This window comes from Quercus robur, chromosome 4, assembly GCF_932294415.1.
Source record: "Quercus robur chromosome 4, dhQueRobu3.1, whole genome shotgun sequence".
Lineage (NCBI taxonomy): Eukaryota > Viridiplantae > Streptophyta > Magnoliopsida > Fagales > Fagaceae > Quercus > Quercus robur.
This window is the reverse complement of record NC_065537.1, coordinates 53,724,395-53,796,483: the sequence shown is the minus strand read 5'-3', so window position 1 is coordinate 53,796,483 and position 72,089 is coordinate 53,724,395. Positions and strand designations below refer to the sequence as shown.

At 34.7% G+C, this 72,089-nt stretch overlaps 5 protein-coding genes, 1 non-coding gene and 1 pseudogene across 6 annotated transcripts; 3 read left to right on the top strand and 4 right to left on the bottom strand.

Annotated features, from left to right (window-relative positions):
* Positions 1-2,828: 2,828 nt before the first annotated feature.
* LOC126722991 (14 kDa proline-rich protein DC2.15-like) lies at positions 2,829-3,590 on the bottom strand. The gene has a single exon (XM_050426160.1). It carries the CDS (start codon positions 3,510-3,512, stop codon positions 3,093-3,095), a length of 420 nt encoding a protein of 139 aa, XP_050282117.1. The 5' UTR covers positions 3,513-3,590; the 3' UTR covers positions 2,829-3,092.
* A 12,630-nt stretch (positions 3,591-16,220) lies between these two features.
* LOC126722990 (14 kDa proline-rich protein DC2.15-like) lies at positions 16,221-16,978 on the bottom strand. Its single transcript, XM_050426159.1, has one exon. It carries the CDS (start codon positions 16,900-16,902, stop codon positions 16,483-16,485), a length of 420 nt encoding a protein of 139 aa, XP_050282116.1. The 5' UTR covers positions 16,903-16,978; the 3' UTR covers positions 16,221-16,482.
* Positions 16,979-22,940: 5,962 nt separating this feature from the next.
* On the top strand, positions 22,941-27,891 carry LOC126722988 (spindle and kinetochore-associated protein 1 homolog). The gene is made up of 9 exons (XM_050426158.1): positions 22,941-23,260; positions 23,359-23,483; positions 24,362-24,471; positions 24,588-24,666; positions 25,914-25,981; positions 26,114-26,219; positions 26,363-26,392; positions 26,845-26,958; positions 27,542-27,891. Exons 1-9 carry the CDS (start codon positions 23,158-23,160, stop codon positions 27,617-27,619), a joined length of 813 nt encoding a protein of 270 aa, XP_050282115.1. The 5' UTR covers positions 22,941-23,157; the 3' UTR covers positions 27,620-27,891.
* A 9,374-nt stretch (positions 27,892-37,265) lies between these two features.
* Positions 37,266-38,887, top strand: LOC126722987 (hydroquinone glucosyltransferase-like). Its single transcript, XM_050426157.1, has one exon. The coding sequence runs from the start codon at positions 37,309-37,311 to the stop codon at positions 38,728-38,730; it is 1,422 nt and encodes a 473-aa protein (XP_050282114.1). The 5' UTR covers positions 37,266-37,308; the 3' UTR covers positions 38,731-38,887.
* A 21,702-nt stretch (positions 38,888-60,589) lies between these two features.
* Positions 60,590-61,199, bottom strand: LOC126722986 (putative lipid-binding protein At4g00165). Its single transcript, XM_050426156.1, has one exon. The coding sequence runs from the start codon at positions 61,131-61,133 to the stop codon at positions 60,756-60,758; it is 378 nt and encodes a 125-aa protein (XP_050282113.1). The 5' UTR covers positions 61,134-61,199; the 3' UTR covers positions 60,590-60,755.
* Positions 61,200-61,632: 433 nt separating this feature from the next.
* Positions 61,633-61,706, bottom strand: TRNAI-AAU (transfer RNA isoleucine (anticodon AAU)). Its single transcript has one exon. It is a non-coding gene; the product is annotated as a tRNA-Ile (tRNA).
* A 5,113-nt stretch (positions 61,707-66,819) lies between these two features.
* LOC126722180 (flavin-containing monooxygenase FMO GS-OX-like 3) overlaps positions 66,820-72,089 on the top strand; it is a 35,259-nt pseudogene continuing 29,989 nt past the window's right edge.

Here is a 72,089-nt window from a genome sequence, read left to right as displayed (position 1 = left end):
ACTCTACAATGTAATTTTTAATATCACCAGTTCACACATTCAACAAAGAAAAAGAAGATAAGGCCTCTCAACTTCCAAGGACATCTATTTATCCCATAAACTCTCCACTTTCAAGAACATTCATTATGGAAAAAGAAGACTCTCCTGCACATCCGAGACCAACATTATAAATACGAGGAGAAGTCTTGAAGACAATCCAACCCAATGCATGACCATGAGAAAAAGAAGAAGACGAAAACACTATTTTAGTTCCTACACTTTGAGGTCAAAGTCAATTTGGTCCTTACATTATGATAACAATCAATTTGATCTCTGCTATTTTCAACTTGTAGTCAATTTGGTCCTATTGTTAACTCACTAACGAAAAATGCTTACGTGAAAGTTAGTGGGCATAGTTAGCACATTTGATGCTAACAGGACAAATAAAATAATAAAAATAATATTTAATAAATATTTTAAAATGCCAAGTTGGCATTTTCCCAATTAAAATAAAAATAATTTTAATTTCACAATTTTAAAGGTGGAAATTAAAATTAGGAATCGGATTTTCTTTGATTTTTTCCAATTTTCATAGCAACCAAACACAAAATCACCTTCTTTATTTTTTTTTTAATCCTTGAATTCACAAATATATTCCACAACATGTCACCTCTGTACAACTGAGAAACATCTTGATCAGTAAAAACCAATAAGAAATTGAAATTTTAGAATACAACAAATTCAACAAATTTTCTCCAGCAAAATTTCCTAGTAACCAAATAGAAGCCAAGAAAAAGAAAAAGAACACCCAGATGTAAACCCCTCTCATTTCGGGTTGGTATCTTTACGTTGAGTCCAATCCAATGGCTTTGATGGGGACAAATCTAACTAAATATGTTTACACAAAACCCAGATAATCTGGTGGCCAAATTTCTCCTTGAAACTTCAAAAAACCAAATCAAAACACCAAACCGATGGATCTAAAATCAACCTCAAAACCCAATTTTCCAAATCCTAACAAACCAAAAGAAAATCCATTACAAAGGAAACAAACTTGCTCATCGGGTGGCTGCAATGAGATCTCTGTTTGGCACTTGGATTTGATGGTTGGAAAGGTGACAGTGCAAGGTAGGAACGACAATGGCGGCGCAAGGCAGGGATGGTGACAGTGCATGCATGTTTACATTTCGGAGGCCCAATCCCTTCCACTCATTTTGATCTTTTATGATTCGTTAATTTCTCTCACGTTTTGACTTTTAGCTCTCTGTTTCTTTACCATCACCAAAACTAAAAAGAGATAATACGAAGGAATTGTTTTTTCTTTTAAATAAAAGTGTCCTCTCTCTGTTTGGTTCCTAGAGAATGAATATACCTCTGTCGAGTTGAGGTTTTTGTTTTTATTTCATTTCAAATTTTTTATTGTTAGACTGTTAAGAACTTGAAATTGTAATTTGTTGATCGATTTTTCACAAGAACTGCAATTAAGTTGAACTATCCACCAGATATGTTTATTAGGAAAAGTAATAATATTTAGCAGCAATTTGTTTTCAACAATATATTATTTTTAATTGGGAAAATGCCAACTTGGCATTTTAAAAATATTTATTAAATATTATTTTGTTTATTTTATTTGTCATGTCAGCATCAAATGTGCAAACTGTGCCCCCATCATTTGCTATGTAAACATTTTCCGTTAGTGAATTAATGGTAAGAACCAAATTAACTGCAAGTTAAAATAGCAGAGACCAAATTTACTGTTATCAAAATGTATAGACAAAATTGACTATAACCTCAAAATGTAAGGAATGAAATAGTGTTTTCGCCAAAAGAAAAAGGCATGACCATGAGGATTGGATTCAAAATTGGATTTCAAACATTTGATTAAGTTAGAAATAACTTATTAACTCTTAATGTTACCTGGTTGTGGAGTTCATATATGATAATATCATGGTGGTTTAAACTCTTTGAAGTTTGGATTCTCAACAATCCCTACTTGGTTTATCAACCTTGTATAATCCTCTTTGCGAATTGAGTTGTCACAATATTATGCGGTAAAGAAAAACATGGAGAGTACGAAGGTGCTGAAAAATAATTATATAAAAGCATAAATTTGTCGAGATTTGCCTATTTTTTACCCTCAAAATAGTGGATGAGATCACATCTGGAGAAGGCATTTATAAAAAAATAAAAATAATAAAGATTAATTAAACCAATTATAAATTTTCATATCAGATTTAATGTCCAATCCTAAATTTGCATGTGTACAACTAAATTATTTAAGACCAAAGATAAATTAAATCGTGTCATGCACTATCTAATTTAACCTCATATTGACAAATTTATTGTCAAATAGTACTTGGATCCAGGCAAGTCATTCTAATCAAAATTAGGCAAATTGTTTTTCATATTTCTCTAGAAAACTCATTAATTCTCACATTCAAAATGTACCGGTAGACTTGTTGCTGTATGCTCTCAAGAATCAATCCAAAGCATCATAGCCCTGCTGGGACCAATTTCATTTCATTAATTTTCTTGACAAATAGCTTTTGTAGTTTGAAAATCCCTCTTCTTGCGGCTAGTCATTCAAACAATAAAAAGAAAAAAAACTCACGTGTGAATTGACATGTATTCTCAAAGAGAAATGTTATGTCTCTAACATTTTCACAATAGATCTTAAATGGTAAAAAAGTAATTTCAGTAGTGGAGTTAAATTAGAACCAGTAACAACTTACTATATAGGATTTGATGTGAAAATGTTGCTTGTCTGTCTAGTCAAAATCCATTAAACTAAAGACATAATTCATAAATGTAGAATACAATAAATAATGAAAAAGTTTAAGAACTTTCACTTCTGAGTAAAATAATTCACATCAAAGCTCCATATTCATCAAGAGAAAATATTTTACATCATCCAGAAAGGAAAAAAAACACACACACACACATTTTATTATTTCCCAAAGAATAGCCGGTTGAGAAGACCTTCCAACAAACCAATTGACAACCAAAATGGGATTGATATCAAATCAAACCAGACCCCATCAACAAAGGATTTTGTGAAAATAATTAGATAACATGAAACTTGGTAGAAAAATGAGAGATTTAGCTTAGCACCATTAGGCACATTGGAAGCCTTTTGGTACATTCTTTCCACAATAATTCAATAGCAAGCTCAAAGAGAGGGGGACATTAAGATTGATGCCTAGAACCTTGGCCTTGATAGCAGTGCAAAGACAAACAGCAGCCTCAAGATCAACAAGACCTTGGATGAGGCTGCAGCAAGGGGTCTTTGGTGGGGTTCCCACAACAAGGTGCACCAAGTCATTCAACAAGTTAGCACACACCCCTAGCTTAAGGGTGTCCTTGGGGCAAGTGGCTGGCTTATTAGTAGGAAGGTTGGGTTGTGAGTGTTGTGGAGTGTGTTTTGGAGTCTTTAATGGTGGTGGGCAAGCGACATTAGTTGAAGTGGCCATTGTGAAAAAGAGAAGGTTGAGAGAGAGTAGAAAAGCCATGGTTGCAATAGCCTTGGAAGCCATTTTTAGACACACTTGCCAAGGCTATATGTTTGTAATTAAGGATGGGTTTGGAGTGGTGGTGGAGGTATGGTGAAATGGGTTAGGGTTTATATATATAGATGGAGATTGTGGTTTCTTTAGAATTTAGGGAATAAAATGATTGATGAGACCCTCGTGGGCACATTGGCTTGGATCAAATCCGGCCCCTAGTTGGCGGTGCAGCTTGGATAATAATTGAATAAGCCATGTTCCAAAATTTTGGAAGATTCTTCTGTATGTTGATTATTTTGCATGGATTTATCTAGCACCAAAAACAAAAAGACACCCTATATCTTTTTTATTTTTAAATTTGTCTTAAATCTTGTGCCATTTCTTAGTTAACATATGTTTACGTACATAAGGCATGACATGTAGTTTATTTTAATTGTCAATCCTCAAACCAAATAATATGTATGTTTTAGATTATTATTTTTTTTAAGAAACAAACATGCACACAAAGGAGAGGGAAAATTGATTCTAATACAAAGTACACCACAAACTCCACTCAAAAACTATTGTGTGTATTTGTGTTAGAACTCATTTCTCTCCCCCTTGTGTGTGTTTATTTTTCAAAAAAAAAAAAAAAAAATACAGTAATTGTTTCATATTACTTAAGATAGTATGTTGTATATAGTATAACTTATGTCATCTTTCCTTAAAAAGTTTTAAATTCTAAGTAATTATTGATTGTTTTAAAATAAATAAGTATATATATACATATATACACACACTTACCATTACAACTTTTCAACACTTATCCTATCACAGATTGAGTTATACTATTTTCCTCAAAAAAAAAAAAAAATTGATTGAGTTATATTATTGAGAATTTTTTTTTAAAAAAACTAGTGGATATTAAATAAAGTGCCTACTTCTTCAACGTGATTTTCTTTTTTAATATTTAAAATCCATAATCATTTGGCCCCGCAAGCACATGAGAAAGTACAATTATTTTATAAAAAAAAAAATGTGTGAAGCCCGTGAATGACAGAGTAAGAGTGTTTGGCATACCATAAAATCAAATCTAGACAAAGAACAACTCAAAAGATCTTTGAGTAAATTTACTAAATTATATCAACCTCCCTTGAGGTAACAAGTTAGTCATTGTCTCTTAAGTTATTAATTCTAATATAATATTCTCTCTTTTTTTTAAATCCAATCTTTATTGATTTTTGTTTTAACTTTATTTAATTTAATCACTATTCTTAGGAGTCATGTAACTCAATTAATTGGCACCTTCTAATGTTTTCAATAGGGATATTCAGAATTCAAATCTCTCTCCTGTTTACTAAAAAATTGTTTTAAAAAAAAAAAAATCTAACCACCATCACCCATGGCCCATTTCTATCTTATCCATAGCAGCATTTAGTTTTTGAGCTTTTAATGATGGTTTATGTATCTAGGCAAATAGTATTTTCAATTTCCTCCTCAAATAGTATACTAAGCGCACTATTTAATGTATGTACATTTTTTTTTTTCAATTAAAGTATACTTTTAGCCCTTAAAATTTAGGTTGTTTTCATTTGGTCCCTTTACATTTCAAAGTTTTTATTTTCATGAAGAGAAAATAGAAAATTGCAGAAAACAAGAAGGGCTAAAATGAAAATTATGAAATGTAAAAGACCAAAAAGAAAACAAACCCAAACTTTTTATGCAAGGTTTTATTACACTCTTAGCAATTTTGAGGATTAGCAAACACATTAAATATCTTTGAACAAATGCATAAACCTCGAATGAACAAAAAAAGTGTACATTAAAAAACAAAAACAAAAAAAGCTTTGAGCATGCATGTAATGCATGCGATAAGGGCTAGTATAGTATTAGTTTTTATGTAATAGGTAAATAATAGTACATTTAGACAAACAACTTTTTCTATTATGTCATTTTTCTTTTCAACCTAACAAAAAGAATTTATGTATGTTTAATTTATCTAGCACCAAAAACAAAGACCCCCTATATCTTTTTAATTTAATTTTTTTTCTAAACTTTTGTGCTATTTCTTGGCTAACATGTGTTTACGTAGATAAGGCATGACATCTAGTTTATTTTAAAATTTTAATTAAGGACCCATGAACCAAATAATATGTATTTTTAAATCCTAATTAAGTAATTATTGATTTAAAAAAAATATAAAATATACTTACCATTACAACTTTTCAACACTTATCCTATCACAGATTGAGTTATATTATTCTTTCTCAGAAAAAAAAAGATTGAGTTATATTATTGGGAATTTAAAAAAAGAAAAAATTAGTGGACATTAATGCTCTATTTGTTTCGATACAAAACCTTGTGTAAAGATAGTTTTTTATGTTTTCTAGTGTTTGATAGTATAAAAAAAGATAAGTCAAATGTAAACTATCTTTGGTTAACATAAAAAACATGACTTATTTTTAGAGATTTCTTTCCACTACATATTTTGGGAAAATAACTCTATTTCACAATAAGTTAAATAAGAGAAGTTAGAAGATTATTTTTCAACTCATTTAAAGTTATTACCAAACATTGGAAAATGAGATAGTTTTATAGAAAATGCTTCTTGAAAAATGACTCATTTTCTATAAAACATCATCCCTAAAACAAACAAACAAACAAAAAAAAAAAAAGCATAAAGAAAATGCCTACTTCCTTATCGTGATTTCTTTTCTAATATTTAAAAACCATAATCATTTGGCACCGCAAGTATATGAGAAAGTACAATTATTTATTTAAAAAAATGTATGAAGCCCGTGAATAACAGAATAAGAGAGTTTGGCATACCGTAGGACCGAGTACAGACTATAGAGTATAGACAAGAACAACTGGAAAGATCATTGAGTAAATATCAACCTCTACTTGACCTAATAAGTTAGTCATCGTCTTTGAAATTGTTATTAATTCATATATAAATATATTTTTTTTAAATTTTAAATCCTATATGAATTGATTTTTGTTTTATCTTTATCTAATCTAATAACTATTATTCTCAATTGATTGGCACCTTCTAATGTTTTCACTATAAACATTCAAGATTCAAATTATAAAAAATAAAATATAAAAACTAACCACCATTGCCATGGCCCATTTCTATCTTATCCATATTGGCATTTAGTTTTTAAGCTTTTTTAATGGTGGTCTATACATCTAGCCAAATAGGCATTTTCTATTTCCTCCTTAAATAGTTATGTATGTACATATTTTTTTTTCTTAAAGTACAATTTTAGTGCTTAAAATTTAGGTTGTTTCACCTTTTACGTTTCAAAATTTTTATTTTTATGAAGGAAAAATAGAAACTAGAATTTTAGAGGGGCTATGAAGCCCACCTTTGAGAAAACTGTTTTGGATCTTGTCAAATGGCACCAACCTGTCATTTTTGTGATCATGGAGATCCAGATTGACGGCCCAGGGGCTAATGAGATTATTAGAAGGCTTCCATTTGATGGGGCTTACTCTTTAGAGACCATTGGGTATGCAAGTGGCATTTGTCTCCTTTGGCGCTCTGATATTGTCTCCATTGACATCCTATCTATGACGGGGCAAGAAATTCATGCTATTGTCCAAGTTAGTCCCTAAACTCAACCTTGGCTTTTAAGTGCAATTTATGGTAATCCTCATTTTAGAGAAATATGTATTTTGTGGGGTAATTTAAAAATTCCCTCTAAGAGGCACAATCTTGCTTGGGCTGTTATGGGGGACTTCAATGATGTTACTAATGAGGAAGAGAAATTCGGAGGGAATGGCATTTGTAGAAGGAGGGTCTTTGAGTATACCAACTGTATGGATTACTGCAACCTTTTTTATCTGGGATTCTTAAGGTCTAAGTGTGCATTTGGATGCAGATGAAAAATTAAAATTATTTCACTATTTAACTTATATTTACTATTATTCATGGGCCTCACTGCACTTTTTGGCACTATTTATGGACCCCATTGTACTATTTCAATTAACTTTCACCTTTATCTACAGTACTTTCAGTAATAATTTTTCAGTTTCAGCAAAATAAGCGGTATCCAAACATATTCTAAATATACTTGGACCAATAAAAGGGATATCTCTGACCTAATCCAACAAAGATTGGACAGATTTCGGGCCAACTCGGAGTGGAAGACCACCCACCCTAAAGCCCTGGTGAAGCATCTAGCCAAGATTAATTCTAATCACTGCCCCTTGCTTTTGTCTTCGGAAGCCCTTCCATGTAGAAGTGGGGTAAGACCTTTCCGCTTCCAACCCATATGGTTCAACCATGACGGGTTCCCTAGTGTTGTTAGAGAAGCCTAGGAAGGTAATCAGCAGAATGTTAGTAGTGCTATTAATGAGTTTATTAATAAAGCCAATGTTTGGAATAAAGAAGAGTTTGGTAACATTTTTTGGAAGAAGAAGAATCTTGTTGCTAGAATTCTGGGAACTGAGAGGGCCTTAGCCCATTCCCCCTCTCAGAGACTAATTAACCTGCATAAATTCCTGTCAGAGGAGTTGGAAAAAATCCTAGCTTTAGAGGAGGAGCTTTGAGTAGTAAAAGCTAGAACAGATTGGCTTATACAGGGGGAAAGAAATACCATGTTTTTTCATGTTTCCACACTAAACCGCAGGAGCCAAAATCACATTGTGTGCATTAAAAATGCAGATGGGAACTGGGAAGAGGATGTGGACAGGGTTAAGGAGATTTTCCAAGCTGGCTTCTCTAGCCTTTACTATACTGAGCAGAGTTCAAGCTCTAGAGTGCCTGAGTGTATTTATGTCTGGGGTAATTGTCTGTTTGAATTTGAGGCTTTCAATTTAACTTATGTTCCCACAGATGCAGAGATCCTTTTTGCATTGAACTCCATGAAAGCTTTTTAAAGCCACTGGTCCTGATGAGCTGCATGCTGGGCTTTTTCAGAGGTTTTGGATGGTGGTAGGGGAGTTAGTGAAGTATGAAGTTAAACAAATTAGATCATTTTTGCATTGAACTCCATGAATGCTTTCAAAGGCCCTGGTCCTAATGGGCTACATGCTAGGCTTTTTCAGAGGTTTTGGATGGTGGTAGGCGAGTCAGTGAAGTATGAAGTTAAAAAAAAAATTAGATTGAAAAAAAATGCCTTCCTAGTTGAATAAAATGCTCATTGCCCTTATCCCGAAGCAGTTGGGGCCTGAAACAATTAGTCATTTCTGAACTATTAGCCTGTGTAACACCATTTATAAAATTGTTTCAAAGATTCTGTTGCTTAGGATGAAGCACCTGATGTCGTCCTTTGTATCCCCCACACAAACTGCCTTTGTATCGGGGAGAAAAGGCATGGATAATGTCATTGTCGCTCAAGAGCTTGTGTATACTCTAGAAAGAAGAAAGGGAAAGCAGGCTTTGTGATTATTAAGATTGATATGAAAAAAGCGTATGATAGAATGGAATGGAGCTTTGTTAGAAGCATGATGTGTAGCCTGGGGTTTCATGGAGACACTGTGGAGCTTATTCTGAGCTGTAGTTGTTCTACATCAGTGGCCCTTCTGTTTATTGGAAGCTAGATGGAGACCTTTCACCCTTCTAGGGGATTGAGGCAAGGTGATCCTATATCCCACTACATCTTCATCTTATGTATGGATTTTCTAAGCTCACTAATTAACAAGAAATGTGAAGATGGTAAATGGAACAAAGTTAAGGCATCTCAAGGAGGACTTGGGTTTTCTCATACGTTTTTTGCTGATGACCTCCTGTTGTATGCCAAAGCGGACCATGAGAATAGTGAGGCTATTACAAAAGTGTTGGATGAATTCTGAGCTCTCACAGGGTAGAAAATTAGCAAGGAAAAATCGAAAGTTTTCTTCTCCCCTAATACTACTGTTGAAACCAAAGAAGAAATTGTGCAGCTTCTGGGAATTAGTGAAACATCTAATATAGGGAAATATCTCGGCTTCCCCATCCTGCATAAAGGTAGAAGCCGTAATGATTTCCAATTTGTGGTTGAGAGAGTCCAAGCTAAGTTGGCAAGTTGGAAAACTAAATGCCTCTCCCCTGCAAGAAGGCTTGTGCTCATTAAGGCAGCAGTAACCCCTATTCCTGAATACACCATGCAGTGTTAGAAGCTCCCAGCCAGAATCTGTGAAGATGTGGAAAAGCGAGTTAGGAATTTTCTCTGAAGATCGATAATGGAGAATAGGAAGATGCATATGGTTGGTTGGAGCAAAGTTACAAAGCCGAAAGAACTGGGTGGCCTAGGGGTTTTCCAGATGAAGGCTCGTAATGCTGCAATTTTGACAAAGCTTTACTGGAGGATAGCTTCAAGCCCAAATTGTCCTTGGGCACAAATGCTTATTAGCAAGTACTTAAGTGCAATCAGACTTAGGGAGGGAGGAAGAAGGCTCCCTGCTTCAAGAATTTGGGCTACTTGTAAAGAAGGGGGGAATTATCTTTAACAAAGGATAAAAATGGACTATTGCCAATGGGGAAGATGTTGGATTATGTGAAGAAATTTGGCTCCCATCTAGACCCTTAAGGAATCAAATAAAAGGGCCGCTTGTTGAAGGGGAAGGAAACATGTCAGTGAAGATGTTCCTCTCAAACTCTAATGAGATATCCTTTAATCTTCCAGAGACCATACTCCAGGAAATTCAAGGCATACCTCTCGCTACTAACCCAGATCAGAAAGACAAGCTTGTCTGGGCCTTCTCAAAGGATGGATTATTCTCTCTTAAGTCTGCCTATCTTATTGCCAAAGATTTAAATCCTTCGAACCTTGATACTCATCCATGTCAGTGGGTTTAGGAAACGAATACCACACCTAGAATAAAAATTTTTTTATGGCTTTGTTCCCAGAATAGCATTCCTACCTGTGAAGTTCTTGGTTCAAGAGGTTTTAATCTTGATACGATGTGTGAAGTGTGTGGAAGTGCTTCTAAATCTATCACCCATGTTTAGAGAGATTGCCCAGAGGCGAGCAAGGTGTGGAAAGGGTTGGGAATTAGGGATACTAACCAGGTTTTTTATGGTCTTCCCCTTATGGACTAACTAAAGAGAAACTGTAGCTCTTCTGATTGTTTTCCTAGGCCTCGGATCCCTTGGAAAATTCTCTTCCCACAGGCAATTTGGCTAATTTGGCTCCAAAGAAACAAGATTATCTTCCAATTTGGGAGAGTAGATCTTAATACTTAAGCTCACTGCATTAAGAAATGAGCAAAGTTCTTTGCTATAGTTCCAAATAGCCCCAAGAAACCGAGGAGAATCCAAGTTCAAGTGGCTTGAAATAAACCCCAATCAAGGTGGGTAAAGTTTAAGTCGGATGGTTCTGTGTTTAGCAACCCGAAGAAGGCTGGAGGAGGAGCAATTCTCAGATACAATAATGGGGATTGGATTGCTAGTTTTGTGAGAAAGCTTGGAAACACGTCAAGCAACTTGGCTGAATTGTGGGCTCTCAGAGATGGGCTGAACCTGGCTAAACAACTTAATATAGAGAATATTTGTATTGAAATGGATGTAGAATTTCTTATATACTTACTATCTAATTTATCTGTAGATAATCTTATCCTAGAACCACTGTTAACTCATTGCAAGAACCTGATGAAGACCTTCCCTAACTGCACTGTGGCACATGTGTACAGGGAAGCTAATAGATGTGCTGATAAGCTAGCTAGGATGAGGGCTGATCTTCAATCAGATTACCTTATTTTGTATAACCCACCACTTGTGGTGGAAGACTTGTTGGCTAGTGATAAAGCTGGCCATGTTTGTAATAGACTTGTGGTTCCTTAGTTTTGAATATATGCATGGTTAACCAAAAAAAAAAAAATACCAAAAAGAAAACAACCCAAAAGTTTTTGTGCTAGGTTTTATTACACTCTTAGCTATTTTGAAGATTAGCAAACACATAAATCTCTTTGTACAAATACATAAACCTCTAATGAATGAAAAAAGTTTACATTAAAAAAAAAAAAAAAAAAAAGCTTTGAGCATACATGTAACACATGCAATGAGGTTAGTATAGTATTAGTTTTTATGTAAGTGGGAAATAATAGTAAATTCAAACAAAAAACCTTTTCTATTATGTCATTTTTCTTCTCAACCTAACCAAAATAAATAAATAAATTGCATATGTTTTTTATTTATTTATTTATTTTTTATCATTCCACTTTACCATCCTTAATAGGAAAACTGGAATATTTTCTATATTCTCCCCATTTTATCTTCCCAATTTTAACATAACCTATGTCTTATTAGTCAATTCGTTTGCCTACTCCATATATTTTAGTTGTATCCATTACCTCTTTTTTGGGTAAAATATTATTTTGGTTCCTAAACTTTATCGAAAATTTAATTTTTGTCCTTAAACTTTAAAAATTCTTTTTCATTATTAAACTTTATAAAGAGTTATTTTTAATAGTTTAGAGACAAAATGGGGATGAAAAAATAACTATTTGCAATAGCTTAGGGATGAAAAACATAATACTGAAATGTAAACCATCATTCCACTGAATCATAAGCTCTCCTGATGCCCACCTGCCTTGCCGTTTTTCTCTATGGTAGTTCTTAGCAATTTCATGAGGTAGTAGCACAATGTTCATGTAGTTTTTCAAGTATCTTTATGAAAATTATAATGGTTTTCTCTTGATTTATTTTATTGGGTGATTTTGTATAATGTATGTGTTTAATTCGTTATGATCATGCAATTTCCTTAGTATACTTTTCAAAATTATAATGGGTTCTCTTGGTTTGCTTTGTTAAGTTTTGTTGTAACAAACATGACCTCATCCCGCCCTTCACCTTGCCCCCTCCTTCTACCACAAACACTACCACCATTCTCTTTTTCCCTCTCACCATTCCCTTCTCCCTTCCCACCCAACCCTCCACCTACAACATATCTACTCTTACCTTTTGTTCCCCAAAATATTTTCCCCACCCCACAACAGTTTTACCCTCCACATCTTGGCTCTTTCCCTCAATCTTTCTGCTGGCTAAGTCAGTTTGGTCAGTACATTCCTTAATATGCTCTAGCCCAGCCCTCCTTACCCTTAAACGATTTGAACCCCAAGCCTATATAGCAACCATCAAAATACACTCCCAAGCCCCTTTCTTCACTGGCTAAGCCTTCTAAACTAGGGGGGGCCTGTGGGAAAGAATTCTCAGTCTCTTTGTATTTATTCAAAGTAATTTTTCTTGGCTTTTGATGGGGTCGTATGGATTCATATTCCATTACTAAAGAATGAGGAAAACATCGAGGCTCTATCCGAGTTGGTAGATCGGGGTTGGATTGGACCCTAGCTTGTTTGGTAGAGTTGTGTCGGTGGGACTTTAGTAAGAAACATTTTTTCAAATGGCTTCATGAGTATCATAAAATGTTGGAGTTTTTTAACAGGTCGAATAAGAGTGGTAATTTTGTGGAGATATCAAAGTACCATAATGGGGCAAGACGTGGATGTTTGCTTGTTCCAGAAGAGATGAACAAGGGAGGCTAGGCTTTTCTTGAAAGCAAGCTTCATTTTTTTTTTTTTTTTTTGGGGGGGGGGGGGGGGAATTCTGTTTTTAGGCCGAGGAAGGAGGTGGCTGGCAGTGGCAGGCCTGAAATATCCACCGACAATCCAAATAATCAAGTTTGGAAAACTTTTAATGGGAACGTGAAAGTAGGAACGAAGTTAAGTATGGAGAATCAATTTCCTAATATTACTGGGAGTTTAAATCAGAATGAGAGTTTTTGGGGGATTTGACTTTTTTCAAAAAATCACATAATCCAACTCATCTCAATTGTGGTCGTCCCAAGCATGGCCTTCTGCTAAATGGACTCAGGCCCACTTCTCTTTAAAAAATTTTGTTGCTTTTGATACTTATATCCAATAGCAGGCTTATACATGGAGTTTCTAACCATGGAGTGGAGCTCTGTGCCTTAAAGATTACTTTTTTGGAATAGGAATAGAGAAACTCTTTCTATATTGCTACTTTTGAGGATTGTGATGGTGCCAATAAATTCTTTTTACTACTAGAGTCTTAATTGTCTTTCAAGATTTGGGTGATTTAGTGTTGACATCTTTCCTTAATCAATAAAGGTAAACATCGCATCCCCGCCTACACATGTAAGGCAATATTTTTGTGGTTGAACCAAGTATATGAGAAGATAAAATCATGAAACTCACTATTCAAAATGTTCCAACTATATCATACATTTTTTAATTAAAATTCACCATCTCCAACATGCAATTTCTTGGGGTTTGTAACATCCTTTGAAAGTCTCTCTACTTAATAGGATTTTGTAGAATTTTTGGTGTTTTGGATACTTTTAATTCAATTGAATCCCAAGAGGTGAATTTCATGTAAAATGTAGTTGAGATTTTTAATAGAAATTGGATGTGTGGTTGACCTCAAGTATTTTGCATGCCTTTCGATCAAATCCACTATCTGGTATGATTGTGCATATTCTACTTCCAATCCTTAGTGTACAGGTAATGTCCTCTTTGGTCCTTTCAATCCTTGAACCTTATTTAGTTATATGATAAATTATTTCAACTGGCCTTTCACATCTTAGTTCCCCAAAACCATTATTGTCCATAAATTCAACCATTAGTGCTAATATTTCTATATTGATGAGCTTCTGAAAGGTTGCTAGCTTTTGTAAGTTGGGTCCATCAAATTAACAAATCTAATTTCTTTTCTTCCATTTATCCTTCTTTTGCAGCTTAATATAACATTGCAAATGAGATTTTAGATGATGTTTGCTCTAAAACTCATGGATGCTATCTCAATGCAAAGGACCTGGACAATTTTATGAACACGTCAGCCAAGTAAATCATAAGTTAGAGTTTCTTAGTTGTAGTTAATCATGTGCCTTTTTTCCCCCCAATTGTCAAAAATAAGGAATATTTTTTATACAATTTCAGTTATTTATTTATTTATTTTTATTATTAAATATGAAAATTTCAATTTATGACCATTAAGTATTTAGGTACAAAAAAGTGACCCAACAACTGCTGCTCCTATTTCTTCTCATCTCAAACTAGACATGGCACTGGTCTTTTTTTCAAAGCCACCAATTATACTGGTTTGGGCATTATTTTTAGAGATAGTCATAGTTTTCCTATTACAGTCCATACTAAATTAATTCCATGCCAAAGAAACCCATTGTGGATGACTGCCACGCTCTGTTAGGAGCATTGCACTCTTGTCACAAATTGTGCATCAAGGATTGGATTGCGGAGTTTGCTAACTCACAGTTGCTGGCATCAATTAGGTTGCAGGAACCATGCTTGAAGGAGATTTCTAATGTGTTAGAACATATTCATGTTGTAGTAAGCAAGACATATATCCTATAGGACAGTTTCTAGACTATGTAATAAGTCAACGTACATGTTAGCTAATATTGATAAGGAGTTAAGGGAACCCTTAGCTTGGGTTGAGGGAAAGTCATCTTTTCTCCTCTCTATTGTACACTTGGATTATTATCAATAAAGTTCTACCGCTTTTGAAATTTTTATTAAAAAAAAAAAAAAAACAATTTAGGATAATCATATATATATTTCATTTTTGGAACTTTCCTCTGTATTGCACGAGTTAGTAACTAGTTATAAATAAAAGGTGAAGTCTTGAAGACAGTCAGACCCAAGGCATGAAAAAATAAATAAATAAATAAAGAGGCATGACCATTAGGATTGGATTCAAAATTGGATTCCAAACATTTGATTAAGTTGGAAATAAATTATTAACTCTTAATGTTACCTGGTTTTGGAGTTCATATATGATAATATCATGGTGGTTAAAACTCTTTGAAGTTTAGATTCTCAACAATCCCTACTTGGTTTATCAACCTTGTATAATCCTCTTTGCGAATTGAGTTGTCACAATATTATGCGGTAATTAAAGAAAAACATGGAGAGTATGAAGGTGCTGAAAAATAATTATATAAAAGCATAAAATTGTCGAGATTTGCCTATTTTTTACCCTCAAAATAGTGGATGAGATCACATCTGGAGAAGGCATTTATAAAAAAATAAAAATAATAGAGATTAATTAAACCAATTATAAATTTTCATATCAGATTTAATGTCCAATCCTAAATTTGCATGTGTACAACTAAATTATTAGAGACCAAAGATAAATTAAATGGTGTAATGCACCATCTAATTTAACCTCATATTGACAAATTATTGTCACATAGTACTTGGATCCAGGCAAGTCATTCTAATCAAAATTAGGCAATTGTTTTTCATATTTCTCTAGGAAACTCATTAATTCTCACATTCAAAATGTACCGGTAGAATTGTTGCTGTATGCTCTCAAGAATCATTCCAAACGATCAGAGTCTTGCTGGGACCAATTTCATTTGATTAATTTTCTTGACAAATAGCTCTTGTAGTTTGAAAATCCCTCTTCCTGCGGCTAGTCATTCAAACAATAAAATGAAAAAACTCACGTGTGAATTGACATGTATTCTCAAAGAGAAATGTTATGTCTCCAATATTTTCATAATAAATCTTAAATGGTAAAAAAATAATTTCAGTGGTGAATTTAAATTGGAACCAGTAACAACTTACTGTATAGGATTTGATGTGAAAATGTTGCAAAAATATTATGAACGTGGCACTTTTCATTTTCAAAAGGAGTAACAAACTAGCAATAGGGAAAAATTTAAGGGATTATAATATTAATTTTGTCTCCACTAAGGAATGATGATAATCAAGTATCATTCATGTTACCTGTCAGTCTAGTCAAAATCCATTAAACTAAAGACATAATTCATGAATGTAGAATACAATAAATAATGAAAAATAATTCACATCAAAGCTCCATATTCATCAAGAGAAGATATTTTGCATCATCCAGAAAGAAAGAAAGGAAAAAAAAAACACATTTTATTATTTCCCAAAGAATAGCCGGTTGAGAAGACCTTCCAACAAACCAATTGACAACCAAAATGGGATTGATATCAAATCAAACCAGACCCCATCAACAAAGGATGTAGTGAAAATAATTAGATAACATGAAACTTGGTAGAAAAATGAGAGATTTAGCTTAGCACCATTAGGCACATTGGAAGCCTTTTGGTACATTCTTTCCACAATAATTCAATAGCAAGCTCAATGAGAGGGGGACATTAAGATTGATGCCTAGAACATTGGCCTTGATAGCAGTGCAAAGACAAACAGCAGCCTCAAGATCAACAAGACCTTGGATGAGGCTGCAGCAAGGGGTCTTTGGTGGGGTTCCCACAACAAGGTGCACCAAGTCATTCAACAAGTTAGCACACACCCCTAGCTTAAGGGTGTCCTTGGGGCAAGTGGCTGGCTTATTAGTAGGAAGGTTGGGTTGTGAGTGTTGTGGAGTGTGTTTTGGAGTCTTTAATGGTGGTGGGCAAGCGACATTAGTTGAAGTGACCATTGTGAAAAAGAGAAGGTTGAGAGAGAGTAGAAAAGCCATGGTTGCAATAGCCTTGGAAGCCATTTTTAGACACACTTGCCAAGGCTATATGTTTGTAATTAAGGATGGGTTTGGAGTGGTGGTGGAGGTATGGTGAAATGGGTTAGGGTTTATATAGATGGAGACTCTGGTTTCTTTAGAGTTTAGGGAATAAAATGATTGATGAGACCCTCGTGGGCACATTGGCGGTGCAACTAGGAGAATAATTAAATAAGCTATGTTCCCAAGTTTGGAAGATTCTTCTGTATTTTGATTATTTTGCATGGATTTATATAGCACCAAAAACAAAAAGACACCCTAGATCTTTTTTTCTTTTTTTTTGTAAAATTTTATTGTTGTTGTTGTTGTTGTTGTTTTTTTTTTTTTTTTTTTTTTTTTTTTTTTTAGAAACAAACACACACATATATAAACGGGAGAAAGATGTTCTAACACAAAAGTACACTACAAACTTCACTCAAAGGGGTTTTAAATTTTGTTAGTTTCTTGGTTAACATATGTTTACGTACATAAGGCATGACATCTAGTTTAATTATGTTAATTATCGACCCTCGAACCAAATAATATGTATGTTTTAAATTCTAATTATTTTGATTGTTTTTATTTCTATAATTTGTCAAATATTGCTTAAATATATTGTTGTAGTATAACTTGTGTCGTCTTTCCTTAAAATGTTTTAAATTCTAAGTAATTATTGATTGCTTTATTTATATATATATATATATATATATATCCTTACCATGACAACTTTTCAACACTTATCCTATCACAGATTTAATTATGTTATTGGGATTAAAAAAAAAAAAAAACACACTAGTGGCTATTAAAGAAAGTGCCTACTTCCTCAGCGTGATTTTCTTTTTTAATATTTAAAAACCATAATCATTTGGCACCGCAAGAATATGAGAAAGTATAATTATTAACAAAAAAAATAGTTTGTATGAAGCCCGTGAATAACAGAATAAGAGTGTTTGCCGTACCATAGAATCGAGTAAAGACAAGAACAATTTAAAAGGTCTTTGAGTAAATTATATCAGCCTCTCTTGAGGTAACAAGTTAGTCACTGCCTCTGAAATTGTTATTAATTCTTTTATATAAATATATATATATATATATATTAAATAAAAATCTTATATTTATTGATTTTGTTTTAACTTTATCTAATCTAATTACTATCCCAAAAGCATTATAGCTAAATGGGTTGACACCTCCTAATGTTTTCAACGGAGACATTCAGGATTCAAATCCTCCCTCCTTGTTGCAACTATTGAATTTAAAAAAAAAAAAAAAAAAATCACCATTGCCCATGACCCATTTCTCCAAATCTTTATTTTTTGAGCTTTTAATGATGGTATATACATTTAGGCAAATAGTCATTTTCGATTTCCTCCTCAAATTGTATGCTACATACACTATTTATGTATGTACATATTTTTTTACTAAAGCATACTTTTATCCTTTAAATTTAGGTTGTGTTCATTTAGCCCCTTTATGTTTCAAGGTATTTACTTTCATGAATGGTAAAACATAAAATTTCATCAAAAAGGAAGGCTAAATTGAAATTTTTGACACGTAAAAGACCAAAAAGAAAACAAACCCAAACTTTTTGTTCAAGGTTTTATTACACTCATAACTATTTTGAGGATTAGCAAACACATAAATCTCTTTGAATAAATATATAAACCTCAAATGAACTAAAAAAGTTTACATTATAAAAAATAAAGAAAGCTTTTAGGATCAAGGTTATCAAAATCGGGATCCTAAGTAGGATCGTTGAAGGTAGGCGGGATCATAGATTATAGAATCGGATCGTGAATCGTAAGATCCTACATATTTTCATATTTAAAATAAAAAACACATTGATAATAACTTTGTATATTGAATAATCACGGAAATTATAAATTCATCCATAAAAAAAACTAAGATTTGCATTATATGATGTAATTTGTATGTCATACATTGCTAAGTCTATACTAACGAAACAAATATATTAAAGTTTTGACCCAATGTATCTAAAAAGTTCAATAAATGTTTAATTAGCAACCAAATACCAAAATATTTATCTAAACATATGGAAAATATTTTCCAAGTTCTAAGTTCCAAGTTTGAATCTAAAATAAGTTAGTAAATGACAACTAGCTAACTACAATATGAAATCCAAAAGCAAGATGAATATTAAGGTGGAGTGAACATTTAATTATTCTCATTTTAAGATTCTTATAACCACTGTCCTAAATTCCTAATCATCATCATCCATTTCATCATCTACGTAGACATTATATATTTGTATACTAGAGCTACAAAAAACATCAAGATACAATTTTACACTCAACTATTCAAGTTATACCACTCAGCAACAATTAAAGAGCATGCTCAAAAAAATAATCAATCAATATACAAATACAAGCATAACTGATAAAATTATATATAAAAAAATATTTTAGTAATATTAGAACACAAATTAGTATATTGATCAAACAAATTTAACAAAATTATAGCTTAAAAAGCAGCAAAGCCAACATCAGATTCTTCATTTAGAAATGATGAAACATTCCTTCATTTTGATTACAAGTGAACTAGAAACTAAAAAACATTTGCTTAGGTAAACATAATTTTATAAAATTAAAAAAAAAAAAAAATCATACCATCACAACATGAAAAAATAAAAACCCTTAAATCTTCATCAAAACAAAAAATTTATTTCATAAAAAAAAAAAAAACCAAAAATTTATGTTTTTGGTAGGATCGATAGGATCCCATATGATCCTACATTCCTATACGTTCTTACACGATCTTACTATTTTTATGATCCTAGTGTGATCCTAAACGTTTTGGTGAGGTGAGATCGTAAAATTGTATGATCCTACGATCCAGATCACGATTTTGACAACCATGCTTAGCATACATGTAACGCATGTGATAAGGTTAGTATAGTATTAATCAAAATAGTTTTTATGTAATAGGGAAATAATAGTAAATTCATACAACTATCATTTTCTATTATGTCATTTTTTTTTTCAACCTAACAAAAAGAATCTATATATGTTTTCTATCATTCGACTTAACCATACTCAATAGGAAACTAAAACTATTTCATCTTACCAATTTTAACATAACCTATGTCTTCTTAGTCAATTTGTTTATCTACTCCATTTTAGTCGTATCCCTTACTTCTTTATTGGATAAAATACTATTTTGCTTCTTAAACTTTATCAAAAGTTTATTTTTCATCCCTAAATTTTAAAATTTTAATTTTTCATCCTTAAAATTTATAAATATTTTTTCAATAGTTTATAGACAAAAATATGGACGAAAAAAGCTTTTTTTTCTTCAATAGTTTAGGGACAAAAAACAAATTATTTACAAAGTTTAAAGACATAAAATGAAACATTTTCAATAATAAAGGGCAAAAAAAAAAATTTCAATAATCGATATATATATAATCGAAGTTTTTGACTTTTTATTAACCTCTCTAAAGCTTGTCATATCATTATCAATTTTTTTTTAAATAAAATTATTTTTGGTTAGTCCAAACTTAACAAGAAGTTAAAATCTATCTCTCTAACAAGTCCAACTTAAACTCAAACTCATCATTATCATTTTTTTAAAACATAATTATTTTTGTTTAGTCCAAACTTAACAATTAGTGAAACTCTATCTCTTTAACAAATTCAACTTAAACTCAATCTCAAACGTTAATAATTTATCTTCAAATTTGCTAGGTTAATCATGAACACTATAAAAGCAGTGCAAACCCCAAATTATTTTTTATAAAGCCGAGTAGAGTATGAGCTCTTCTTCTGTTATTTTCTTTTCCTCTACTTTGTTAAAAAAGAAAAAAATTATGGTTTTTCATGTATTTTTTAAAAAGTAATTTTCGTACATGAACCACCAAACTCTCTTTAGCCATTTTTTACAAAATAAAAAAGTTTGCAAATATTGAAATTTAAGATTGCTGCTACTGTATATGTTTTTACTTCACCTCACGATATGAAAGTATGTTAATTCCTTGGGCAGAAAGCTTATATATGATATATTAAGAGGAGGTATGACATTCATTATTTCAACGTGGACTCCTACTCAACATTTTTTAGTGTGGGTCACATGTTGATAAGGTTCGTTTAAAATTTAGACCCATTAAAATTTAAAACTTATTGCTTTGGGTTCATGTACTTTTTTCTTTTTCTTATATTTCTCTTTTAAATAGTCATATATTTTTTGAATTATTTCAATAACTTTTTCTTTAATTATATATCTTTTTTGGCATTTTGGAAGTTTTAACATCTAATTTGTGTAGTCACACACACACACACACACACACACACACACATATATATATATATATATATATATATTATGGGTTGGGTTTAAGTTATACCTGATGTAACTCTAAGTAATATTACACCACTCAATATTTTTTAATTGGATGTAAATTTTGACAAATTCACCATTATATTACATTATCTCTGTATATTCTCCATGCTTGCAAAATTTTAAGGTGTTCAAAGATTAATAGTCATGTTATCAATCAATTATTTAAATTCAAGTTTTTGTAGTTTAAAATAATGCATAAAAAATGAGTTTACGGATTGAATAGTAAATAACATCCAATTGGCTTAAAAATTGGCATAAATATTAAGTACATATAGAACATGTAATTCAATGGTGGGATTTTCAAAATATGAATTCTATAACAAGTTATTGGGTAGTGTAATATTACTTAGAGTTACATCAAGTGTAACTTGAACCCAACCCATATATTATCTATAATTTTTAGGCTCTGAATCTTTTGATTTCTTTTAATAGTTATAGCTATAAATTATTATTTTGAATGTAACCCATATTTCTCTTATATTTCTCTATTGTTTAATCATATATATTTTATTTTGTTTCAATAATTTTTAAATAGTGAATCATCTGATTCTTTAATATTTTTTGGTCTTTTAAAAGTTTTAATATCTGAATTTTTAAGTTATGTTTTTGCAGTATATGAAACTATCTGACAGATTTTTTATAAGCCATTGCATATTCAAGTAATAGTTTCTTCATTAAATTGTAACACAAATTGAAATCATACAAGAGCAAATTATGCAATAGTGTAGTTTCTTAATTAATTTAAGATTTTATAGAATTATTTTAGTTTACCTCACTGTAGGGTCAGTTTTTAGAGCCCAGGCCCAGCAGGTAGGTGATTCTGGCCCAAAGAACCCTAGACAATGAATTTGTAGAGAGCGGGTTACAGAATTAGGCCTTAACGAAGTGAATGTTAGTTAATTTTAGGCCATGCAGCAATTGAACGTAAGAATATTTCCTTTATATCCACTAGATATTCGGTCCGAGGAGACGTATGGGTGCACCTCTGTTCTTGATTAAAGGATATAGTCTTTCTCTCTCTATCTCTCCCTCTTTCTTTTCTTTTTTTTTTCGATCCCCTCTTCATGGGGATGCCCTTCTCTTATATAGCCTCCTTAAAGTAATAAAAGTCTTCCACTTGTTGATCATCTGGACCTTCACTTGAGTGCCCGTCCCATCGGACATTCACCTTACCTTTCTGTGAGTTGCAGTAGCCAAGGTAACACTGTTCGCCTGTCCTCTCCACATTAATGCGGCCAGAAAAGTAGCTTCCTTGCATTTAATGTAGCAGTTGTGGTCTCCCCCTGGACATCCTATACTCTCTTCCTTCTCCCAGCTTTGTGAGGCTCATCCTTACTACCAATATTCGTTTGAAGTAATTCCTTATTATGGATAGGGTGCACGTTGGGCCCATATTTGGTACGTCCGAGGAGACACTCCTCGGACGTCTTTTTAAATAAGTTTGGACTTATCAAGATTGGGCTGGAAGTCTTTTTGGTGCCCCATTTTCTCCTCGGTCGTGGCTGGACTCTGCATGGGGCCCAAGGCCCATTGTTTGACTTGGGAATTTTACCCTTACACTCACAAATAGGTAGATTCTTGTGTATATAACATGGATTAGCAATTAGTTTATAAATAAAAACGAATGTTTTAAAGTTTAGTGACCGTTCCAATTGTTTTTTTTAGGTACAAATTTGTAATTCAAGCCGTAGTAGGTGGCCAGCGAGCACACTTGAGACGGCGTCGTTTGAACTTTGAAGAACAAATTGGGGGAAACATAACCAATGTTCCCGCCAGAATCATTTCCCAGGATTTAAAAAAAAAAAGGGTCACAATCGCATAGCAAAGATCAGAGTCAGAGAAATCAAACAGTATAATTCAATTCAATTTTAGAGAGAGAGAGAGAGAGAGAGAGAGAGAGAGAGAGAGATGGAGGCGAAGAAAGCAGCAGCAGGGACGTCTCTGGAGTCGTTGATGTCTTCGTTCAACACTCGCATTGCCGAGCTTCAAGACCTCGTCATTGCTCGCAACAGTCTCTCTCTCTCTTCTCTTCTCTTTTTCGTCCAATCAGGTTCGTCCACCTCTTCATCCATGGATGTTGATGTTGATGTTGTTGTTTGCAAATTGCAGTGTACCCGGCGACAAGCGTAACGGATTTGTCAGCGGTGGACGCAGCATTGAAGGGGATGGAGCTTCAGCTCCACTCTATCAAGGATCGCTTGCGCGATGAAACCCTCGCCATTCCTAAAGCCAAAGTACCTCTCTCTCTCTCTCTCTTTGCGTTTCAATTTTTCTATGGCCGGTTGCTGAATTAGGGTTTTGCTCATAAAATTGGGGATTTTTTCTTTAAAAAGTATCAAAATTTTGAAATGGTCAATTAGGGTTTGTTTGGTAGCTGAAAAAAAATAAAAAAATTGGAGGAAAATGGTTTTTAAAAAATTTCAATTTATTCTTATATTTTGAAGAAAAAGGGTACAGATGCTTTTAAGTTTTTAAGGGAGTTAATTTAAAAAAAAAAAAAAAATTGCTCTGAAATTAAATTTAATATATGTATAGTTTTTAGATTTGCTCTCTGTTTTTTATTTAGGTTTAATATATGTTCCTCCTTAAGTATTGGTAATGAGCACATTATCTCCTGCATTTAGAATTTCCATCAAATTTGAAGAAAAAGTCAAATTTTTTTTCGAGAAAACGTCTTTAATAGCAATTTGAATTTTTGGTTAAATGTGACGGAAATCTCAACAACAAGGGATAAAGTGTTCATTACTAAATAGTTAAGAAGATTAGTGAAATATTGCAACTGTACTATAGCTAAGGAGAAAATACAATTTGCCCTTTATTTTTATCATATTGCTCAACCAATTTATTTGTAGAGGTAGTTTTGGAAAAGATAAAAAGATAAAAAGAATTGAAGATTCTGATCAAATCAATTATATTTTTTATATTATTTGAAAATGTTAAGAACCTAGTTGCTTCCTAAAACCAAGGCTAATACAAATATTTTGTTTCCCTATGTGTGTTTTTTTCCTAAGTAAACTACTAGATGGTGAGAATTTAAAATTAGGTTGGTTGACTGTTTCTGTGTATTTGATGATTGGTTTTTATTGGGTTGGGATTGTTTTCCTGGTTGCAGAAAATCATAGATGCATCACTGCGACAGCAGAAGAAATTGCAGAGTATGTCTGTGTATGCTCCGTCATATTTTCCAGAAAGAACAACCACAATCTTGGAAACTAATAGATGGTAATATACTAATAATTTTTTTTCTTACTTGATTATATTTTGTGGTTTGGATGTTTGGGGTTACCTACCTTTTTGTAGAGTAGATAACCAATACTTGTTTAATTTTGGGGTGTCAGTTTGATGTCTGAATTCTCCAAACAAGATCTGGGTGTTGGGTCTTTAAAACTTGAGGAAGAGCCAGCAGCATTACCTAAGGTATGTGGAATCTACCTGAACAGGTTAAAAAGAAAAAAAAGAAAGAGAATAGAAGTGGATTGGAAATTGCATTCTATGGAGCCCTATTTGGACATATTTTCACCACTAATTGTTGCTAATCATTCTAAAAGTCTATAGTAAAACTTGACCATTTGGAAGAATGAATTAGTTCCTTATCAATTAGCTTTAGCTTCAATGATATCTCTTCCCATTAAAGATCAGAGTGAAGATTGTGGTCGTGGTCTTGGGTTCAAGACTCACTAGGTGTTGTGTAACTTACCAATAAGAAATGAGTATGGGTTTTTCTGTTAATTATATTTGAAGTTAGAATCTGCAAATGCATTGCTGACTTTGTAGCATACATAATTCAGATAATAGAACAATAGCTTTCACATATTGGCATGGTAACATGATGTGTCAGCTCATTTATCCTAGATGTTACTTAAAATACTGTTATAACTCAAGAGTAACCCAATCACGTGATGTGATAAGGTGGCCATATAATATACATGAAGCTGGTTAACTTCCAAGGTTTGAGGGGCAAAATCAGGTGTTAATAATTTAGTAGTTTTTTTTTGGGTTATTCAATGATGCTCAGAAGCTAGAATTCCATGCCACATGGTTCTTTTCATTGACAATGAAAAATGAAGGCTCCTCTATGGATGATCTACCTAAATATGAATTTTATAAGGGATTGATGTTGTGATTTGTGAATGGGCATATGTGAGACAAGGCTTGCATAAATGCATATTTTGAGATTTTTATTCTTTGCTCTTGAAGTGAATATACTTGGAAAAAAATATTTACAAATTGTAAATTTGTAATATAGGGTTCAGTGCAAAAACATCAATACACAACTAGCCACAAATGCTCCAAACATTTTGAAGGAACTTAACTTGGTTGTTCACTGGAAATATTCTCTGTGTTGAAAATTCGAGACGTTGATGCAATTAAGAAGTCTATTTTACCCTTAAATTAGGAGTTGTCAATGGCTATGGTGGTTATGATGAATATTTGTGATGTATGCATTGAATAGTTACCCTTTTTTCTTTATACTATTGTTCTATAGAAAATGGTAATATTAAATAAATTTCTTCCCTTGAACCTCAAAAACGAGTGAGGTATCAATCGGAAAAAGAAGCAAACTGTAGGTCATTTTGTAATTGTGTTTAAATTATATTCAGCTGCAGTGTGAGGAAATTGTTGCAAGCATCCATTCTTCATCTTAGTTATGTTTTCAATTTCAGGAAAAAAAGGGTCGTGGCTCTCCACCCTTGTGGCATATAACTGCCAATGAGCTTGATTCTCTGTCATCGTAAGTACTTATTTCCTTCTGTAATCATTCAGCTTCCAGCTATACCATCTGCTTATGCATCATAATAATTCACTTAAATCTTCTCACTTATATTATACTTGTTATGGGTGTCTAATACATCTGTAATTGCAGATACATGAGAGGAAGGCTGACACTAGAGAAGGTCAATGCAGCTATTAATGACATGGCAACTTATGCTGAAGCAAATGCTCATCTTATTTCAGCTCCAAAGAAAAAGGTTCCTTTTCCAGTTTGTTTTTTATACTGGTGCATGTGTTTTTTTTTTAATTTTATTTTAAAGCTATTACTTTTTAAAAAATATACTGATGCATGTGTTTAATCTTTAAACGTCTACTAATTAATTACCTTTTCTTCATGAAGCTGGCAGAAAATCACTGGGAAAAAGCCCTGGTAAGAGAAACTAAACCTCAATTAAGTGACTCTTTCATCTCTTGCTTCCCTTCTCCCTTGACCTGGCTAATGAAAACTTATTTTTAGAATAACAATGGCTCGTGGTTGAATTAGTGACCCAGGCTCCAATGCTAACTAATCAAGGTTGGGAGGGTCAATGTGTTTGGGGTACTGCCATTTTATGTAGCTCATTGTTGAATTCTAACCAAAAACAAAATAAAAGAGCAGTGGCCTCCTGTACCAGCAGCCAACACCATGACCCTTCCAGACAGTTTGAGAGAGGTGCCAAAATAGCATAATCTCAATGCTATATTCCAAGGCGGGAAACCTCTATTCCATTTTTTAGACAATTGGCTTGTACTTGTTAGTGTTGATTACCTCTTCTTGTTTTTGAGCATGGTAATAAATTTTTGATTTGTTTGACCAATTTTCAGCATTGCTTAAATGTGCAGGAACTGAGAGATATTGCTATGACAGACGGTGTAAAGGGAAAACACTTTTTTCTCGAAAATGACATAAAAGGGCCAGCACTGAAGCTTGACAATACTGGAAAAGCAATACTGACTGTGAGTGTTTCCCTTCTATAGGCAACCAGAGTAGCTAATCCATGGATTGTCACTGAAATAAAATGATATGTAGCATAAATTGAATAGTTACCATCATCTATACATGCTTCATGTTCAACCCTGGGGATGGGGAAATGTTTTCAGTAGACTTTCACTTTCATTTCAGGGACAGTAAATCCAGAAGAGATAGTTGTTGAGAATTAACACCAGTGTTGTTGCACTCAAGAGTCCTACATCCCTTGTTACAAAATCGAAAATATAAATAATGCAAAATGAAGAAAGTCAGTTTCCTTATGTTCTGAAAATTACTTTTTGGGTATGCAAATGCTGTTATAATTAGCATGATAACAGTACTCAAAGTGATGAACACTTTATTTAATTGTACTGAGATCCTCTTGTTGAGTATTTTCTCTTGTAAAGAGAAGTGGATATTGCTAACTTTTTACGACAGGAGTTCTATGTACACTGGAATGTTAACAACCTTGTTATGTGCATTATAAATAGATTAGACAATGTTTTTCATCTGTTTACAAAGTTTTTACTTCTGCAAAGAAAGTCATATTTTGCATTGTTTTTTTGGCAGGTCCTTCGTCACCTTGGTCGCATAAGTGAGACTCGGATTGGACATCACCGTGTGATTATTCTCTTGAAGCCTCAATGATGCCTTGATCTAGCTGGCTAGTTACATTATTATTTACTGAGTTTTGGAGCTCACTTTTTTTCTTTTCTTTATTTCAAATTATGAGAGATAGCTAGCTCGTAGGACTTTTCATTATGGTGCTATGTGGGAAGAGCATTAAGACTATTTTCTTTAATGTTAGTTTACTTTTTCATGATTATTGATAATGTGGAAACTTGTGTAAAACGTTTTCTATTGCTACATGTGTAAATTGTAATCAACCAATCAATCAATATATATTATAGATTGTGACATGTGTTGCATTTTTTGAAATTTTCTTTATTTAAACTTTAACTTAAACAAAGTTTACATATAAAGTATTAGTTTATTAAATTAGTCAATAGGATAAATGCATCTATTAATTATTTACATTTGTGCATTAATTATTTATATTAAATGAATGTATATGATTTTGTCTTGGTTAATTGGTAAAGTTTCTAATTGTTGAACAAGATATTGGGGGTTCAATCTCCACTTACACCAAAAATTGATTGATGTATTGGTTTGATGATAAGAAACTATTATCAAGAGCAGATGTTATAGGTTAAAACTCTTTTATTTTTATAAACTCTATATAAGAAATAATTTTTAATTGGAATAATAATAATAAATTAAGAATATGACATTCCTCCTCATGTTTAGTTGTTTTGAGTTTTTTGACAACAATTGAGAACAAAATTGGCCTCTGTCCTTTTCGGGCAAAATAAATAGCATTCTACCTCATTTCCCAAACTAATTAAAGAAATGTCATTCTTTTGAAAATCAACTTTTTTCAAAATCGAGTTTAAAAAAAAAAAAAAAAATATATATATATATATATATATTCTGAAACCCTATATTGGTGTTTTAAGGAGCCTATAGTAACGTTTTAATGACTTATAGTAGCGTTTTAAAGAGCCTATAGTGACGTTTTAATGACCTATAGTAGTGTTTTGTAACTTGATTTCCATAAAGTCGAGTTACATGCAATTTTTTTACTTATAACTCGATTTCATGGAGCTTGAGTTAAAAAATGTCACTCTAAGTCCTTAAAAACGTCACTATAGGTCTTTAAAAACGTCACTATAGGACTTAACTTGATTTTGAAAAAGTCAGTTTTCAAAAGAGGGGCATTTTCCTAATTAGTTTGGGAAAGGGGGTAGAATGCTATTTATTTTGCCCGAAAAGGGTAGAAGCCAATTTTGTGCCAACAATTGACACAAAAGTCTAAAAAATTAAATATTTGTCAATTCACTGAAATAAATCTTAACCGTTTAAATTTTATAACTCTTTTCAGTGACATGTAATATGTGTGTGTGTGGAACTAATATTGAAGTATTTATTCTATGTAATTAGAAAAATTACTAATTACATTTTACCTACTCTAAGGAATTGACACAACTGATGCTAGTGTACTTAGAGAGAGTGATATTTTTATTTTTACCAATCAGTTTTCGCATGTGTAGGAGAGTGGGAGTTCTACAGTACAATCCACGAGAAGAGAGATGATTTCTTAAAATTGTTTACATTTATTTGCTAATACTTAAGGTTTTATTACTACTCATACACAGGAAAAGAAAGAAATATTGCACGGGACATGATTTTCATCTATTGGCTAATTCTTGGAGCCTTGATATCTTAGTAGAAGAGTCAACCCTGCAAAGGAATGCAAATCTACTCATGGAGAAAGTATTTACTGTCAAAAGAAATTGAATGACAAAATACAATACTCTAGAACTTTTCTTTTTTGGATACATTGTAAGAAATTATTTTCCATCAAAAGAAATCAAACGACCAAATTCAAAGCTCAATATCTTTTTTTTTTTTTTTATAATTTTTTATATATATTATAAATGGGACAAGGATAATTTAAACCTTAAATATTTTTGTTAGAAACATGAAAAAAATGACATTTGATCTAAACGTCGTTGGCAATACTCTAGAACTTAACTATGAAGAAAAGAGAATCTGAAAAGATTGCAAGATAGATGAATTTGATTAGTAGAAGGGTTGAAATTTTTAAGAAATAGAAAACTAATCGAGTGAGAACTATCCATACCATACAATCCAAAATGATGTTGCTTGTGGATTCAACCAAGTAGAGTGGCTTTTAGGGTTGCAAGTTCAATATATCCAAGTGACTATTATCATCATCATCATCATCATCATCATTATAACAATGGGAGATTTGAAACCTAGGTTTTCTTCATATATAATTGAACTAGATAATACCACTTAACTATAAAGCTCTTGACAATTATTTTATCATAGTGTGGGGTTCTTTATTTTTTTGGTTCAGGCTATACCCTAGACACATACATGTCATAGATTAATTATATATAGCCACTGGTTAGGGAGTCGAGTCTGGTACTCCTAGTCCTTTGGTCCTATTTTGCCGCTATCAGATTGCACATAAACACCAACGCCCAAAATCCAAATAAAAATTTGTTACGTTAATGAAATGAAGTGGGTTAGTCAATATTTATTTTGTGAAAAACAGGTAAAATAGACCAGTTGCGCATTTGGTGATAACATATAAGGAACCTCGACACCCGACTCCTTCAGACTTAGGGTGCATTTGGCTCTAAATTAAAAAGTCAACTTATTTTACTATTCAGCTTATTTTTGCTACTATTCATGGACACCACTACACCTTTTGATATTATTCATAGGTCTCACTGTACTATTTTAGCTAGCTTTTACCTTTATCTACAGTACTTTCAGCAAAAAATTTTCAATTTCAGCAAAGTAAGCGGATCCCAAACAAACCCTTAGTGTCTGTTTGCAAAGATTATTTTTGCCAACTTATTTTACTATTTAGCTTATTTTTGGTATTATTCATAGGTCCCACTGCACTTTTTGGTACTATTAATGGATCCCGCTATATTATTTCAGCTAATTTTTACCTTTATCTACAATACTTTCAACAACAAAAATTTCAGTTTCAACAAAATAAGTGGATCCCAAACAGACCCTTATTAGAACCATTCAAATCTAAGAGGTTTGAGATCCTTTCCGAAATAGCTCATATATCATATCCTAGCGAGGGCAAAGTGTGTCATATACAATCCCTGCAAATAAGCAAGGTTAAAGGGAGAGAAGAAGGACCAAGTCTTGCATATCAAAAGGCTTTATAGGATTTGAGGTATTGTTGAGCTTTTGAAGGATGTATCATGATAAATTTGTAAATGGTTTATCAATTTAAGTTGTTGCTTGTTTTTGGTGGTGTTGCCTGTTTTGTGAAGCTTATTGGACTCCCTATTTATATCTATAATTAAGGAAACGTCTTCTCCATTAGAGCATTCTCATCAGTTCTTTTATAAAAAATGTTATTTTGACACACCAAAAGCTTATTTTATCATTTTACCACATCATTTTATAATATCTCATTCATCACATGTTTTATTTTTCAATTCTATACATTAAAATAATATTTACAACACATTAAAATAATATATTAACTCCTCCCCATCATCAACAACAACAGCAACAACGGCACAACCATCACTGCCGCAACAACAGCCACCAACAACCATTGCTGCAACAACACCAACAGCCACCGTTGATAAAAATCCACATCCACCAACGCCACCTTAAAAAAAATAAAAAAATAAAAAAAATAAAAAATAAAAAATCCACAACAAACCACCACATTCACAAACCTCAAAACCCATCCCAAATCAAACAAACCCACAACCACCACTGCAACAACGGCCACCACCAGTGTTCTTAATCTCCCGCAAGGGCTTCAGATAATTGTAACCGCCATTCGGAAACCCTAGCTCCAAAATCTCCTTCCTTACGCTCTCCATCAACGGTTTCCTCGATGACCCTTCCGCCGGAGTCTCGAAAACCCGATCATCAGCCTTGTTATCATTGTTATCCTCCAATCTAATTTGTCAAACCAGATCCAATCCCTAAAATCAACCATAAACAATCCAAACAAATAAGGGGAATCAGATCTTAGTGAGATCGGGCAGATTTCGGTGGAGGTAGGTTGCTTGGCGAGTGGCATTGGCGGAGGTGAGTGGCGTTGGCGTCGGAGGAGAGGCAAGTTGCTTGGCGAGTGGAGGAGGTGAGTTGCTGGCGAGCGGCGGAGGCGAGCTGCTGGTGAGCAGTGGAGGCAAGGCGGCGAGTGGAGAGATCACTATGGCGGATTGTGAGAGAGAGAGAGAGAGAAGGGATGAAAGAAAAGTGAGGCATACAGACGAGAGAGAGAAAAAAGGAGATAAAATTAATGAAAGGAGAAAATAAATCATTAAAAAATTAATTTTTCCATATAGTATTTTTGGCCGTACCGTTCCAACTTTGGAACAGTATTGTTCACAGGTGCCAAATGTTTTGGCATTTGGCACACCTCATGAGAAAGGATTTTTGGTATTTGGTGTGCCAAATGCCAAATATTTTGCTTTCAGCACACCTGGCTAAATATTTGGCTTTTGGCACACCTGATGGTAATGCTCTTATAGCCTTCAATCTTTGCGAATCCCAAAGTTCTCAAGGCAATGAACTTTTGGTTTGTCTTTATAAGTATAAGCTTGATTTCTAGATTTGGTAATAACTATGAGAAAATGCTTCCTTGTTCTTTTTTATACAAGATAAAAATTCTACTCTAACATAATCTAAGTGTATATGTATGTGAAGCTCCCTCTTGGAGATTTGAACCTTAGCCCTTGCCCCCCACACCCCAGAAGCACATATACTTGTGCGAATGAAATGGTGGTTGGGGGTAATAAATAGTGATGGAGCTACTTTAGTGTGCAAACCGTCCAAGGATAATGTTAAATTACCAATTCTCCTAAAAACTTAAACTATTAACTCTTGCTTCGCATGTGGGCCACCTTAGTTGCTATTGAGTGGGGGCCCAACATGTGAAAATTTAAATAGGAAGTAAGGTGGATATATGGGATTGAATCCAAGACCTCTTAATCTTATACCATATTAAATTACTAATTCTCTATAAATTTTAAGCTATTAGGAGATGATGAATTTATTCATTTAATCTAACAGATATAACGAAATATTCTTGACATTCACCTTATTGTAGACCCTCTTACGTTCTTTTGGAATATATTTGTTTCCTTGCAAACACAATGCTCAACAGTTGCAGCAGAATGCCACATTCTTGGATTTTCCTCCACTTCCTATCAAGCCTTGCCTCCCTAGGGTTTTGATTGTGACAAGTCAAGCTTCTTTGCAGGCTTGGGTTGTAGATCAAGCCATTTAATCCTAAAGTATTAACTTTGGAATGAGTGATAGTCGTGCTTTGCAACCATTTGCACAAACACTAAGACCATTGAGTCCCTCATTAGAGCATCCACAGTAGTAGAGCTATTTTTTTAGCTATTCGACACCACAAAAAGCTACTTTATCTATTTTACCTACTCATTTTACTAAACATCCAGCAACAGTGGATCTATTTTAGCTTTCAACACAATAAAATAATATATCTACTACAATAAAATAATAAATCCTAGTACCAAAAAAAAACCACAAACGACACAATCCACAACCACTGCCAACCAAGAACAACCACCCACAACCACTCAACAACAACAAGCAAGCCAAGACCACCCACAACTGTTGCCAAAAAATCCAACAGATCTGAGCTTGATTTTCAGACCAAGAGTGTTGAGCTAGCACCCCAGACCACCATCAAACCCACCATCTAAGCTTGATCGAGAGAGAGAATAAACAAGACCAAGAGGCACAAAACCCAACATCAAACCCAGACCACCATCGAACTAGACCAACCATTGTCGACCCACTGACCCACGCCATCGCCGATCACGCCATCCATGAAACCCACCGACTCACGCCAACGTCGATCACACGAAAATAAGAGAGAAAAGATAGCGAAAAAATAGAGAAGGAAGAGAGAGAGCTGAGACTCTGAGTTTGACGAAAAGAAAGAGAGAAAAGATAAAGAAGGAAGAGAGAGAGAAAGAGAATATTTTAATGGAAAAGAGAGAGAAAAGTTAAATAACATTTTTTTTTTTATATAGCTTTGAAGCTATAGTGCACATCTATAGATGGTTGTGCACTATAGCTGAAGAGGTAAAAATTTTACCTATAGCTCCATTACTGCAGAATGGTTTTTAGGTATTTGAGGTGCTTAAAAAACCAATATGGCTTTTTAGCACCACTGCTGTGGATGCTCTTAGAGCCCTTTTTATTTTTTCATATCAAGCCTCTCTTGTTTCATGATATGACTTTTGGGTTAGTTTCCTAAGGTTTACTGTCTCACAAATTTGAGTTTTTGACACGAACCTTGTGGGCATTCATTGGGGCTCAATTTCTACAAATTTACTGCAATTGGCCTCTTTTACAAGGGCTCTCATGTCCTTGTGGGGCTACCTTGTTGGCTAGTGTTTTGGTTTGGGTTTCATCCTTTTCATGGGTCAATGCAACCTATCCTCCATGGGCTTTAGACCTATGGTAGCCCATAAAAATACAATGAAGGTCACAACCCATAGGAATAAAATTTGTCATTATGCTCCGTTTGTTTTGAAGTAAAATATTTTGAAATATAAAATATTTTTAGGTGTTTAGTATAACAAATAAAATTTTCAAACAAACCACCAAAACTGATAGCTTAACATCAAAATCACTGGTGCTAAAGGTCTGGTGACCAGGCCATTGGAACTCACAGTCAAAGCGGGTACTTTGGTGACCAGACCACCAACATCGATTGACAAAATTGCATCTTCGATTATTAGACCTCTAACATAGGTAGCCGGAGTGAAGTCTCCGGCCACTAGACCGTCAGTACCATTGCCAAAGTGGTGTCTTCGGTAGGGACAAACCCAGATGGGGGCTCGGGCCCCCCCTAGGTCCATTTTTTTAATAGTTATTATATATATTTCATTTTTGTAGTTGGCCCTCCTTCCAAAACCTTAGGCTCCCTTCCCCTCAATAAACCTAACTAGCCTTAACTAAATAGTAACTATCCAACCCAAACACTTAACAAAAACAATAAAAACATTCACAATGATGATTGTATTTTAGCAAAAAAAACTATTTTACCACCAAAGAACCAAAAAATCATGTGTATTGGAGAAGGTAAAGTTAAATTTTTTGCAACTACAATAAACAGGTATAAATACCGGTTGACTATACTAGTTGATTGTAGTAAGTTGTTAAAAATAAAATACAATATTTTATTAAGATTACATACCTTCCTTTAATTAAAAATCTCAAATTCTCTAGCTTTTTTTATTATTTTAATGAGTTGTTTATATTATTTTAGATGAAGTGATTAAAAAAAAAATAGAACATTTGATATTGGGTGTATTATAAAGTAGTTTTTTGAGGTGCTAAAAGCTAAAATTTTTAATACCACCACTATAATGCTCTAACTTTAACCAAAAAATATATATATATATCCTAGGCAGCCTCTTATTAAAAAAAAAACATTATTTTGTTTTTGTCTTTATTAGTAAATGATTGCATCTTAATGTATTTAGAAACAACGACTTTGAGTATTTATAATTTTTTAATACTATATGAATGTCTATTTGGAGGTTTTTTTTTTTCTTTTTTTCTCCAGCTCTCGCTAGGTTAAAATCCTAGATCTGTCCCTGGATTCTCTGGCCACTGGACCGGTGACCTAGCGACCAAATGGGAGAGGGGAAACCATGGTGTGTTTTTGGAAAATATTTTTCAAAGGTAAAACATTTTACAACTTTTTAAAAAAGATTTTATAGTCAAATAGTTACCACAATAATATGGGAGGTTTTTTTTTTTTAAATGCCAAAGGTGCGTAGGGGTAGGGGAGATGATTTTTAATAAACGTTTTTATTAAAAACATTAGAAGATAGTTGAGTTTTAAGACTTTTTAGAAGCCTCATATATTCTAAATCTAGTCAAAAAGTTGCGGCAGAGTGTGTTTTTGCATGTGGTATTAGCATTGCTGATATTCAATGATGTAAGATTACATAGTACTTACGTGAAAGTGACGTCACAATTAATTTTGCGAGAATACGAAGGGATTTTTCTCCTGCACAGGTCAGGTATAAATTAAACGGACAAATGCATAAATAAAGCGCATATTCTTTTTCTCATAAACACGTGTTACGACTTTAGATTAGAGGACGTCTTAAATTACTGAATGCACATCTATTGTTGACCATTTGTCATTACTTTATAACTTGACGTCACTTTTAAAGTAGCATTAAAGATTCAATGAATTTAATGGGTAGAGTTGTGTCCGGTGCGTTTTCAAGATTGGACATGTGTTCATATCCTACAGGTTCAGTGACTATTGGTCATGGTCCATTGGATACAAGTCAGACCCAAATTTAATTACATAATCATACTCTACAGCAAAAAGTCAAGCTAAAAATATCATAAAGTCTATTATATAAGAAGTTGACTTATAATCAGTAATTTTTTAATTAGATATGTTTTTTTTTTAAAATATAAAATGATAAGTGGTAATTAGTTTTAATTTATACATTTTATTTAGTTAGTAAGTGATGTGGTAATTTTTTATTAAAACATAAAGAAATTCATTTTTAAAAAGTATTGAAGGTAAGTCAAACTCATTATATAAACCTTATATTCTAATGTGCTACCAATCATAAAAAAAAAAAAAAAAATTAAAACATAAATTTATTATGTTTTTTTAAGTGAAATTAATCATGTTTTTGTTATATCAGCTTGTAAGTTTTTTGTAATAAATTTTTTAATACCTTTAGTATTTTCCTTATTAACGAAATAATTGACAATTTCATTAAATAAGTTGTTGAAGTTCACTAATTATATTTATTACTACATTATTTTGTAAACATTTAATTTATAATGAGGTTACCTTTTTTTTCTTATAATTATTATACACCAGTTATAATATATCAACTTAACAATTGCGAATAAAATTGTGAGATATTTTTGTGTCACTAAACTTTATTTATTAGTTAGATTAAAATTCAACAATCACATTCATATATTATCACCTCAAATTGTAAGTCTAATGTAATAATTTTTGTAACAATTTTAGCATTTTCCAAATTGTAAGTCTAATTATTTCCCAAAATTTGCTCCCAAACCCACCTTGGAATACACATACACTAATGGACACCACACCCATCGTGACTATTGTGCCTACTTCCTGGATGGGCAATCCCATCCCACATGTTGACCCAATAGTGATTAGACTACTCGCTGTTAAGCTATTTTCAATGCATATGTTTTCTGTCTTTCTTATCTCACCAAACACAACTAGAATCATCTACTCTATTAATCAATAATATTCTGGATATATAGAGCCATTTCCATGCTTGGTAGTCGATTAAAAAGTAATAATTCAAACAAGTCAGCTGTAAACAGGTACGACAAAACTTAGTAGATTATTTTAAGTACTGTTTTTTAAGTTTTTTTATCTTAAGATTCAACTATGTAAATATTTGATTAAAAAATACATTTTTATTTTATAAGATAAAATTTATATGACAAAATTTTAAGAGAAGGAATCTAAAAAATAGCACATAAGTATTATACCTAAATCTTAACCGATCAAAAAATATCAACCATTCACAATCTTACAAATCAGCAAATTATTTTTTTTAAAAATGTTTTTAAAGTTTTTTTTTTTTTTTTTTGGTAAACAAATGTTTTTAAAGTTATTCATCTGTCTATATATAGTACTTCGTGAAAATCCTATTGTTTGCCCCTCACCTTGTACTCCCAAAACCATGGAACACACCCAAGTTAAGAAACCACACCACATAGCCATGGTGCCCACTCCAGGGATGGGCCATCTGATCCCACTAGTTGAGCTAGCTAAGAAACTCGTCCTCCACCACCATTTCTTCGTTACATTCATCATCCCCACTGATGGGTCACCCATAAAGTCTCAAAAAGCCGTCCTAGAATCCCTTCCTAATGCCATATCCTACATCTTTCTCCCACCTGTGAGCTTTGATGACCTCCCTAAGGATGTTAGACCTGAGACATTGATCGTACTCACTCTGACACGGTCCCTCCCTGCACTAAGAGATTCATTCAAGGTATTAGCTGAGTCAACTCGGCTAGTTGCTCTAGTGGCTGATTTATTCGGTGTGGATGCCTTTGATGTGGCTAAAGAGTTTGGCGCTTTGTCCTATATTTTTTTCCCTACAAACGCTTTGTCTTTGTCATTGATGTTTCATATACCAGAGCTTGATGAAACATACTCTTGTGAGTACAAAGAATTGCCTGAACCGGTCAAATTACCTGGGTGTGTACCTGTCCAAGGGATTGATATTCTAGATCCAATTCAAGATAAAAAGAATGATACCTACAAAAGGGTTCTACACGTTGCCAAAAGATACCCTTTTGCTGATGGAATCATGGTTAATAGCTTCATGGATTTGGAGCCAAGTGCTTTGAAAGCTTTGATGGAAGGAGCTAAAGAGGGTAAGCCACCTGTTTACCCAATTGGACCTCTAATTCAGTCCGGTTTATCTCGTGGAGTTGATGGGTCTGAGTGTTTGAATTGGTTGGATAAGCAGCCAGAGAGGTCAGTGTTATATGTTTCATTTGGCAGTGGTGGGACTCTTACACAGGAGCAGCTAAATGAGTTAGCCTTAGGACTTGAATTGAGTGGGCAAAGGTTTCTTTGGGTTGTTAGGAGCCCACATGAAAATGCAAGTGCCAATTACTTTAGTGTCCAAAGCTTCAAAGACCCTTTGGATTTTCTTCCAAAAGGGTTCTTAGAAAGGACCAAAGAGGTGGGTTTAGTGGTTCCCTCTTGGGCTCCTCAAGCCCAGGTCTTGAGCCATGGCTCGACTGGTGGGTTCTTGAGCCATTGTGGGTGGAACTCAATCCTAGAGAGTATTGTGCACGGTGTGCCTATAATTGCATGGCCACTCTACGCAGAGCAAAGAATGAATGCTGTATTGTTATCTGATGATTTGAAGGTTGCATTGAGAGTCAAAGTGAATGATAAAGGCTTGGTGGGACATAAAGATATTGCAAACTACGCAAGAGGCTTAATTGAAGGAGAAGAAGGGAAATTGCTTCGGAACAAAATGAAAGAACTAAAGGATTCAGCCGCAAAGGCTTTGAGCCAAGATGGGTCGTCTACGAAATCACTAGCAGAGGTCACTCAGCTATGGAAGAGCCACAAAAAATAATTTGCTGCTTGCCATAAAGTGATAAGAAAGATCAACACGATGTGTTTTCTTGTGCTCGGTCTTGAATTCATTTTACTTTAGTGTGCTTTTGTTTGTTTGTACGGAACGTATCTTTATTTAAGGATTAAAATAAATAAATAGGGATACATTGAATTCATCTTGATTGATTGTTTGTGGTGGAATTGCTGTAGCAGTGGAACTTATCTTATTGTCACGCTGCACGACTGCGCATATTGTCGTGTTCTAAAATCTTTGTTGTTTCATAATGTAAAATAAACAATTTCTTCTTAACTTTTTTTGTTTTTTTGTTTTTTTTGAGAAAGACAGTATCTTCATAACTTATATACTAATGTACAATATTTATAGTGGGAGAACTCAAACCCATACCTGAGACTTGAGCTAACATGCCTCAGGGCATGGGTTCGAACTCCCCACTAGCAGTGTGTTATGGCTTCTTATACCCCACTTACAAGTTATTCACCTAATTCATTAACGATTGTAGTGTGGAGTTTTAGTTCGGAGTAGCCATATTGGTTGCCCCTCTAATCCTTTTTTTTTTAACAATATATATATATATATATATATATATATATATGTGCGCTACTTGTGATGCTACATACGCTACATGTGATGCTACATGTGGTCTATCTCTTGTAGATATTCTTGAAGAAGATCTCTTGAAGATACTTGCAAGTTACAAGTGGGAACCACGTTGAGAAAAATCTGAAATCCATCACATAGATCGATAATGACGCAAACCAACATTTTAGAACATGTGAGCCAATAGCATCTTCTCATTTTTAGTGCGGGCGGCACGTTAGGATGGGTGGCACGTGTGCGCAAGTCAAGTGCTACCTCTTGAGTTAGAAAATTAAAATAAAATTTTTATTTGAAGAGGTATAAAACATTAAAACTATATATATAAAAAATGTATCTCATATAAAGTTAATCTTATTCCTATAAGAATTTTGATACCTATTTGCTAAAGGTAATATTTACTCATTAAAAACTTCTAAGAATGATAACGAATATTATCATTTTCCAACAATAAACAACTGAGTTTTGCTAAAACCTTGTTACAATATTTAAATTTTCGCAATGAATGATGTCATATGCTACAATTGAAACTCTTCATCAAATACCTTCAACCATACACAATGAAAATTTTGTCATTCATACTTTCTTCTTTATCATTCTACATGAGTCTAGGTGCAATCTTTAGCTTAATTAGTTTTCAATGAACACCCATTTTAGGTATAATATAAAAAATAAAAAAATAAAAAAGACATGTGTCATCGAATTTTTCATTAGATGAATTATAAGTTTCAAAGATTTAAACCTAAAAAATCAATATTTTCTAGGTAACAAATAAAATACCTTATATTACCATTCTAACTTTCTAAGCATTAATACCATCTAAAACTTAAAATACATGAAGAAAGTTTTTGGGATGTTAAAATTAAATAGGAGTATTTTAGACATTACACAATGGAATATTTTAAGAATCATAAGTTTTCATTGGGATTTAATTGAGAGAATAAAAATATGACATATTTGCCCTTTTCCAAAATATTAATGGGGAAATTGCTTGATTTCAAAGTTTAAGGAGGAATTGTGAACTACCCCATACATAAAGGATGAAAAGTGTTTTAATCCAAAGTTTTTGTTTTTGTTTTTTGTTTTGTTTGTGTGTGTGTGTGTAAAAATATGTGTTTTTACTTAAAATGTTGCATAAAGAAAAAAAATACAAAAATTCAACCGAAGAAAACTGTACGTGAAATAGTGAATTTTGGCTCAATAAAAATAGACTAATAATTTTTTTTTCTAAAAATACAAAGTGTGGGGTCCAATAATTTGTGGCCCTGTCCCATTTTTACATTAGGGCTTGGGGCCCGTGCCGAGGAGGGTATGTGCCGAGGACGAATGGGGAAAGGCCGAAGTGTCGAGGGGAATAGCCGAGGATGACCCTGTCCTTGGCACTCCAGGACTTCAAGGGGAAGAACAACGTCTCGATGAAGGACGCCCCCAAAAAGCCCCCTGAAGGAGATACGAGTAGAATGGGACCCACGTGGGGGTACGGTGCAAAACTGGTTCAGGGTAAATACGTCCCCTCCGCATTAAATGCACCCGCCAGTGTCCTGACCATGTTAATGAGAAAAGACGCCTGGACAGGGCGACTTCGATCATCGCAACTAACAGAAAGTAAGGAGGGACAGCTGATGGGACAGCTGATGGGACGAGTACAAAAGTAGGCACCTGCCTAACCAACAAGTGGAGGGCTAAGATCAACCAAGAAGGGTTATATAATGTGAAGGTTAATGCACCAAGAAAGGGGCTGGGAAAAATGGCCAAAAACCAGAGCCTCCCAGCCCACCTCCTGGAGAAAAACTCCTAGAGCGAACACGATTTAACTATGTATGAACACCACGAAAAATCCACTGTCTTGTGACCAAGGCCTAGCCTTTCAAACCCACGCTCTATAAATGATATTGTTTTGGCCTTTTTACATGCGAACCCAATATTATTATGGGTCGTTACAAATCGTGTCCTTACACAAAGAATGACACAACATTTTCATAATACCTTTATAACTTTGTTATATTTTACTTTGACTTGTAAATAATTGACACCTCAGTAGTTGTAAAAATATTGTGAACAATTGTGAAAATATTGTGATAACAATAAGATGTCTTACCAATATTTTCACAAGAGAAATGCTATGTCTATAACATTTTTATTACAAATCATAAGTAATAGGTTATTACGGGTTGTTGTTGGTAGGCAAAAAGGTAATTTCATTGGTAAGTTTAAATTAGAACAACAATTTACCATCTAAGATTTGTTATGAAAATATTGTAAAAAATGTTATGGATGTAGCACTTTTTTTCACAATACATTTATTTTTAGTTGTGGTTGGTTCTAGTATGATATTTTATTATTTTATTTTAACATATAAGGAATTAACATGACTCTTTTTATATATAGAAATGGTGTGTTATAAAAAAAAGAAGCAAAAATACAAAAAGTCAACTCAAGAAAATTGCTTGTGAAATAGTGAATTTTAGCTCAATAAAATTGACAAATAAATTCTAGAAATACAAAAAAAAAAAAAAAATGCTACAACAATTTCAAAATACCTTTAATTTTTGTTTAGTTGATTCTAGTATGATATTTTATTATTTTATCTTGACTTATAAGGAACTAACACTTTAAAAATTGAGAAAATATTGTGATAATTTGTTGTGTCAATATTTTATTATTTTAAAATTTAAAAGAAATATTATGCCAACTCATATATATATATATATATATATAAAGCAAAGTCAAAGTTTCAAACCAAACTGGGCGTTTAAAAAAAGAGGCCAGAACAAAAATGACAAACTCATTTTGCCAAAGTGTATTGAACAAACCAAAAAGTTACTATGGATAAGCTATTGGCTATTTTTTTATATATAAAGACATCAGATATCAATCAGAGGTTCATAATTTCATATCAACGAGAAAGTAGAATATGTGATTTTAACTTTTATTTTAGAAGAGAAATATGTATCCATATTGTTGACAGCCAAATTAAGATATTGACTATTAAAAATATCTTAAAATTAAAATAAAACAAGAAATTGATTGGTATAGAAAGTTGTGACTGATTCATGTAAGTAGATTGGTAGACTTAATTTGGTTGGTAGACTAGACTGTGTTGCTCTAGGACATGGCTTCTTCCTTACACGTCTCTCTCTTAAGGAAGACTGACACTATTCTTAAGAAAGGGCCTTGGTTCATTAGGGAGCATTTCCGCTCTCTCTTAGGCCTTGTGAGCCAAACTTCAAGCTCGTCTCGACCAACATTTCCTCAGTAGCACTGTGGGTAAGACTTAACGAACTCCCAATCAAATACTACAATGCTAAAGCTTTACAACAAATTTGGACGGACTATTGGTAATGTCCTTAAAGTGGACACCCACACGGCTACGGAAGCCAAAGGTAGATTTGCGAGATTGTGCATCTAGGTCGATGTAAAAAAAACTCTAATCCCCACCATCCTCATCGAAAAGTTTGAGTAGCCCGTAAGCTACGAGGTTATACAAAGACTCTGTTTTGACTGTGGAAGAATGGACCACCAGAGAGAGAGCTGTCCTTACACCATCCGTCGCTACTTGCCGTCAAGAGAGACAAGGATGGAGGTGGCAGGGGCCAGCGGGGATCGTTCATGCAAAACTTGTGCTATAGATAAGCCAGAAGTAGAGGTGGGGCCTAAAGTAGTTGAAAGTTCAAACATGTGTATAAACACCCTTGAACGTTTAGACTCCCAATTTACAAATTAACCAATTCAAGCTTTATGTCAAACAACTAGAATGCGGAAAATGAACATAAGCTATAATATAGAATTGGAAAAACTATCTAAGCCAAATTAAAATCACAACCCACAGCAGATAATAAAAGGCAAAGATAAAGGGAAGGAAGATGCAAACACAAAGACAACACGCGATGTGTTATCGAAGAGGAAACCGAAGCTCTCGGCGTAAAACCTTTCCGCTGCCCTCCAAGCGGTAAACAATCCACTAGAAAATGTAGTTGGGATACATGGACAGCAATAGACCCTCTAAGCCTAATCTACCTAGTGCACCTAAGCCCTCTAAGCTTCTTGCTCCAACGAGGTTACGCCGAATCTTTTTCTTTTCTAGCTTCCCGGATTTCGCTACTAGACCGTAGCATCAACCAATGTAGATTGGTTCCTTCCTAACTCCTTCACAGAACACCAAACAGCCCTCTCACAGTGATGCATATGGTGAGAACAAGGTTTTGGTAAAATACCTCTCAAGGGTATGACAATGGAGAGGAAAAGAGTTGAGAAATTTGAAGAGACTCTAATGTATAGATTGTATGTGAATCAATCTCGTTTTATTCTAGGGTTTCTCTCTCAAAATTCTCTCTGGAAGCTCTCATTCATTTGTGGGTATAAGGGGTATTTATACTGAAGTGAGAGAGGAATGTGAAACGTCAGGTTTTACAAAATAGGGGTGGCTCGCGGCTTGGCCTCGCGACTTGACTAAGTCGCGAGACCCAGTCGCGAGATAACCGTATGGCCAGTTGTCCTGTTTTGTCCTGTAGTGCTCCAGCTAGCATGACTATTCACCTTCTTGCATGCTTGGCACGTGTGCTGCATCTGGCGGCTTGCAGCCGCGAGCCACCCGCGAGATCAAGCCACGAGTCTCTGTTTTCTTGCACACTCTTGAGCAATCAACACTCTATCTCACTCACTACCCTTACAACAAAACCCACCTAAATACAGGGTTACTAAATGTTGAAATACAAGCAAATTTGGCACGGAATAAAGCCAATACGATGGTTGATTAAATTCAACCTTACAGTAGCCATGCAGGAGGACGTGCATGACATCGCACATGATAGTGGTGAAAACGTACATAACAGTACATACGGTCCTTAGGTAGTGATGACCCGGGAAAGAAATGGGACAAAATCCCAAAGGAGTGGTGGGTCCTCTCCTATTCAGGAGAAAATGCATGCATTGGAAAAGCATGTTCTTGAGAGGAAGGTGAAGGTTCAAATAGTGTAAAAACACCCTTGAACGTTTAGACCCCCAATTTACAAATTAACCAATTCAAGTTTTATGTCAAACAACTAGTGTGCGGAAAATGAACAAAAGTTATAATATAGAATTGGAAAAACTATCTAAGCCAAATTAAAATCACAACCCACAGCAGATAATAAAAGGCAAAGATAAAAGGGAAGGAAGATGCAAACACAAAGACAACACGCGATGTGTTATCGAAAAGGAAACCGAAACCCTCGGCGTAAAACCTCTCTGCCGCCCTCCAAGTGGTAAACAATCTACTAGAAAATGTAGTTGGGATACATGGACAGCAATAGACCCTTCAAGCCTAATCTACCCAGTGCAGCTAAGCCCTCCAAGCTTCTTGCTCCAACGAGGTTGCGCTGAACCTTTTTCTTTTCTAGCTTCCCGGATTCCTCTACTAGACCATAGCATCAACCAATGTAGATTGGTTCCTTCCTAACTGCTTCCCAAAACACCAAAAAGCCCTCTCACAGTAATGAAGATGGTGAGAATAAGGTTTTGGTAAAAAACCTCTCAAGGATTTGACAATGGAGAGGAAGAGAGTTGAGGAATTTGAAGAGACTCTAATGTATAGATTGTAGGTGAATCAATCTTGTTTTACTCTAGGGTTTCTCTCTCAAAATTCTCTCTGGAAGCTCTCTTTCATTTGTGGGTATAAAGGGTATTTATACTGGGTGAGAGAAGAATGTAAAACGTCAGGTTTTTCAAAACAGGGGGGCTCGCGGCTTGGACTCGCGACTTGACTGAGTCGCGAGACCCAGTCGCAAAATAACCGTATGACCAGTTGTCCTGTTTTGTCCTGTAGTGCTCCAACTAGCATGACTGTTCACCTTCTGGCATGCTTGGCACATGTGCTGCATCTGGCGGCTTGCAGCCGCGAGTCACCCGCGAGATCAAGCCACGAGTCTCTGTTTTCTTGCACACTCTTGAGCAATCAACACTCTATTTCACTCACTACCCTTACAACAAAACCCACCTAAATACAGGGTTACTAAATGCTGAAATACATGCAAATTTGGTACGGAATAAAGCCAATACGATGGTTGATTAAATTCAACCTTACAATCTCCCCCTTTGGCTATTCAGTGACAAAACCCTAAAACAGACTCTAGACTTAACATGTGAGTTGGGAATAGTTGAACAAAACTCACTCACACCTAACTCTAGAAGCTGTGAAGCACTTGAATCATAATAACATGAAATTCCTGAAACACAACAATACACCATGATCATTGTATGCAGAAAAGTATGAAATGCATATGAAACAGGCTTAAGGTAATCAAGCAAAGATGAAGTGAAGTATCAAATCATGACTTGATCAACCAAGTAATCACCACAAGGTAGTGATCACAGTGCTCATTCACACTTGGAATGAACACTTGAACATACAAGTTAACAAGAACAAAGCAAGTTACTTGTATGCCTAACACTCAACCAATACATAATACACTAAGTATATGCATCTAGGAACAATCCTACAAGGGCACAAGAGTGATAGTACTTAAAAGAAAATGCAAGACATTTAGATGGAAGTACTGATTTAAACAAAGCATAAAAGGCTACATAAAGCATGGTACAAACCATAAAACCTACAAATATGCATAAAAACATAACCTTAAAAGCTTATATAAGCAACATGGGTACAAACCACAAAATATACTGAATAACATCAACAATATATATAAAGAGTAAACCAAGTTTATAAGTTATGAGTTAGAAACAAAAATACACCAAAACCACAGTGTATCAAACCCATAGTAACACTAATTATCCAAAGACATAAACCTATAAATTTAAAGGATAAGTCTTAAAACAAAAGTATGTGTGAATTTTGCATTTGTTTCTTCGACCTCCTAATGTGCTATCTACAAGCTTTCATGCACACATGCCGCCATTTGACTCTGGTCAAAATTCTTGACCTGTCGGACCTGGACCTGTTAATGTACTATCTGCAAGTTGTCATGCACACACGCCGACATTTGATGCAATTCAAAATTCTTGACCAGCCGGCCCCCGGGGCATTTTCGTACCCCTATTACTATGCACACTTCCCTTTGAGCTTTCTCTCCCTTACTGAATGCTCTCCCCCTTTTTGGCACGAATAGCTAAAGGCTGTCGTCCAACTTCTGTTGAATAGCTTCAAGCTGATTCTCCATGGTCTCGAGTTGCATTTGAACATAGTTGTTGGTGGAGTAGAGAAGTGTCACCATCTCATCAATGCGTTTAGGTGTTTCTGACTCAGGAGCAGATGGAGTAACCGAAGAGATGTGTGCACTCTTTGGTGTTTTAGAGGAGTGACTTCTGCTAGCTTGAAGAGTGTACATGGAAATTGGACGCTGACGGGCCAACATTTTTCCATCTGTGGGAGGAACAATGCCTTCACGAAGAATGAACTTCATGATGAGACTGCAAAATGGAATACATCCTCGAGCTGCAGTTCAAGCCGCGGTCTTCCTCATGGTTTGAAAGATGTGAGCACAGATATCAATGGGGGCTCCTGTAATAAGATCACAAAGGAATTGAGCTCTCCCAAGATTTATGAAGGTAGTGTTGGACATTGGGTAGAGATTAGAGAACATGATCAACTTCAGAGTGGTCAGCTCTGGTGCAAACTTTGCGGTGCTGATGGATGTGCCTGTATTGGATACTTCATGATCAGATCCTAGAACTTATAGAATGTCTTGAATCTCTGGAGTTCTATCATCGTACAGAGTTAGATCCACATTCTGAGGTCTAGTGATGTAGAGAATATCGGCGATGGAGTTTGGGGAAATGCCAAATTCCTTTCCTTTAACCCAGAAAATGAGTTCAACTCCAAGATCACTTGCATTAGAGAAGCATTCCTTAACCAGTTCATCCATTGGATCGACAAAATTCCCAAATAAGTTTGCCCAATCTCGTGGCTCAAAGATTCAAGGGATAAAAGTGGTCCCTAAGGTGTCAAACTCCACCACCCGTTCCACTATAGGAGTTGACTTGTCAAAGATGTTTGAGTAGATGTGTGAGGTAAGCGGGGTTCTGAACCTCTCCAAATTGGAGTCTTGAGATAACTGAGATGAGAGTCGAGTCCTTTTAGCAACTGGGGTTGTTGGATCGTCAGCAACAATGTCTTTGCCCTTAAAAGATCGACGAGACATCTGCAAGAGAATAGGCACACAACAAAGAACCAAAAACAGCATCACACAAGATAAATACCACCATGATTAGATGCAAATAAGAGTGTAAACCAGAGATTTTATACACAAATACAAACTTAAGACAGGTCAGACCCAAACAAAACCACAATCAATACTAAAGTGCACAATGAGACAGGTGCAACAAAATGGTGAAAGTGCAATAGAGCATAGAGAAACACAAATTCAGAAATAATTGTCAATGAGACAGTCTACCATGACCATGATATTCACAGATGAACAACATTCGAACATTAAGAACGGATAGCAGAAATAAGACCACATAAGATAGGAACAAGCATAAAAAATCAAAATGAAAGATCAGAACACCTAAAATAGAGCACATGGCAGTGAGACATAACATTCAGAAAATGAAGTGTTTTAAAGAGAAACTTTCAAGATGCAATCACACACATGAATGAATGGAGCAAGTCACAAAAAGTACCAAACCCATTTATCAAAAGAGTTTGAAAATCAACAACAGGCAAATAACAAAACAAAGAAAAAGCACAGTGTGACCAACAATATGAAAACGGATGAAAGCAACAACAAACACAACCAGCCATACCCATCAAACAAAGAGAAGAATGTTTCGAAAATAGTATCTACTCAAATGGCAAGAAAAACATTCATTAAACAGAGAATATGAGATGAGGAAAATAAGACCCATACCTTTTCTTGATAATTTTGAGAAGAAATGAAGCAACAATGGAGTTGGAAGTGGGTAACACGGTGTGTTTGAGAAGTTTCAGAAAGAAAAGACAATGAACAGTCACAATAAGTTCGAGGGAAAACTGAAAAAGATTTAAAAACTGCCATTGTTTTTGCCAAACTCGCGTTTTTCGCGACTTAAGTGAATCGCCAACAAGTCGCCAGATCAAGCCGCCAAAACACTCAAAGACAAAATTTTGAAAAATTTTCTAAGTGTTTTTCGTGACTGGAAGGTCTACCCGCGAGGGAGTCGCGAGCTGAGTCGCGAAAATCTCTGAGTAACCCTCGCGACTGGACCTTCCACTGGCGAACAAGTCGCCAAAATTGACCTGCGAAATCGTGACTGAGGCTTGCGACTTGACTTACCCGTGACTGAGTCGACAAAACAGGGCAAAAATGAATTTTTGAAATTTTCAGATTTTAAGAACAAAATACTTTCCAAAAACACCTAAAACACTCAAAAATCTTTTTGTGCTTGAATCAACAAAGATTGAGTATGTGAAAACACATTTCATCAAGTACAATCACACAAATGAATATGGCATTTATTGAACATAAACTTGTGTGTTGTGTGTAGATATCAACAATGAGAAAGTCCTTAGTCTAATGTGAAGTTTCAATGATCAATTTAACCAAGGCATACACAATTAGCACTAGATCATGTGACCCATCTCAATTATAGAAATATGCATATATGACCTCCCACAAAACTTGATAACATAACTTGGAGCTTTACATTTGACTCCACTTTCAATCATAACATTTGATCTTTTTGATCTTTTTGAGACAGTCGCCTCTCATTGTGAGAGTGATGTTTGATATTCCACTTTGATGAGATAGTCTTTGACTTTTTGAATAAACATTCACTTTAATCTTTGGTCACTTTCCCTTTTTCCTAGTCGAATACTAGTATGTGCGACAGGTTTTTGCAACTCAATATCTCTTTTCATTTGGAGATTTACATTTGGTGAGCTCTTTTTTTTTTTTAGCAAAAACAAAAATAAAGAGTGGGAAGATATATAGACACAAGTCTATGCATGTCTCAAGATCAACATAACCATTCACTAATCATTCATGACAAGTTTGAAGATCTATTTACAACAATCACATAGATTTCAAGATTTCTCCCACAGTGATAAGAGTGCAAAGAAACAAGCTATGCTCGAAAATGCACAAAGCCATTAGTACAAAGGTACAAGGCAAAACAAGTTTTGTGACAAAACTCAACAATGTCAATCAAACTTTTTGATTTTCTAAATTTTTATGTGGTTTTTGGATTTTTGACACATAAGAAGAAAAAGATTGATAAAAAATAAAAAGAAAACCAAAGTATGCATAAATAGATAAACAAACAACCATCAACATAAACAATAAACAAACACTCAAACACGTCACAAAGCATAGGAAGAATTAATGCATGGACATGTTGTAATGCTTATGCATGAGTACCCTTTTTCACCCACACGTCACTTGCGTTTGAGGTGATTTCCTTATAGGATTGGGTACGGAAGTTAGGGCTTTCAAACCTTCGTGTGAAGCTTTCCAAGCAGTTGGTGAATGCACCAATCATCTTCATCACGTTCATTATTCCGGCATCACCGTTTTGATCTCTTGATGGTTCACCAGCCCAATTTCTTCTATCATTTCTAGGTCCTCGTGACCTTTGAGGAGTTGCACTATTCATTGCTCTCAGCTTTTGATAATTTGGTCTAGTATGCCCTTGAAGTCTGCAATGATGACACACATAATTTGATCTAGGACCTCTTTGTGGTCGTGGACGAGACTTGGCTCGGGATTCAGACCTGCCCACAGATTAATTGCGTGAATTCAACAACCGTTCGTTCCCCACATTTCTCTTCTCCTCTATCTTGGGCTTCTCAGCAATAGGACCAACATCAGCTGATTCTTTGGCTTTTATAAACTTCACTTCTTTAGTGACATTTCCATATAAGCTACTTCCTCCGGTATATCCCAATCCAGATTTGTCTAAAAAGCTCTTTTGAGATGAAATAACATCCTCTAGCTTCTTGGTGGTGACCCTCTCAATTTTAGCATTTGTTTGCACAACCTCTTGCTCAAGAAATCTTACTTTTATGTAAGTTTCTGATAGCTCACCGTTCAGTGTTTCTATCTCACATTTGGCTTCCCTATATCGAATTAGGAGACTTTTATAGTCCTCCTCTGCCTTCTTCATTTTTCTCACAGCTGCCTTGGCCACCCTTGTGTACTCACTCGACTTCTCCAGGAGTGAGTTATAATTCTCTTGAAGATTGGCTGTGCTTTCATCTTCTTCAGCATCTGATTCTTCAACAACTCCCAGTGATTCTTCATCACTATGTTCTCCAAGGTCTCGTACAAGTAGATTCAACTCGTCTGAAGACTCAACATGGGCAATAGTCATAAAAGCTGAATAGTTCCATTCTCCATCACAGCTTTCTTCAGAATCTGAGTCAGATGACTCTGAGTCACTCAACGTCGTGGCATACACTTTGCCTTTCGATTTCAAATAATTCGGACATTCTTTCTTAAAGTGTCCATGCCCATTACATTCGAAACAAGTGACACCTTGTGTAGATTGGGATTCTTTTCCATTTTTCTTTTTGAATTCCCTTTTTTCCCTTCCTGAAGTTTGGAATTTTCCTTTATCACCAAATTTGCCATTATTTTTAAATTTCAAGAATTTTCTGAAATTTTTTACAAGGTATGCAACATCTTTGTCAACCACATCTTCTCCCGATGAGTCATGGTCTTCCACCTTCTCATTAATGGTCTTAAGAGCAAGAGATTTACTCTTCCGTTGATTGGGTAGCGACATCTTATAAGTCTGAAGAGAACCAACCAGCTCTTGGACTTTGATGTCATCAAGGTCCTTGCTCTCTTCAATCGCTGTCACTTTAGCATGAAAACTTTCAGGCAATGATCGAAGGATCTTCCTTACAATTTTAGAATCCTCCGTTTTCGCTCCCAAATTGAACTTGCTTACAATCACCTCATTCAGCTTGCTATAGAAAGAGTCAAAGGACTCATCCTCACTCATTTTTAACTCCTCAAACCGAGTGGTTAGCATCTGCAGCTTGGTGTCTTTTACTTTCTTTGTGCCTTTGTAAGTGGTCTCCAATATCTCCCATGCTTCTTTAGCAACGGTAATGTGAGAGATCTTGTGAAATTCATTTGGAGACACACCACAGAAAATAGCATTGAATGCTTTACTATTAGCATTAGATGCAGCGAGTGCTGCCTTATCCCATGTGGATTTGGTTTCCTTAGGCCTGGTCCAACTTATCTCAACAGCATCCCAAGCAGATTCATCAATGGAATACAGAAAATCTCTCATGCGAACCTTCCAAAAAGCATAATTACAACCATCAAAATATGGAGGTGCATTTAGGGATTGAGACCGATCCATCTCAATAGGGAGTCAAGGATCACACAATGGTAATGAAACCACTAGAAGTGTACCCGCTCTGATACCAAATGAAAGTTCAAATAGTGTAAAAACACCCTTGAACGTTTAGACCCCCAATTTACAAATTAACCAATTCAAGCTTATGTCAAACAACTAGTGTGCAGAAAATGAACAAAAGCTATAATATAGAATTGGAAAAACTATCTAATCAAATTAAAATCACAAGCCACAGTAGATAACAAAAGGCAAAGATAAAAGGGAAGGAAGATGCAAATACAAAGACAACACGCGATGTGTTATCGAAGAGGAAACCGAAGCCTTCGGCGTAAAACCTCTCCGCTGCCCTCCAAGCGGTAAACAATCTACTAGGAAATGTAGTTGGGATACATGGACAGCAATAGACCCTCCAAACCTAATTTACCCAGTGCACCTAAGCCCTCCAAGTTTCTTGCTCCAACGAGGTTGCACCGAACCTTTTTCTTTTCTAGCTTCCCGGATTCCGCTACTAGACCATAGCATCAACCAATGTAGATTGGTTCCTTCCTAACTGCTTCCCAGAACACCAAACAGCCCTCTCACAGTAATGAAGATGGTGAGAACAAGGTTTTCGTAAAAAGCCTCTCAAGGGTTTGACAATGGAGAGGAAGAGAGTAGAGGAATTTGAAGAGACTCTAATGTATAGATTGTAGGTGAATCAATTTTGTTTTACTCTAGGGTTTCTCTCTCAAAATTCTCTCTGGAAGCTCTCTTTCATTTGTGGGTATAAAGGGTATTTATACTGGGGTGAGAGGAGAATGTGAAACGTCAGGTTTTTCAAAATAGGGGTGGCTCGCAGCTTGGACTCGTGACTTAACTGAGTCGCGAGACCTAGTCGCGAGATAACCGTATGGCCAGTTGTCTTGTTTTGTCCTGTAGTGCTCCAGCTAGCATGACTGTGCACCTTCTGGCATGCTTGGCACGTGTACTGCATCTGGCGGCTTGCAGCCGCGAGTCACCTGCGAGATCAAGCCGCGACTCTCTGTTTTTTTGCACACTCTTGAGCAATCAACACTCTATCTCACTCACTACCCTTACAACAAAACCCACCTAAATACAGGGTTACTAAATGCTGAAATACAAGCAAATTTGACATGGAATAAAGCCAATACGATGGTTGATTAAATTCAACCTTACAGAAGGATACCAAGGGACTAAGCAGGGTCGGGCTTAAGAATGGGCTTCTTAGAGAGACAAAAAGGAAATTATCTCCAATGAGAATTGTAGAAAAAGAGCATGTGGCTAGTGCCTTTTAGAAAATAGGGGAAGGACATAATTCTCAAGTTCAGGCCCTTATAGTCAGTGCACCAACTCCAGGGATAAAGTGACCAGCAAGTATAGGGTTGAGCAAGGCTTTCTGCTAGAAAAGCCCAATAAGGCAAATCAGAGATTTTCAATGAAGGGTAAGAAGGTAATTACAAGGCTTAGGGCATCTCAATCAAATAACACTAGCGCCATGGATGAAAGGCAGTGCAATTTCCATTCCCTTTTTGCAATTAGAGATAGTCACTCCCATACACCAAGCGACTTAATCATCCCACCATAGAGAACGGAACCCAAGAGCTCCTATTAAGTTTCAGCTCGCAGCCCTGCCATGGCCAGAGGTGGGCTATCAATTTGGATGGGATGGTGATCAAGATACCAGAGGTGGTGCTAGCCGAAATACGAGCAAACCCAACTCGAATAATGGGTTGGTTCAACATTGTGTTGTAGAGGGCGTGGAGGTTCATCTTTCCACTAACAAAGGTGAGTGCAAGGGAGGGCTGGTTGCCATCGACCAATCCAACTTGGGCAGAGGCGAGGAACCCATGGTGGAACTTTCTGACGGACAAGCCCTCGCCAGAGGAGGAGCAGACACTGGTCTGGGAGCACCTTCCACAGATATCATCAGTCCCCATTTTGTGCAATGTCAACCCCACAAAGTGTCTTTCAAAGAGAAGGATATTGGGGAAGGAGTCAATTTCCACGTCTATCATGGGGAACAAGCCAATCTCCAAACTGATTCAGGTCTTCCAACTAAGGACAATGTTTAGTCTTTATGTGGCTTCGTAGGAGATGGAAATGGGAGTCCTATAGCACAATCTGACGATAATCCTAAGGAAGGGACATACAAAGGAGATGCTGAGGTGGATTGGATGGAATTTGAAGGAGGAGACCAAATTGCTGCCTCCTTTTGATGAGTGTCCTACCCTAAACCACATCTTTCTGATGAATATCATAGTGTGAAATTGTAGGGGTGCCTTGAAGCCCGCTTTCCAAAGTCATATCCGTGAGTTGGTAAGGAATCACAGCCCAATAATTCTAGTAGTTATGGAAACACGGGTTGGGGGAGAGAGAGCGAGGGAGATTACTAATAGACTTCTTTTTTATGAAGATATCCACACAGACACAATTGGCTATGTTGGGGGCCTTTGGGTGCTATGGAACTCGGACAAGGTGGACATCTCCCCATTATCTAGTACTGAACAGGAAATTCACATTGTGGTGAAGGTATGAAATTCTAACTATAGTTGGTTTTTTTTGCTATATATACTAGTCCTATGAGTGCCCAAAGGCACATATTGTTGAATAATCTGATGAAAGTTGCAGAGTTCCATAACATGCCCTAGGTAATAGTTGGTGATTTTAATGAGCCGCTTTTGGATGATGATACATTTAGGGGTAGAAGGGTGAGTGTGAGCAAATCGTTATTATTTAAAGAATGCTTGGACAAATGCAGCATGGTCGATATTGGTTTTTCTAGTCCTTGCTTTACTTGGACTCATAGAAGGGAAATGCAAGCCTTAATCCAAGAAAGAATAGACAAGTTTTTTTGTAAATCCGAGTTGGTGTCTGTTGTGTCCCGAGGCAAAGGTAGTGCACTTCACAAGATGACATTTGGATCATTGCCCAATTCTATTGGAGACACATCTAAGTGCTTCAAATAGAAGACGGAGACCTTTTAAGTTCCAAAATTGCTGGCTCCTAGACTCAACCTTTCATTCGGTTGTTTCTTAGGCAGGGGGGCAAGCACCTAGATTAAAGGATGCTATCAACAGATTTACATGGGATGCTTCAACCTAGATTAAAGCTCATTTTGGGAACATTTTTACTAAGAAGAAGAATATTATAGCAAGACTGAATGGCATTCAGCAAGCTGTCTCAGTCAAGCCTTCCAACTTCCTCTTTGATCTTGAAAATGAGCTCTTGAAGAAGTTGGAAAATGTGCTGAACCAGGAGGTGGAGTTGTGGGCTTTGAAATCCTGAGAGTCAACTGGATGATCCAATAAGATCGCAACACAGCTTTCTATCATGTGTCGAAGTTGGTTAGAAGGAAGAGAAATCAGATTATGGCCATGAAAAATGATGAAGGAGAGTGGATGAATGAGGAAAGGGATATCCAGGAGTTCATTAGGAATGGATTCAACAAGATTTATACGACATCACTTTCAAGTGCTTCTAGAGCTGCCCCTAATTGTTCTCAGTGGCAACCTAGGCTTTCGAAAGAGGAAAGGGATAGCATCAGTGGCAATGCCTCTGAGGAGGAGGTTAAAGCAGCCTTGTGGTCACTTAAGGTCTTCAATGCCCCTGGGCCTGATGGGCTACATGTGGGATTCTTCTAAAGGTTTTGGCCAACAGTGGGGAAAATAGTGGTTAAAGAAGTTAAGAAGATTTTTGGGGAAAGAAAAATACTTAAGTACTTGAACAGAACTCACATAGCTCTAATCCCTAACATTCAAGGTCTGGAAACTTTGAGGAATTATAGACCCATCAATTTGTGCAACATTATGTACAAAGTTGTCACAAAGATCATTGTGGCTAGACTGAGGCCTTTCTTGGGGAAGCTTATCTCACCTTTTCAAACGGCATTTGTGCTGGAAAGGAAGGGAATATATGGCGCTGAAAATATACTTGGAGAAGGCATATGACAAGTTAGAATGGAGTTTCATTAGAGAGATGCTCAATAGAATTAATATGCCAGTTGACCTCATTGACATTATCATGAGTTGTGTATCCACGATCTCTACATCAATTCTTTTTAATGGAGAAGCTTTGGATCCGATCTTCCCCATAAGAGGAATAAGGCAAGGGGACCCCCTATCCCCTATCCCCTTACCTTTTCATCCTTTGTATGGATTTTCTTGGTCAACTTATCGAGGAAAAATGTAGTCAAAAAGTTTGGCAACCAGTGAAGGCATCCCAAAGTGGTCCTGCATTTTCCCACTTAATGTTTGCCAATGACCTTTTGTTTTTTGCCAAGGCTAATTATATCAATTATTCTGCCATTAGAGATGTATTGGATGACTTTTGCACTATGACAGGTTAAACTGTTAGTGAGGCTAAATCTAGAGTCTACTTCTCCCTAAATGTGGATAGATATACTTGGGAATCTCTTTATGACATTCTTGACTTTACATCTACCCCTTTCCTTGGAAAGTATCTCGGCATACCCCTAAAACAACTAGGCTCCTCCCCACAGGACTTTAACTTTATTCTTGATAGAGTAAAATCAAAGCTCTTGTGTTGGAAGGCCAACATGTTATCCTTGGCCGGACGGGCTGTCCTCATGCAAGCTTCGACAGTAGCTATACCTTCTTATGTCATGCAATGCAAACATTTTCCTTTCAAAATAGTGGATGGTATAGATCGTATCAATATGAATTTTCTATGGGGGTCTACAAATTCATCCAAGAAAGTTCATTGGGTTGGCTAGCAAAAAGTGACCAAATCAAATGAAGAAGGGGGGCTTAGGTTGCAATCAACTGAATATAGCTCTTTTAAATAAACTTAATTGGAGGTTCCATGCTGAGAAGAAGGCTCTTTGGACTCAAGTGCTAAGGAGGAAATATTGAAACCAGAGGAGATTGAGCTTTAATGATGCAGAAAAGCTCCCTTACTCTTCTATTTGGATAGCTATAAGGAAAGGATTGGATACTTTCAACAAAGGTAGTAGATGGATAGTTGGAGGAGATAGTAGTTCAAAAGTGTGGTGTAGTCACTAGACTGACAAGGGACCTCTCAGGCAGTTGATTCAGGGGCCATTAACGCGAGAAGTTAATCAACTAGAAATTAAGGATTTTATCTTGGATTCTAGTTGGGAATGGGACAGGTTGCCTTTTGATCTTCCTTTGGAAATTAAAAGAATGATTCAAGCCACCCCCGTAGCATTAACTACCAGAAGTTGTGACAAGCTAGCTTGGGCCGAATCACCACAAGGGACATTTGACTTGAAAAGTGCCTACAAAATTGCATCAAGACATAACTGCAACATTCCTTTCTCTATTAGCTAGGTTTGGACAATTGATACCCTTCCACATATTAAAACCTTTCTATGGTTGTGTGCTCACAATAGCATTGGGGTAAGGGTTTGCCTTGTGAAAAGAGGTATTGTGGAGGAGGAAAGTTGTCTTGTTTGCCATAAGGAGCTAGAAACTATAATACTTGCTCTTAGGGGTTTGAGAGTTAAACCAGTGTGGTTGCAATTGGGTATTAGTGTAGCGAATTGGGTTTTCTGGGGAAGTAACTTGCATGATTTGATGGCTTTAAATGGTAGGCAGAATGATAGATCTAACCCAGCAAGGTGCCCATGGAGGATATTGTTTCTTTTTGCGGTTTGGATTATTTGGAAAAGTAGGGACCAAATGGTCTTTAGAAATGGTAACCATAGTCCGTGTTTGGCAGTGGAGATTGCGAACTAGGCCAAGGAATACTAGCATTGCATTGCTTCACTGAGGATGCCAACTTGCAGGAAAGTCATGAGGATTCGATGGGAAAGACCGACGGAAGGGTGGGTGAAGTTAAACATAGATGGGTCTTTTGTTGGTAGCATGGGTGTTGCTGGCTACGGTGGGGTAGCGAGGAATGAGCATGGTGACTAGCTAGTAGGATTCTTAAGGCACATTGGGCTGACAAATAGCTATGTGGCAGAGCTATGGGGATTGAGGGATGGTTTAATGATGTGTTCGAACTTAAACATCCAATCTCTTATAGTTGAATTAGATGCTAAAGCTATTATTGATGTGCTTGAAAATCCTCAACATGTAAATAATGTCCTCAACATGTAAATAATGTTATCTCCCCTTTTTGGATGATTGCAGGTTGTTGATGACTCAGTTCCAACAGATCCGATTCCAACGCTACTTCAAGCAAGCTAATCGGTGTGCGGACAATCTTGCTAGAATGAGTATTAGTCAGGAACTAGACTTTATTTTATATGATAGTCCGCCTGTGGACGTTGACACGTTGTTTCTTTTGAAAATTATTTAAACAGCATGTACTCTAACAAGCTATGTCCTGAACCTTTTGTTGCTCCTTAGTTTCTTTGAATGAATCGTCTTTTACCAAAAAAAAAAGACTGATTCATGTAAGTAAATCTCACTATAAAAATAGGTTCTATTAATATAAAGTATTATCATCTAAAATGTAGCATTTTGAGCACTTATTTTGTGAATGTAAGTTGTATGACCAAACTAAATAAAACTCTTATATCTCTCTCTTTCTCTTTTTTCAATACTCTATTACAAATTTCTACACAATAATATAAAAGGGAAGCATATTCATTATTCAAAACTTTTCTTTTATAAAAAGAATCAATCAAAAGTTCAAAACAATGTTGAAGCAAGCAGCAATGGTTGGTTAATTGTCCAGGCTATTTAACATAAATAGCATTAGCAATGGGCAGCAAAGCAAATAAACAACATTATTATTTTACATTATGAAACATCTAAGATTCTAGAATGCAATAACCTAAACAGGCCCCTCTGAAACATCTCAAGTTGTAGAATGCAAAAACCTAAGAGCATCAGTATTTGAGTGGCTAAATCTCATAATATGCTATATTTTAGCATCAAAGCACAAAAAACATGCATTATTTGGCAAGCTATTTGTAAAAAAATTTACAATCTAGCTACACTAATGTCATACTTGTAAGACGTTACTATAGTAGGTTGTAAAATTTTAGATTAATTTTTTCTTTCACTTCATTCTTTCTCTCCTCAACACGCCCTGACTCTCTTCCATTCCCATTCTCCATCTCACCTCTCTGGTTTTCTCTCTCTCTCCTTCAGTCCTCACTCCCTCTCTTTGTGAAATTTTGAGCTTTGTGATGCGATGGTGTTGGTTGAGGCAAATTGATTGAAGCACCATAGTTCATAATGGGTTGATTTATGGTTCATGGATTTTGATTTTGGGTGGGTTTGGGGTTGGAATTTGCTATGAGTTTTGATTTTGGGATGGGTATTGCCTTTTGGATTCGAATTTTGTGGGTTTCAATTGTGTGGATTTTGCTTTGATTTTTTTTGGGGTTTTTGTGCATCTGTAGATTCATAGTAGTGGTGGTAGGGTGTTGCTGTGGTGGTGGGGTGTTGCTGTGGTGGTGAGGTGGGTTGTTGTCGTTGTGGTGGGGTGGGTGGTGGGTTTGGCAAGGTGGTGGTTAATTGGCAATGGTGGGTTTATGGGTTTGGGTGTTGTGTGTGTGATGGCTGATATGGATTCGTGGTGGTGATTTCTGGCTGGTGGGTTTGCTTGGTGTATCTGGTAGGTTTGCTTGTTGTATCTAGCGGAGGCACTGTGATGTGATGGTTGTTGGTTGAGGAGAGAGAGAGAGAGAGACTAAAAAAGAATATTTAAACAAAGTGGCAAAAAAAATAGAGATTGAGATGTTAGGTGTGTTGTAAAATGGTATGACATAATAGATAAAGTAACTTTTGAGATAGTAAAACATGATATTTTTTAGAAATTGGATGCTAATGCTCTAATACCCTAGAGTTTGGACCATTTTGATTTGTGTGAGAATTTAGCCTATGAAGGTGTTGCGTGGGTAGGTATTGACTATTGAGTCTTATGCCAACAGGTGTATTTATTAGGTTAATCTGAGTTATATAAATAATAATGAGAATGTCAAAATGAAATATGATTAATACTTTTTGTGTATATATGTGTGAGTTACGTTACATAGTTGAGCATAAACTTTTAAATTTAAACTTTTAAATTAAGTGATATCTATATATGTTATATTAACTATTTAACTAGAGTTTTTCAAAATGTAGATGCAACAGACTCCATTCACCAAATCCAAAGTAATTATTATACAATTGGAATGCAATTTTTTTTAATCTTTTTTTTTAACCTTTTTTTTTTTTTTTTGAAAGAGTTTCACAACCCATGGTATCCGCTTATGATGATAGCACTTTATCATCAGACTAAGACACCAAATCTCTTATTCAACTATCAAAGATTTTATCAGTTGAGCTAACTGGAACCCACAAATTGTTAAGGATAGTGACTTGCTAACTCTACACTCCATTCACACAAAAATATCCTAATACAAATTGTCAAGGATAGTGACCTCACACTCCATTATAATCACAAAGCTATCAGAAATCAAGGATAGTGATTCTCCAAATTAAAGCCAGAGTAACAATTATACAATTCAAATGTTACCCCAAAAAATGTAATTTTATAAATTGAGTACAAAACTACAAATTATTCAATGTACCCAAACCTATCTAATTAGTTAGAATTAAGGCTTAATTTAGTTGAGTTGAGTTGAATAACATTAATTGACGGGTTAGGCTTGGAGAAAGCAGCTCACAGCACTTTTATTCTAAGCTTAAAATTCCTGGAATTCTTCCTTTTGTTTTTCAAATGTGATTTGGGGTACAAAGGTGGAGCAGGAATTATTCAACGTCCCTGTGCATTTTTCTGATAGTGAAAGACATAATCTGACTTTTATGCCGACAAAGTTGATTTAGTTAAGCGATCGAACATTAGGAATCTATAAGTGCATGCATCGCGCACTATTTGAGAGAGAAAAGATTGATTCTAACCAAAAGATAAAGAAAGAGAAAGATAAAGAGTGAAGACTTTACCGACTAGAAGTCTAGACTATGCACATACAATTCGGAGAGAGAGAGAGAGAGCTTATTTTCATAATAATCACAATTATATTTTGACACAATAAACAAAATAAGCTGGATATACTAATTAAAATAGGGTAATAGTTCCACACTCTTTGCACACGTTTTCTGTGCAAATTTTACTTGTACAGTTATGTGCGAGAGTGTGTAATAAATAAGATTCATTAAAATAAACTCATATAAATACACTCTACTAGGCTAGAGTTTCTATGCACATACAAAGCCTTCAGGGACCTTCTTCCCACACCCATTAACGAGCAAACTAAGGGCAACAGGTACCTGGATTTTGACAATTCCCAATACATTAGCCTTAATTGCAGTGCATAAACACACTGCAGCTTCAAGATCTGCAAGACCTTTCACCACTGTACAGCATTCTTCGCTTGGTTTAGTCCCAATAACTTCAGTGACCAACCCTAGCCAGCTGCCACAAACACCAAACTTTAGTGTATCTTTCGGGCATTCAGCAGGATTCTCTGGGGCAGAGGGAGGGTATAAAACCTTATTAGATGAAACACAAGTGAAAAATATGATGTTAAATAAGATGAAACAAGCTGCTTTGGCCTTATAACCCCTAATACCCATTTTATCATGCAACAAAGGTAGTTCTCATCAGCTACAGGTAGGGTTCTACATATATATTATACACAAAGCAACAGGCTAATAATCTTGAGTAAATAATGGCCACAATTAGGCCATATATGGATATTGTAGATAGATTTTATCAAGTGGGCTATTGAAAATTCGAAACCACCCAGCAAAAGTCCTTGTCCATGTACATAAATGGGGGACATGTCCATCTTTTGTTAGATTTGCCCTTGTCTTTATTTGTATTGTACCACGTTAAAAACATCCAAGAGAATTCATCAAATCCGTATATATTAGCTGTCGTTATATAAAATTGTCTTCTTTTTCTAAGGTTTTTAATGCTTTGGGGGACCATTTTTTAGAAAATAGGAAACTGATGACAACATATGAGGAAAGAAATCTGACTGAGAAAATGTAGGGAACTGAATCAACTGATGATAAAAGTGTGAGGAAGGAAATCTTGTTGAGCAAAAAGTAGTAAATTTAGAAAGAAATCTGGCCCATGCAGGTTTCGAACCTGCGACCTTCGCGTTATTAGCACGACGCTCTAACCAACTGAGCTAATAGGCCATGTGGTCAATTATTTAATTGTTTTGAATTTCTTTATTATTTCTTTTTCTTTTTTATGAGAAAAAATTCTTTATTATTTCAAAATAGAGTTTTTGTATGCCAGTGTTATAAGTTATAACGTACTGTTATACCTGTAGATCTAACATTAGATCGACAAAAACTAAAATCATAGCTGTATTACACTGTCAATGAAGATAGCTTCCTCCAATGAAAATTGAATTGAAAATAAAAGGCGCAATTGCACTTTTAGTCCCTACATTTTTAAGTTTTTCCATTTTAGTCCCTACATTTTATTTTTTCCACTTTTAGTCCCTAAAACCAATTTACGCTTTCCGTTTTGGTCCTTTCCGTCAGTCAACCAACGGAAATAGCTGAGGTGGCAGCCGGAACAATTAAAATATTATAAAAAATGCCACATCACCCTGACAAATCAGCATATATATTTTAAAAATTAATTTATTAATTTTAATTAAATAAAAAAAATAAAAACATAATTAAAAATAATAAAACCAAACCTAAACCCAGAAAATCAAATCCAAGAACACAAATTCAGAATTAAAAACAATGAAATCAAATGCCTATGAACACAAGAACACAAACCCAGAAAATCAAACCCAAGAACATGAAATTTATACCTAAATAAAAAAAAATTAAAAACAGATAGTTTAAAAAAGAAATTAAATTAAAAAAAAAATCTTTAGATTATGTTCTTCCTAGTTATCATGAAGAACATGAACTTAAATTAATTAAATTAAAAAAAAATTTTCTTTACATTATGTTCTTCCCAGTCATCATGAAGAACATGTTCATGTTCTTCCAATAATATGTTTGGTTGTCGAGGAAATTAAAAAAATCAAGAACATGCCAACATGGAACATGTAAAATCAAAGGGCACAGATCTACAAAATACAAAAGACCTTCAAACGTTCAAAACACAAAGAACACAGACCCTAACCCAACCCTCAATCTCTAGCAAACCCAGAACATCACATGAAAAATCAAACCCTTCATACAAACATCAAACCCAAAAACAAACCCATAAATTTCAAACCCAAATTCGAGAAACCCGTAAACAAACCCAGAAATTTTAAACCCACCGATCTAATAGAGACCCACTGATCTGTAAGAGATTGGAGGTAAACCACCGCTGACCTCAAGCCCTCCACTATCATGCACTTAGCCCCATCGTCGTTCACATCGACACAAGACACAGCCCCAACGTGTAGCTCCTTCACTGGAACCAAGCACTCCGACTCGAGCAAGGCTTCGATGGCGTTGGCGAAGAGGAGGTGGAGGGAGCCAGAGAAGGCAGAGGCGGCGATAAGGGGTTTGTGCGTTGGGGTTTGGGAGTTCTTGAGGGAGGAGATTCGGGAAGGCGGAGAAAATGTGGATTGAGGGGATTCACTACCACCACCACCATGCACGAAACCCACAAAAAAATCAAAGCAAAATCCACACAAAACCCACAAAATCTGAATCCAAAAGGAAAACCCATCCCTAAATCCATTCCTAAATCAAAACCCATACCAAATTCTAACCCCAAAACCCATCGGAAACCACCCCAAATCAAAACCCATGAACCATAAATCAACCCATCATCAACCACAGTGCTTCAATCAATCTACCTCAACCAACACCACTACACCACAGAGCTCAAAATCCACAAAGAGGGCCGGACCTTTATTTGTTTGACATAAATGAAAGAAAGAGAGCAGGACTTGAAATTTTTTAATATAATTAATTTAATTTCTTTTTTAAACTATATGTTTTTAATTTTTTTTATTTAGGTATAAATTTCATGTTCTTGGGTTTGATTTTCTGGGTTTGTGTTCTTGTGTTCATAGGCATTTGATTTCATTGTTTTTAATTCTGAATTTGTGTTCTTGGATTTGATTTTCTGGGTTTAGGTTTGATTTTATTATCTTTAATTATGTTTTTATTTTTTTTATTTAATTAAAATTAATAAATTAATTTTTAAAATATATATGCTGATTTGTCAGGGTGATGTGGCATTTTTTATAATATTTTAATTGTTCCGGCTGCCACCTCAGCTATTTCCGTTGGTTGACTGACGGAAAGGACCAAAACGGAAAGCGTAAATTGGTTTTAGGGACTAAAAGTGGAAAAAATAAAATGTAGGGACTAAAATGGAAAAACTTAAAAATGTAGGGACTAAAAGTGCAATTGCGCCAAAATAAAAAATAAAAAAATAAAAACTCAAAATCTCAGACTACGTACAAGTTAAAAATCTGGTCTTTAGGTATCCCGTATCCCTATCAAATTATCAATGCAACTCCAATCAATGCCTAAATCCTAATCCATGTTTTGAAAATGCAAGGCACCACAACTGACTACTCTTTATGAAGTACAAACATATAGCTTCGTTTTTATTTTTAGTATAGTTATCATTAATTTTTTCTACGTCCTTTGAAAAAACAAATGCAATGGAGGAATTACACATCCATTAGGCATAAAAAGCAATGGAGAAAAATGTCTCTATCCCATTGTATAATTACCAAAGGAGTCAATTTTATACTGAAAGCTGTTTCAATTAAATCAGCGGAACGAAATATTTCGGTACCAGTTAATATCGGTGTACCGTTTCAGGATTATTGCTAATTATATATTTCTATACATAAATATATTTTGTATTATTTATGTAAGTGTTAGGTTAAGATAGCTTGACTCCGGTTAATTAATTTAATTACCCAAATTGATTAATTAGGCTCAATTACATACAAATCGTGAAGACACCAACAAATCACCAAAAATACTAAACGCAAGGGAAATTAAATTTGACACAGTGATTTGTTGACAAATGGAAAAAACCTTGTAAGACAAAAAAACTTCATCGGGTGATTTTAAGGTCACCACTCCCAAGAATCCACTAAGCAATAATCAAGTGGTTACAAGTATAAGGAATCTTACCAACTGCCTTGGCCTATTCCAAAATAACAACTTACAGTTGAACCTTCGCTCCAATACCCAATTGGACTTGATCTTATAATAGGCTTCTTTACATTGATGCACAAACCTCCAATTTGTGACTAATCTTTTACATGGATTCCAGTACATGACTAACTCTAGCAACTTAAACAGATGTTGTTGGCTGCAAAGTTTTTCATTTCATCAACAATGAAGATTTGGAAGCAATTGGTTACAAAACTCTATGGTGTACAAATGCAGTAGCTTCTCACAGAAAAAATAAGTCTCTTGGTCTCTACATCCATGTGTGATGGCTCTTAAAATAAATCTTATATATGTGTAGGGTTGTGAGAAAAAAAACCCTAAACAATACATAAACTTAGGCCGGATTTTAGATCTGGAAATTCTGAAATTATAATTCTCGATAAATTGAGCTGCTATCGAGCTATCTATCGAGTTTCACATTAAGTCTCAATAGCAGGTATCTATTGAGCTATCTGTCGAGACTTAATGAATAGCTTTTCTTTACTTGTTTCTTAGATCAATCTTCATGTTTTTAATACTTGACTTGAACAATATGTTTCTTAAAGTATTAAACTCATCTTAGATCTACTCAATTACAAGTAAAGTATATTTTGTCAAAGGATTAGCCAATTACAAAACATATTATAAATTTGTGAATTTTTATGTTTATCAACATAAAATATAAAATCCACATATTTTATAAACCTACATATTAGCTTGAGTATATTAATTAATATATTAGATTAAATAAAATGTTTTTTAATAATTATTTTTCAATTTTTTTATTTTTTTTATTGTACCAACCGAAACGCCAATATTGGCCGATATAGCTGAAATAGACCGATATAACCCAGTATTTTTTTTCCGTACTTTTTAGAAGAGTACCGGTACTAGTTTAATGACCAATACTGTATATTTTCCTGGTACGGCCAGTACTAGTATGGTATTGACTTCCTTGATAATTACATATCCATTAGGAAAAAAAAATTAGGAGGAAAGTCAATCTCAGAATGAAGGATATTAGTAAAGTATTTCTTCCACAACTTGTACCATATATGAATGGATGGTGATGAATATATGACAAAGCATTTTTTTTTTTTTATGCATCTATAATTGTTGGTGGGAGGATTTGAACTGGGGATATTTTCCTTTGAAAATACTAGAAGGTGACAATTAAGTTACAAAACTTTTGATAAAAAATTAGAATTTTATATCCTAATAATTTGATTATTATGTAAATGAAAACATAGGATAGCAGTTAAAAACTGAAATTTAGCTGGTTCAATTTCAGTTGTGAACTCAATAATTGTGAAAATTAAAGTAATTATATTTGCAATTGCAAAGAAAAGTTTTAAGAAGGTTTAAAATTTGTAATTATATTCTACTGTGTCTTTCATTTTCTTTATCGGGTCCATCATAGTAACTTAGTTGTGTTGTTGTTAGTATGGTTTTAAAAACCGGACTGGAAGCAAAACCGAATTTGCCTCCGATTCTCGATTTTTATCGGTTTTGCCCTAGTTTTAGGCCTTTTTTGGGGACTGAACTGACCTCTAGTTCTTGATTCAACGGGTCTAACCAGCCGATCTAGTCCGGTTTTTAAAACCATGATTGTTGGTCTCCTCAGCCCGAGTTAATGCGACTTGGCCTTTTCTTGTATTTTTCTTGTATTAGCAGTTTCCACTCTATCAATACAATTTCTTAACTTTTCTCAAAAAAATAAATAAATAAATAAATAAAAAGTCTGTAATTATTGAAGGCAATGATCCCACGTGACAGAAGAATAGCTTGATGCAAAATTAAGATTTTTGACAAAACTAAGATATCTCTCAGAATCTCTGAACAATCCAACGCCGATTCTCATCAATCTCAATACAATATTTTCTTATAAAAAAACATTTAACTTTACAGTTTGCACAGAAGCACCACTAGCACTAGCATTATTGCTCTAACATGCTTTCTTTGGATTGCGTTTTTTTTTAATCACTTGCCATAAAAACAAAAATAAAAAATAAAAAATTATGCTTTAATTCATATATTTCCTTTTGTTTATGATCTATACTGATCATGTGATGAACATGTGATATAGTAGAACAAAAACTTGTACATGGTATCCATAGATCCTCACAAAATGTGATTTAGAGCTTTCAAAAGTTTTAGACACATAATGGAAAGATCAATAAAAGTGGCGGTGATTGGAGCCGGCACTGCCAGCCTAGTCACCGACCGGGAGCTTAAGAGAGAGGGTTATCAAGTCATATTGTTTGAGAAAAACAATAGGATTGGTGGCACATGGGTTTATGATCCACGGGTGGAGTCCAACCCATTGGGTATGGATCCGGGCCATGAGATTGTTCGTAGTAGTATGTACCATTCACTCAGGGTCAACCTTCCAAGGCAGCTCATGGGCTTCTTAGATTACCCATTTGTGAAAAAAGAAAGTGGGGACCCGAGGGACTTTCCGGGTCGTGAAGAGGTGCTCAGATTTCTTGATGATTTTGCAAGTGATTTTGGGTTGGTTGAGTTGACCCGTTTTTAGCATGATGTGGTTCGGGTTGAGCAAGTTGATGGAAGAAGAAATGAGTGGATTGTGGAGTGGAGGACTCGGGTCGGGCAATTGGATCTAGAGGTCTTTGAGACTCTAGTGATATGCAATGGTAAACACACGGAGCCCAAAATTGCTACATTCCCAGGTAACATTTACTTATTCCATGCCAAAATATTATATGTTTAATATTACCTGTAAAATAAATATATTTGTTTTGCTATGATATTGCTGCAAACATTCTTTTCAATGCTATGCTTTTTTTGTTTTATATTATTTATATATATATATATATATATATTTTTTTTTTTACAAAATTAAGATGTGTACTCTTCCAAATTTAATTTAATTTTTTAAGGCAGTAGTGCAGTACAATAAGTCCAGTACTATAGGAATGTGTGAGCTGAAATTATGATATGATTAATTGGTTGTTTTTTTAGGGAGGAAACGAAAAGGAGAGAGATAAGATTATCAAAAGAAAAAGGAAAGAGATAAGAAAATGTTGGTTTGTACGCATCAAATAAGTTAAAGGAAAGCGAAAGGGAGAATGACTAATTTCTAACTCCCCTTGGTTTGCAAGATAAGCAAACGTAAAAACATACGTCTTTACCTTTAAAATCATATAAAAATTGCGATGCAAAAAATTTGTGGTTGAAATAGTGGGTATTTTAGCGATTAAATCAAGCGCTATTGTCGCGTATTCTAGTTAATTCAATTGGTAAACGTTAGTTAACTCAATTGGTAAAGTCTTTTATTGACAAATAAGAAGTCTATCTAAAAAATAAAATTAAACATCACAAACTGATACTTGCCAATTCACATTTACCTTCCATCATCTCTCTTTCAATGGAAAGACCTGTTATTAACGTATTTGTCGAAACTTTGAGTTTATCTTCACCTTCCTTATCTCATCATTTGCATGGAATTGGAGAGCCTAAGGGCCTAGGCAATGCCAAAGATATGATCTTAATCAACTACTATACCTTGAATTATTCTTACCCAACGAATTATATATCAACCCCATCATTTTCTATTAAAAATTATTCCAAAATCATCAATTTTAAAACCAATCTTAATCAACCACTATACCTTGAATTATTCTTACCCAATTAATTATATATCACCCCCATGGTTTTCTATTAAAAATGTTTCTACTTTTCAAAGTCATCAATATGAGGTGTATTGACTGTTGACCCTTGGAGAAGGGATTAACATTCTTTAAACTTGCACAGAAAAGGCTTGGGCTTTACGAAACACATGAAAAATCCCACACCTTATAAATCCAACCTTATTCCTTACATTCCATGCCATCTTAGATCTCCAAAAACATTATCCCTTGCTTTCTATCTAGTTTTGTACTCTCTATATACACAACATCCCTATAGTCTTAGAGTGAATTAAGCTATATATAAATATATAAACCAAAATGAGTACGGTAATTAGGCCTTGTGTTACATTCGTTATGGGGACCATGTTTGGAGCCCTTATAACTCGTGTGGCAATGACGCAACGTTTTCACCATCGAGAAGGTGAAGGTCGCCAAAACTGGCATTGTCCACGCGAAGATCTTAGGAAGAAAAGTGCAAATGCAAGTGCAAGCCCGGGAGTAGCAGAAGAGGCACTCAAAACCATTCCAAATAATTAATTTGTCATCTCTTTCTCCCTTCTCCCTTTGTTTGTTTGGTTTTTTTTTTTTTTTTTTTTTTTTTTTTTGTGTGCATTTGCATAAAATATTAATATTATATATGTGTGTTTGTAGTAAGGACATGGCATATATATGTGTGTAATTCAAACTCTAGTCTATCGAAAATTACATTCCTTTTGATATCTCATGTCTCTAGTTTGAATTTCTTCCTCACCCACCATCTATTAATACAACAAAAAGAAAAAGAAAAAAGAGTGTATTTCCAAATGAAGAGGACTAATTGCAAGTCGTAACTATGTTTATGCTAAAATTATTATTAATTTTATTATAAAATAATGTAACAAGAATATGACTGGTATCACATAAATGTTTAGGCTCGCTTTTTCCCTCAAGCCTCCTAGTGCAATTTTATTCAACAGTCCGTACCACATCCACATTATTTCACACCAACAAAAAAATTAATGGACCTTGGGTTAAATTTCTTTAAAATCCAAAAAGCTCAAATGTTAACCAATTACACAAGTTGCTTTACCCAAAGATCTTCAATATTCTTTTAGGGTTGAGCTTGCGACATGTGGATAGATTGATTAATTAAATTCCCTAAGCCTCAACTCACTAAGGGACCAAGACTTCATAATGACAAACTTGTTTGGCACATGGGACACCAATTAAAAAGGAACCAAATCAGCTCCTATAAAGAACTAAAAACCATGATTTTAAAATTTTTATTATATGTACTTTTAATTCACTTTTAATAAATCAATTTTCAATTAATTAACCATTGATACAATATGTGAATATTATGATCTCGTTTAAAAAATAAATAAATAAATAAAAACTTAGTAACACAAGTTACACATCCGCTACGATGGACCAACAAGTATATAACACTTTATATATATATCCGGTAGATTATAGGTGATATATTCTTGACCCTTGGAGAAGGGGTCATCACTACTCACCAATTCAAGTGAATCTCTTCCAAAAAGACTTGGGAATTACGACACCTCAACAAGTTCCAAAACTTATATATAAAACCCAATATTCCTCAACGCTCCCTAGGTCAAATCGTAGCTTTCTCTATCCCTCTAAAAGTTTCTTTCTTCCTCTATACAATTATAAAAGAGTTTTTGCTTAGCTTTTTATTTGATCAGCCAAATGGGTTTCATAAGAACCACATTCACATTCATGGTAGGGACACTATGGGGGATCTATATGTGTCAGAACTACAATATCCCCGACATCAGAAGGTTTGCCGATTCGGACCTTCTCAGGGCCAAGCAGATTGAGGAAGCATATCCCAAGCCCAAGAGTGAGGACGAGGACAAGGACGTTTAGCAATAAAATCGTTTTATAAGGCTAACCCAAGTTGTAAACTCATCCTGGTCTTTTGCATATATTTAGTTCTCTTACTTTCCCTTGGATTATGTTAAGTATTTCATATTTGGGTGTTTTTCATTGCATTATTTACATATTGGTCTTTGATTTAATGAAATTTTTTCGTAATTTTTCGTCCTAGCGTTATTGGAAAAAGTATGTTCACCATATATTCTCAACTTGGGTTATAAATTTTGGAATTCTAAATTCTTTGCTATGATTATATCTATGGGCAGGTTTGATATCATGCAACTTCTTGCAATTCTAATTCTTTAGTAAAACAATAGCTGATTCATGATTATTGTTCGAAATTAGAGACTTGGAACTTCATCACCAATTGCACAAGAAACTGATAATTTTCGTTTACTAGCTTAATTTGCATGACATAGTTCTTCCCATTTCTTATCTTTTTCAATCCTCCTTAAATAGAGTACATTATTTGAAATAGCTTCAAAAACTTCTATTGAGATCTAAAAAATTCTATTGAATTCTAAAATGGGTTGTCTCAACTAAATATACACATGATTCTATAAGTCTTTTAACTTATAAGACAAACATATTCAGGATTGCCAAAAAAGCCAAAGATATTTTGAAAAAAATGCCTAAATATTGATAATCTATTTTTCTTCTTCCAATATCTTAATGCAGAAGCTTTTGATATTTGTATATTTTAAGTAATTTTAGTCTCAATTGAGTTGTTTCTTTGTACTAATATGCCATGCTAAATGCATTCCATGCAAAATATGGCCACATTGACAAACACAAAATAATTATTTATCCATTACAATGCAATTTCTATTTGTGGATAAGAGCAAAATTATTTTGTTTAAAATTGTTTAAAGGATTGGTTGTTTTTTGGGTAAAATTGATTGATTGGACTTAATTTCTTTTAGCTTTGCCAATGGTAATTTTTGTTTTTGAGCTACTTTTTTTGGGCTTGTTAATTTTGTTTTAAATTTTAGATATATGAATCTTTTTTTATAGCCTTTATAGGAATCAATGATATTAAATGTAATTTTATTAAGCTAAATTGCTAAAATATAGTACCTATATATACTAGTATTTTATTTATTAAAATTGATATATTTTATAAAATAAAATTTATTCATTAAATTTTTTGGTTTGAATTAAAAATTTTACATAAACAAGACATTCTATTGACCATTAGAAAAGAGGTATTTTTTTCCTAGGTTAGAGGTCTTACTTTTTTTTTTTATTGTTTTTTTTTGCAATATTATAAAACAAATAATATAATATATTCTATTTTAGGGGCCTTATTCCATTTGGCAGCATTATTTAATAGCCTAAATGGCCTAATTGTGGAGCCATGATAGATTAGTTAAAAGTTTAAAAAAATAATAATAATAATAAATAAAATAAAATAATATAAAAAGACCAGTATAAGAAAATGAAGAAAGAGCAAGCATCCAGCAACACGTGACAATAAAGTTGAACATTGAAGCCTCAATTTGCTGACATAGATGACAATTTTCTGTCCTTTTTTTTTTTTTTTTTTGCTAGGTAAGTGCGGGGATGGAACTCCTGAGCAAGAGGTTACAAAGGAACCTAGGTGCCATTTGGTTACAAGGCCATTGGCGACAATTTTCTGTCCTGAACGTCTGTCTTTAATCTTTCTGCATACTGCATGTCTCCAATTGTCACATAGTTTTCATTGTAGACTCGAGATGATAATCCTCCATATCCTATATGAATTTCTTCCTCCTTTTAATTTTCTTGCTATGAAAGGATTTGTTGTTGCCTTAATTAGAAATGCCGTTGATGCTGCCAACTATAGATAAAAGTTAGAATGTCCTATAAAGCACTAATCACTGCAGATTATTTATCAAACCTACACACTTGTTAATTATAT

Bases quoted from the DNA above. Each gene is read 5' to 3' on its own strand.
- LOC126722987 (XM_050426157.1), top strand. From the start codon at position 37,309: ATGGAACACACCCAAGTTAAGAAACCACACCACATAGCCATGGTGCCC.
- LOC126722988 (XM_050426158.1), top strand. From the start codon at position 23,158: ATGGAGGCGAAGAAAGCAGCAGCAGGGACGTCTCTGGAGTCGTTGATG. The intron at 24,667-25,913 runs GTATGTGGAATC...TTTCAATTTCAG, and splicing joins AGCCAGCAGCATTACCTAAG to GAAAAAAAGGGTCGTGGCTC. The intron at 26,393-26,844 runs GTAAGAGAAACT...TTAAATGTGCAG, and splicing joins ATCACTGGGAAAAAGCCCTG to GAACTGAGAGATATTGCTAT.
- LOC126722986 (XM_050426156.1), bottom strand. From the start codon at position 61,133: ATGGGTATTAGGGGTTATAAGGCCAAAGCAGCTTGTTTCATCTTATTT.
- LOC126722991 (XM_050426160.1), bottom strand. From the start codon at position 3,512: ATGGCTTCCAAGGCTATTGCAACCATGGCTTTTCTACTCTCTCTCAAC.
- LOC126722990 (XM_050426159.1), bottom strand. From the start codon at position 16,902: ATGGCTTCCAAGGCTATTGCAACCATGGCTTTTCTACTCTCTCTCAAC.